The following is a 60676-nucleotide window of genomic DNA, read 5'->3' as shown; positions in this document are numbered from 1 at the left end:
CCGATAGAGACTGGCAGACCCACGATGATCCCACTGTACATATGGTGGGCTGAGGGTGAGCTGAGGGTCTGCCAGGAAGCAGTGGTGACGGAGCTGATGCAGGGATGACAGGAGGAGGCAGGAGAAGAAGGGTGGGTGGCAATTTGTCAGCATCCGCGCTTTCTGAAATGGTGTGTGCTGCCCATACACAAAAGATCGACAATCCCAACCGTGGCAGATAGGCAAAGTCCAGAACACCCACTCAAGGTAACTAGGCTCTCCCGAGGACCATCCACGGACAACTGCTCTCGTGTGGTGTTGTTTAGTCCAACTCAGTAGAACGAGTAGAGGCAGTTGTCCGGGTAGACACAAGACAGAAACTAGGTCACAGAGCACACAGGGAGGGAAAACACAGCAAACAGTCCTGGGGTGTGACAATAGCCCTAAAATAGGCTTCATTTTTTAATCAAATAACAATATTACAATTTCATAAATAATATCACTTTTATAATATTAAATGCAATAATAATACTACTAAATAAATATAATACAATTTAATAATAATTTCTTAATTTCTTGTTTTGAGTTGGGGAAGAGAAACTTAAATCTCAAACACTTAGCATAATACCTAGTGAACAATTTGCGTAACAGGCATGCAGTATATACAGTACTGCATGGAAACACAAATATCTCAATCTAGATTTAGAGAGCTGTTTGGCAGGGTGTTGGAATTCGCACCTTTGTCACTGTAGACGTAACCACCATCTAAGATCCTTCAATAAATTGTAAGTCTATATCGTTTTATTGCTTGTGTGCAAAGATATTTGTAAGCGAGTGTCCGTGTGGCTCTGCTGACGATGAAAACCTGCGGTAATTCCACTTAAACCCAATAAGTATTATTTATAGTAGCAGAAAGCATGCAAATGGAATCATATTGAAAACACATTCAGAGGCCCCAACATCACCTTACATTGGCCCTATTCCATTACAGGCATTGGCTACCATCAGCTGTTACCAACATACTGTATCTAAATACATTCTTTTGTGTTCAGAAGAAAGAAATACAAAGGTTTTGAACAAATCGAGGATGAGTAGCTATGATGACAAAATGTTCACATTTTGGGGGGAAAATTTGGTAAACCAACACCATCAGCCAATAGTCTTCTGTTTAAGCACACACGGCTGTTTTTAGTTTGCCACTTTAAATGCTTGAGATCTTTAATGATTCTTCAAGAGTTATTATTATTATTATTATTATTATTATTAATCAGCAGAAAAAAATTATAATAATAATCATTGTGAAAGTGATCCCTACCATATCATTCTTCTGTGCAGATATCATAAACATTTTGGAGTGGACTCTGCGATTCTTTTACAATTGTGAAAGGTTTTTAAAACTCCCATTATTGTTATCGTCCTTGGAGTGAACAGAACTTTTCAAATGACTCCAGCTGTTCTTACATTGAAAATAGGGTGGATTTCACCTTATTTTATCTTCCACACATGTGAGTATTATCGTCATAATCAGCTATTACTATATTGAGTGTGCACCATTCAGATGACTCTTCACAAGGCACTGTTTATTTATTAATGTGTTAAACTATTTAAATGCTTGATGGGGTTCTTGGCAGACAAGAAAGCAATCCCTGAAATATAAGCTGCAGCAGAAATTGGTTAGTGAATCCTGGTCTTCCCAGGGAATACCGCTGAGAAAACGTGTTCACTTCCTGTTTTGCCCTCCTGAGAAATCTGTCACCTTGCAATGGTTTTAAGAGTCTGCCTGATATATCTGAGGACCAACAGAATCCCTCGCTCTTGGGGTTGTACAAATGTCCATGCGTTAGGATGTAAGACTACACTAGTAGGAGCCGGCCTTTTGTAAATCTCTTTTTATTTGAATGCTACAGTTTATTGATAAATCAATATCAGAATTAGCTTTATTCTCCAGGTGTGCGCAAACACACAAGGAATCTGTTGTGCGTATGTGTGTGCGTGTGTGTGTGTGTTATTTTTAAGGTCTATTACAGTAATAAAGTTTTTCCAAAGGTTAGTATACTTGCTTACCAAGGAAAGGACCAGAGATATCATTATTATTGGATATCTGTTGTAGTATGAAATCATGAAAACAACTTATTTCTTTATATAATAGTTAATGAATCTATCGCTCCATTATTTGCCACATCAAAGGACACTTGTGAAATTGGCCATTAGGAGAGCAGAGAGCGATTTGTGGGTTTGTATGTACATTTGCTAAAGAAGAGAAGAGAAGAGAAGAGAAGAGAAGAGAAGAGAAGAGAAGAGAAGAGAAGAGAAGAGAAGAGAAGAGAAGAGAATCACACCAACAAACCCTCCACAATGTGGTCACTAGGGGTGCTGTTGTTAACAATTCTGTGAGGACATTTCCTTAGGGGCTATGATCAGTACATGCTGAAATAGACGTGTTGGTGCAAACCTTGCCTGTCAAAGGGTAAGAGCTAAATCACAAAAAAAGACGCTCTTTAAAAGATGGCCAGCTGGAAGATGCTGGAAATGTTCCTGTTTTTCTGTCCTGAAATCAGATCTTGCAGCTTAGAATGAAACGATCAAAACAAAACAGGTGTAAAGTTTTGGGCTGGGGTTCTCAACTCTGGCCTTCGAGATCCGCTTTACTGAAGAGTTTAGAGCCAACTCTAATCAAACCCACCTGAACAAGATGATCCAGTTGTTCAGGATCACTAGAACATTCGAGGCGGCTGAATTTGAACAAGGTTGGAGCTTAACTCTGTGGGAATGTAGACCTTGAGGACCAGTGTTGAGAACCCCTGGTATAAGGTAAAAATCAGATGTCCCCCCACCGCCTTCCTTCATAGAATGCTGCCATTTGCTCAGGGCTCTCATGCAGGAAAACCCAAGTCAGCGGCTTGGTCTAGGCCAAACCCTGTTTGCATAAGACCACACCAGTTTCTGTTTCTCATGCAGCTTAGTGTCTGGTGGGCTGCAATAGGAGACACCTCCATCCCTCCTTTGTGCAGCATTGTGTGATTTGGCTTGAGGAAGCAGTATTTGCATCTAGCAGTAATGCCTTTGGAGGAATTTGTACACATTTGTACATACTTCCTTTGGTTGCCTTTTTTTGGTTTGCATCATCCTGAGTCCAAGAGGTTCCTGCCACAGCCTTCTGAATGCCAGCACTTCCTGTCTCAACCTGTGTCTCCCTAATGGCAGAGCTCTCTTCGTCGCTGCTACTCACTGCTGCCAAAGGGGTTGAAATATTCTTGTCCAAGAGCTCTGCTTCTCCGGTTTCTCAATGCCGGTGCTGTCGGTCATGGCTGGCCCAGTGACCCCTGCCACAGGCACCTTCTTACCACCTTGGAGACTCCTGTAATGGCCCCAGCAGCCAAAGGTCCAACCTCAGTTGATCCATGGCCATCCAAAAGCCAGATCTTGGTCGTCTTGGTGCCAGAGGTTCCTGTTAAGGCTAATACATAGGGTGTTGTCGTGGTTCCCCTATCTCCAAGCTCCTTGCAATGCCAGCTCAGTCCCAGTGGATCCTTTCGTAGGCTCCCCAGAGGTTCCTCAGTACTCTCCGTAATGGTTACTCCAGTAATTCCTGACAGTTCTTGGTTGCACTGAGCTTTTGATCATTGCACCTTTGTTTTAGGACAATTCCTCGTTGTAAAGTATACTTCATAGATGTGTCATGTGAGTGTCTTTATAATTTTTCAGACTGTTATTTAACATCAGTAGTGTATTTCGCCATCTAGTGGTTACATAAGCTTAACGCCTTAGTACAGGAGTGTCTACTCCTGCTCCTGGAAGTCCACTGTCCTGCAGAATTCAGCTCCAACACACTTGCCTAGAAGTTTGTAGTAATCCTGAAGACCTTTATTAGCTGGTTCAGGTGTTTAATAAGGGTTGAAACTAAAATCTGCAGAACAGTGGCCCTTCCAGGAGCAGGTTTGGACAGCTTTGTTTACGTATTTGTCATATTATTACTTGAATAGTGATATATTCTTATGTATTTGCTTTATTTCATAACTATATTCCATAAATACACCACAGTGTGAAAAACTACATTTCAACCTTGAGAATATAGGAAAATAATATATACTTCCACTGCCCATTTTCCATAATCAACTAAAATGTGGCGCAGACAGATCAGATCGGTCTTAAAAGTCAACTTTTAATTTGTTTAAAAGCGTTTTGAATTACAGTAACAATGCCACACAGCTCCTATATCACACCACAACACACACTGTGGAAAATATGATTGCACACCACATCAAGTTAAGTGACACTTTCCCTTTAAATTGTATTCATTTTCATTCATGTTTACAATCAAGAATAATTATTATAATATTGAATCCATTAGCACACTTTCAGAAATGTTAGATGAGGAACTGGTAAATAAATAGCACACTTTTCTATCACTGAGAAACAACATATACAGAAAAATAAACCTTTTTATCCGTTATACCTGCGAATGAATGATTTTTGGCTTAGTTGGTAGTGCACTCAGAATGATGAATAATCATAGTGTGAATATACAGCTACATTATTACAGTATTTGGAGTGTTGTTTAAGTGACGGTCATGAGTCCATTAAATAAACAAATAAAAAACGTACATATGATAATGTTGACACTCTGCTGAGATTCTGTGACCATGCTTAAATACAAAAACACAAGTGAAAGAAAAATATGCACCATTGCCCTATATGTTTGAAATATTTGGCTTCTCCTCCCTGGATAACTTCCCCTGTGTCCTGCCACGGTGTTACTTCAGAAACAATTCAAGTCACAATAAAGTGAATACAGTAAATTAGTTGAAAACCTGAGTCTGAGTCATGTCTGAGTCATGTGTAGAAAAATGAAAGTCTGAATGTACAGCAGCACAAATCGGCAGCAGGTTTTCCAGGATCTTCTGAAGAACATTTCTAGCCCGTTCACATTCGCTAGAGATTAAGGCAACAGTGGATGAATACACACCCCCCCAACCCCCAAAAAAAGTCATACAGTCATATAATTCCCAAATCACAAAGTACGTCTTCTCCTTTACACTCCAAACAATGCAATTTCATCAAATGCCCAAATACCAACCTCCATCCTGTTTGAATTACCATTCTTTGAATTTGAATTAAAACCAACAATTACTCTGTACATGCCTAAAGAGCATCAGCCCTCTGTTGAAAATATTTTAAAACGATTTGCCTTGAGAAAGTGAGAAAACAGGAAGAGACAGATCACTTGTTGTTAGCTTTGTTGTCAAGCTGGAAAAGATCCAGCATATCCAGGATTGCCTGCCTGATGTTACATCCAAAGCGGTGAGAGTCCTATAAATCACAAGAAAAAGAGAACATTTTGATTTGACATATGTACAGAATTATTACAAATAAATTATATTTAATTATTATATCATATTATCAAATATTTTAATTATATATATACTGAATATGAATATACAATACCATTCAAAAGTTATATTTTTTTTTTTTTCTGAAATAAGTCAGTAATATATATATATAAATTTAAAGTAACTTCTCTATTTTAATATGTTTTAAAATATTACAACATTATAAATGACTTTATAATGTCACTTTTGACCAATTGAATGAATCCTAGCTGAATTAATTGGATGCTGAATAATTAATTTCTTAAAAAAAAACATTCAAAAACTACTTTATTTTAAATTATTAATTGTATAATATATATATATATATATATATATATATATATATATATATATATATATATATATATATATATATTATTTTTTTATTTATTATTATTATTATTTTATTTTATTTTATTTTTTTATCGTATTTTATATTTTATTTGAGATGTAATAAAGCGAACTCACCGTCTCTGGGCTGGAGTGTTTGCTGGATATATGAAAGTTGATGAGATCTTCTCCGAGAATAATATATGATACACCATAACCATCATCAGCAACCTAAACAACACACATATTGGTCACATATCCTCAAAAAACCCCAAAACAAAACAAAAAAAACTTTAACTATGTTAAACTGTTGTGTTAAACTTATTAAACCATGTAAAAAAAAAAAAAAAAAAAAAAAAAAAACGAAACCGAAAATTCTGCCTATATAGAGTATATTCAAAAGTTGGGTAAAGTAAGTGACAAAGAATTTAATAATTTTATTCAAAAAGGATGGATTAACCATAATCTATAATAACACATTATAATGTATTTTTTATAATTTATAAGTTTCTATCAAAATTACCATTCAAGTATCATAATACAAAATGTTTCTTGAGCATTTAATCCGAAGATTGTGACATCAAAGACGCTGAAAATTCAGCTTCGTATCACAGACATAAAATAAATGTTAACATACAAAACAGTTACTTTAGATTGTAATAATATTGAAAAGTGTTACTGTTTTTACTGTATTGTTGATCCAATGAATGCAGCCTTGGTGAGAGAGACCAATTAATCATGCCACCCAAAACTTTGACAACACTGTAAACCAAGATTTGAGATTTCCCTGAATCATGTCGAGGTAGGACAGAGTGTTAGAAACAAAATGTTGAACTCACAGGTCCAAATCCACCTCCGCTGGTGACGTATTCTGGATGCCTCTTCAAATCAAACAGATCGACCTGCTGGAGAGGGGTCTGACTGGTGGACAACCTCCAGGGCTCGGACAACACCTACAACACACCCAACGTATCACTATGAAATGTGACGAATCTGGGAAATGGACTGCATTTTAGCTTGTGGCGCATCTCACACCTCTTTGAGGAAAGCCGAATCTTCCCCGAGGTACTTTGACACCAGGTAGAGGCAGAAAAGATGGCGGTCGATGCCCTTTCCCGTCATGGCCAGTCTGTATAAGTCCTGATGCTTTTCTGCCGCCACTTTCAAAAGCTTCAGCTTCTCTTCTCTCTGGGGGGAAAAAAAAAAAACATGGTGGAATTAGCAGCAATTAGCAAACCCGTTGAAACTTAGCTGGCCATTAAAGTCAATCCCACCGTTGCTTTGTCATTCATCATGGCATGGACAAAATCACAGGTCTGAGTGGTGCAGGAGCGCACGGTCTCGGTGCGGCCCTCTCTGAACAGACGCGTCATGGAGGCTTCGTACGTCAGGCAGAACTTGCCTTTGTCCTAGAAGAGGAAAATGTGAACATATTACACAGCAGCCTGTGGAAAAATCCAAAGAATGGCTGAAGAATCGCTCGTACCCTGAAGTGCGCCAGCTGGAGGGCGATCTGAATGAAGCCATCGGGACTTGTCTTGCATCTCTTGATCAGGCCTTTGCCGAAGTCGTTGAAGGGGATGATGTGCATGTCCACATCGTCCGCCAGAGCTTTGGCCACTTTCAGAGAAGCGTGGATCACCGCCTGGCACTGTGCATGAAATTATATGAAATTATAGGGTGGATGAAAGTACAGCTTGTTTAAAATGCACAGTAAACATTTGAACTGACCTCCTCTGGGATGTCCCACTGCAGTCTCTGGGGTCCCGGCATGTTTGGATGGGGGTTTCCTTTGCAGTGTCCGTCCTCAGTATAGCCCAGTCTCACTGGATCCGATGACAAGACATGCTGCCATAATACAAACAAAAACAGTTCAAATATCACATGACATATACTACCTTTTTTGTAAGAATTTTGTTCAGTAGGGATGAATTGATAAAAATTTAGTGACAGGAAAGCCATTAATAATGTTAGAAATATTTAACAATATTACTGTTTTGTGATGAGCTGAGATTTGTCAGATTTTCACACAAAGCTATACTCTGACATGAGAAGACTTGAAATAAATCTATAATCTAACTGTTGACGGTAGCCAGTATTTGTATTTTTTCAATACTATGGAAGTCAATATCTACCATCAACTGTTTGGTTACGAACATTTTTCAAAATATATGTTCGACAGAAGAACAAAACTCACATAGGTTTGGAACAACAGGATTGTGAGGAACTGATCACACGATGTCCATTTTTAGGTGAAATGTATTTTTAAGGTCGTATAAGAAGTTTATTGTGCCCCCTATAGGCAGCACACCAAGTTCATATTACTATTCTGGGCTAATTTGTATACTTATAACAATAAATAAATAAATAAAAAACATAAGTGACTCAGATATTGAGCATTGCCATTATATATAAAAAAAATATATTTTGTAAAATAGGAATTTTCCTTCTTGCCAAAACAGCTCATGTATTTCAGTACTTAATTGATTTACAGTATTCACCTCCCACAAATGGCCAACGATGGGTGCATCAGCCCAGGAGTGTTCTGCATTCAATCCCATAGTGCCGTTCTTGAACACAATCAGATTGAAAGACTTGTCAAACCACCTGTAGACAAAAAAAAAAAAAAAAAAAAACACGCACGATAAAGTGAAAAAAAAAAAAACTTCAAACATATACTACCATTCAAAAATTTGGGGTCTGTAAGATATATATATTTTTATATTTTTATATATATATATATATTTTTTTTTTTTTTTTTTTTTTTTAATAAGTCTCATATGCTCTTATCTGCCATTTGCTCACAGGAATACCTCATGGACAGCAACCAGTCTGGCTCCAGAAATGAACATTCGACCGAGACTGCCTTGATCTCATTTGCTGAAGCCCTAAGACTGGCAAGAGTGGAATCCAAATCTTCAGTGCTTATCTTGCTGGATCTTCCTGCTGCTTTTGACCACTTGAGTGGTTTGAGTCTTACTTCTCAGATAGGTTCTTCAATATATCATGGAGGAGTGAGGTGTCCAAGTCACAACATCTAACTAGTGGGGTGCCTCAGGGTTCAGTTCTAGGACCACTTCTCTTCTCTGTCTACATGACATCACTTGGTTGTGTCATTCAGAAACATGGCTTTTCATATCACTGCTTTGCTGATGACACTGAAGTCTACCTCTCATTCAATTCTGATGATCTGACGATAGCTGCTTGCATCGCAGCTTGTCTAACAGATATTTCTTGCTGGTTGATGGACCATCACCTTCAGCTCAACCTTGCCAAGACAGAACTGCTCGGATCTCTTCAATCTACACTTGGCCCTATAAAACTAGCACTCTCTATTCTATTATTATTCATACTACATTTTCTTTTAAAAAAAAGCCTCCAACTGTAGCTTTCTCTATTCCATCCTTTTATTTTCTTTTTCTTTATTATAAAAATGACCCTCTAACACCAGCATTCTCTGATCTTTTTCTATTCTTTTGACTTGTTATAGCCACTGTGTTATTTGAATAAAAGCATCTGCTAAATGACTAAATGTAAATGAAATGTACTGTTCATCAAGGCTAAATTTCTTTAAAAATACAGTTAAACAGTAATATTGTGTAATATTATTACAATTTAACTGTTTTCTACTGTAATATGTTCAAATATAATTTATTCCTGTGATGCACAGCTGAATTTTCAGCATCATTACTCCACTCTTCAGTGTCATTTCTTATTATTATCAATGTTGAAATCAGTTTTTGCTGCTTAATATTTTAACGAAAAATGTGATACATTTTTTCAGGATTCTTTCATAAATAGAAACTTCCAGAGAAAAGCATTTATTTGAAATAATGTAACAATGCAATCAATTGAGTCCTTGCTAAATAAATTAATATGTATAAATCATCTATTAGTATTAATTAATTTAAAGAAATCTTACTGACCCCAAACTTTTGAACAGAACAGTTAATGAACAGAAATGTATTATGTTGCACAATAAGTGATTTTTATAATCCAATTTAATTATAACCAAGTGAGATGGTAGTCACCTGTCATAGCATTTTCCATGGAGCAGAGATTTGCCATAGCTGTCCAGCGACCGCACCGAATTCTCTGGATCATAACGCTGTTCGGTGTCATCCAGAGTAACAAAGAAAGCTGCTTTCTCCACGGCATCTAGAGACTGCTTGTTCTTCCCTTGACTGAAGAACTGTGAGCGGGCTTTGGCCCAGGGAACTCTGGGTAATGAGAAATAAAAGCAGAGATAAAATCACTTGGCTCTTTGCGTGTTCTTTAATGGGATTTGATCATATTTAAGTGAACAGAAAGAGAAGAAACAGCATCTGGTTCATGAATGAAAGCTGAAATGTACAGCTTTAGCAGCCACAGAAAGTCCTTTATTAATGCGATCTCGTAGACCATGATATTTAAAATACTGATTTTATGTATCTTTCAATATAATTTTGTATTATTATTTACCAGACATTTCAAGTTATCCCACCAAATATTTGTAAAATTAAATTAACAATTAAATTAATTTAATAAAAAAATACAAATAAAACATACCGTATTTTTCGGACTATAAGTCGCACCTGAGTATAAGTCGCATCAGTCCAAAAATACGTCATGATGAGGAAAAAAACATATATAAGTTGCACTGAACTATAAGACGCAATTATTTAGAACCAAGAGAAAACATTACCGTCTCCAGCCACGAGAGGGCGCCCTCTGTCGGCTGGAGATGGTAATGTTTTCTATTGGTTCATTTCTCTTGGTTTATGTCAAATTAATTTCGATAAATAAGTTGAACCTGACTATAAGTCGCAGGACCAACCAAACTATGAAAAAAAGTGCGACTTATAGTCTGGAAAATACGGTAATTCAAAATAAAACACAAATAATAATGAGCAGTGACCTGTCGCCTGCTGTCAAAGCGGCCAGCAGCTCCTCTCCTGGCTGAGGTTCGGATTTGTCCGCCAAGATCCTTTCAATCTGCTGCTCAATTTCTCGAGGCAACAGCAGCCGTCCGTCATAAAACATCCAGACCTTGTAAAAGCGTCCCTTGTGATACACAGCGATGTGTTTGCTCTCGTTCATGTGCTGGAGGACGTCTGATGAAGAATACGGATGAGAGGATGGAGGTGTGTCAGTGTGCATGAAAACAAACAAAGTAACATTACTCTGTAGTTCATCCAATAATTATTTGTGCAGTTTAAATTAGGTACAATGTGTTATATTTTGGCTGATTTTGTCAAGGGTTAGAGGATTAATGGCAGTCAGTAGACGATGATGAGAAAAGCAAAAGGTGAGGTGAAAAGGGAAAAGTAGATGAGAAGAAAGACCAAACACAGACTTGTTTTTCTACACTGGATTTGTTTAAGTACACACACACACACACACACACACACACACACGTTACATAATAATAATAATAATAATAATAATAACTGTTGTTGTTATTATTATTTTTACTTTTAAGTGCACTGATTATATATTATTATTTATTATTATCATTATTGATTAGTATAGTGCTAAGTATTTTTTGTGTTCAATCATTTTAATCATCATCTTTAATAGAAAATTATTTTTATATTTATTACTGCTGCTGTTTTGATTATTATATGTATTTTATTGTTTTTGTTTTTCTGCATTGATAGTATACATGCACTTTAAATTAGTTCAATATTAATCATCATTGTCATCATCATTATCATCACTAAAACTATCATTATTATTATTATTGCATTAATATTATTGCATTATTGCATTAATATTATTTCATTATTGCATTAATAGAATACCTGCATTTAAAGTTTTTATTATTATTGTTAACTTAATTAGTTCTTGTACAAAGTTATATTAATATAAGTACTTATTATAATTATATTGTTTTTTGTTTTCTGCATTAATTGTATACTTGCACTCTAAATTAGTTATTATAATTATTTGATCTATATTTTAATTCAGTAATAAAGACCCTACAATAAAATTAAAAGACCCTAAATACCACATATTTCTACTGTTTTAGCCTATTATTATTATTATGAAAACAATATTGTATCACATTAATTTTCAAAATAGTAATGCTGTAGATTAAGTCATTAAATAAAGTATATTTGTTAGCTACTAAACTGGAATAAATTCAGCTCTTATAACCTCTTGAATTTATTACAGTATGTTATAAATCAGTAGCGATAAAAATAACAGAGATCTTTGGCTGGCACCACTAGTATACGGCCAGACGGGTGTAAAAACATGTTATTTCCTGTTCCTCATTCATCTGTTTCAGATATAAGGGTTAATCATTAAATCACACAAACAGGTTATCAAGTTATGAAACAGTTAAGCACACAAAACGAAGTCCTCGCCATCTGCTTTCCCCAGAAACGCCAAATCCAAATCACAAACCCTCATGCAGGTTAGGCCCACAGCAGTCACTAGCTAGCATCTAAAGGAGGACTGGTTGTGAAATCAGGCAAGAGAGGGAAGCTCTACCTGTTTCTACACCGGGGACTCGACTGGTGTTGAACATACGCTCGTACTGAGATGAGCACATGGGGATAGTGTTCAAAACCATGAGCTGTGGGGCAGAACGCAAGGTCAAACACTAACAGGAAAAACAAGGAAGAAACCCAAAATACCACTATAGAGACCCGTAGAGGGAAACAGAGTAATGGAAAACTGGAAACAAAAAAGAAAAAGTGGAAGGAATGAACGAAGGATCATCAGGAGAGATTAATTCATATGGTGACCAGCCTCTGGATAACAGCACAGCAGCGAAATAACAAAACGGCCTACAGTAATATCTTCTAAAAACAAACAGAAAAACAGTGGTGACCGATATAACAGTCAGGCAGATACAATATATGATCATTCTGATATTTGATCATTTGAAAGTGGTCGTCTGATGTGTGTTTTCTAATGTTTCAGGCTAATTCGTGTAAGGTGACTGATGACCAACTGAGAGAAAAAACTAAAATACAGCTCAATGTAAAGATTTCAAACGCAATATTGAAAACATTGCAAAAGTGTAGGCAACAGTTATCTTACAAAATACTATTATTTTAGATTATGTCAAGGTAGATATATATATATATATGAATTATTACTTATTATATAATCAAAATAATTTAATATGATAAAAAATAAGAATTACAAAAACATGAAAAAATAAACTATATAGAAACAAACTGTGCCAAAATCCAAATAAAGAAAACCATACAGGTTGTAAATGGCATGAGGGTGATTCAAATAATAGTAATAATAATATAAAATAAATACATTACAATAAAATATACTATAAATATTATCAATACCAAATAATAATAATAATAATAATAATATAAAAATGTATTAATATTATGATGATCATTATAATGAATTAGTGGTTGACCGATATATCGTGAAAGCCGATATATGGCATTTTTCATTATCGGCATCGGCCGATAAGCTCTTCTGCTTGGGCGATGTGTTCCAGGTGGGACTTTTATTTTGACAGCGCTGAGAGCGACAGCGTCTGAACACACACAGTGCTCACACTCTCTCTCTTGTTCGTCGTCATTGTTAACAGTTCTTTCTGATACGGGTAGAAGTCTATCTAATAATCAGATGGAACAGTTAAACAAAGGAATTTATGTATACAGAAAGTATTATAATGATTGCTTTTATATTAGGCCTATTAGTAATAGAAAGTGAAGCATTATAATACTTTCTCATTTGCTATCAGCATTGAGTAAATACTTATTTAGATAATTTAATAAACAAATCTTTGAATGACTAATGAAGATTTAATTTCACAAATCTTGCAAACTCAGTCGAATCCAGCTGTGAGATCCTGTGGTGTGCATTTTTATCCAGCATGATCACTCTGTATGACCATCAGTCTTTTTTTTTTTTTATGTGCGCTATATGTACTTTATTTGAAAATATGATTCCCAATGCACACAAACTTCCCAGAATACTGAGTGCCCTGTTGGTTACAGCGTTTACTTTTTTTTTATATATTATAATTTTATAAAATATTTATTTATTTGTGAAAAATACTGTAATCTAAAGTATAATTATGTTTCTTTTAAATTTTTTTTTTTAATCCATTGTCAAATGATTTCAAATGTCTTAAATATTAATAATAATATTTTTTTTACAATTATGTCGGCTATCGACCCCCTCTGCTTTCCAAGATATCGGCATTGGCTGTAAAAAAAACACATATCCGTCGACCACTATAATGAATTATTATGTGTTTAATTATTTGTAACTATTTATTATTTTTAACTACCTATTTTTATAACTGGCTGATATATTGGTGTATTACTATTATTGGTTATTATTAAAAGGAGAAGGAATCCAGAAATGTTCGAGAGAGAGAGAATTGAATATTCTAAGATGTTATAATAATCAGTTCCATTACTGTGATGTTCATTTAATTATTATTATTGTTATTATTTATTATTGTTATTTTTTCCTATATATGTACACTAAGCTTTGGCAATACTGTATCATTTACATTCATGCCAATAAAGCAATATATATATATATATATATATATATATATATATATATATATATATATATATATATATATATGTTATGTGATTAATATAATAATAATAATAATAAATAATAATTAATACATTTTATAATAATACATTATTAATTATTATGATTTTTTCAACTATTTACCTATTTTTATAACTGGCCGATATATTGATGTATCACTATTATAGGTATTGGTTAACAATCATAACCAAGAGCTGTCTAAGAGAGATTTGGTCTCAGCTGCTATCATTAAATTGCATCATCTTCCACCCTGCTCTCTAGAAATCAGCTCATCAGTGGACCACTGGAAGTCAATAAGCTCTAGTGTTGTCTTGTCTGCTGTGCTGTTGTCCTGAGGCTGAGGAGGCCGCTGCTGGAGCTGATGAAGGGGTGCGGACAAGCCCCTCCTCTCGGGATGGACAAGCCCCTCCTCTTACCTGTCTCCAGCCCGGGAATGCGGGACGTGTTAAACATCCGCTCCCACTGTGCCGAGCACAGCGGCACTCGCTTCTCCAGCAAGTATAACTGTGCATGTGGTGAGTGAGAGCACACAGCAACACAGACACGTCCGGGAGCGAGGAACAAAACACAAGGTTGTTTATGAGGGGGATGCTTTTATAGTCATGCACACAGAGTTTAGGTGGTTAAAGAGAGGCATGGTATGACAAGAAGTCAATTTAACATGGTTAAATTGGTAGAATGGTAGTGTATGTTTATACATAAACATAATATATTATATATTTTATAATATATAATTTGCTATACAAGTAGACATTACTACATGGTCAAATAATTGCATAAAATGTATCTGTAAATAAAAGCAAGAATCTAAATAAGCACATGCCTCTTCGTTTGCTTCAATTAGGTCAAACACTATGTGATAATAAAAGTTAATGTTTCTTCTGAAGTTAGAGTAGTAGTTAACCTCCACTGACCCTGACCTATGAAACATTAATAATTACACTAAAGATAATAGCTCACCCAAAAGTAAAATTCATTACCATTTACTCATTGTGATTTTCTAATGATCCTGAAGACATTGATTAGCATGCTTACGTGTGTATGATAATGGTTAGAGCTATTAACTCTGAAGGAAAGTGGATCTTGTGGGCCAGATTTGAGGATCCCTGCTCTATGACTTTATCTTGTGCAACACACAAGGAGATATTTTGCATGATGCTGCACATATAGAAGTAATTTCATTTAACATCAATCACACAAGGGTGAATAAGATTTTAAAGTTTTTTTGGGGTCTCACAGAAAGCTGTCGTTTGAGTTATTTTGGCTACTATTAAGGTTGTTGTTGTTGTTATTGAATCTTGAAACAAATTCATTATTCTTGTATAGAATGAAGGTTAAAAAGATTGTATTCAGTTTAGACAATATTGATGAATGTTTGTGTTACAGACTCTACTGAGTAAACTTATCTTCTATCTATCTAAACTTAAACTCACTGGTTTGATCTGCGCTCTGTCCAGTTTTCTTCTGTACATCATGATGGCGTGGATGGAATTACCAGCACGGGCGGCTTGATTTGTAGTGGGGATCACATAGAGGAAGTCCTGATAAACACAGAGAAAGTGACTCTCCTGAGATGCTGCCATTGAACAGTGCTATGAATTTATTATACAAACCACCTGGAGTTAAATGAGTTAAAGCAACTTTCCAAAAATTGTTGCCATAACCCAGTTGGTAGATTTCTAGTTTTTGCTAGTTTTAGAAAAATTGTTTGCTCTACAAGCAAAACTTAATATGAATTTGTTATTTTCTACACTACAAAAACTAGTGCTGTGACCTGGATGTTAGATTTAAAAAAATAGTTTGTGCTAACAGCAAAACTTAATATGAATTTGTTAATTTCTACACCACCATGTGCCGGATGTTAGATTTATAAAAATAGTTTGTGCTACAAGCAAAACCTAATGTCAGTTTGTTAATTTCTACAACTCAAAACTTGGTGCCGTGACCCGGATGTTAGATTTATAAAAATAGTTTGTGCTACAAGCAAAACCTAATGTCAATTTGTTCATTTCTACAACTCAAAACTTGGTGCCGTGACCCGGATGTTAGATTTATAAAAATAGTTTGTGCTACAAGCAAAACCTAATGTCAATTTGTTCATTTCTACAACTCAAAACTTGGTGCCGTGACCCGGATGTTAGATTTATAAAAATAGTTTGTGATACAAGCAAAACCTAATGTCAATTTGTTCATTTCTACAACTCAAAAATTGGTGCCATGACCCGGATGTTACATTTATAAAAAAATATTTTGTGCTACAAGTAAGACTTAATATAAATTTGTCAATTTTTACACCACACAAATAGGTGTCGTGACCAAGGTGAAGATTGAGCAAAGCCTAATTAATCTAAGATAGTTAATTTTGTATTTTGATTAAATTTCACCATCATGATTTTCTTTTCTTTTTTTACTTTAGCAAAATCCAGATAAACCATTGCATATCATTCTTGCCATTGCATAGTAGTTGCTGTTGACCATGATTGGTCCTCGACCTCTGAGGTAAATATACTCCTCCCACCAGTCGCTGACCTAGGAGGATGATAGTAGAACAAAGTTAAATATCCATAATCCAAGGTATGACATAAATCTCAAATAAAAGTAACTTAAGGTTGATTATTTAAGAACCATCATGCTATTTTGAAAGAAAGAAAAACTTCAAAAAGGTCCAGAGGCATTTTTATAATGAGATATGATAAAACTGCACATTATTAAAAGAATATATATATATTCAAAAATCCCTCAGGAAAAGTTGTTGAAAATGATTTTGAACAGTTGAGAAAAGAGCGAACTTACATAATTGGAGGCCCACCAGGATTTGAGTTTCAGGTACCATTGCAGTTTGGGGCCCAAGTTCTTCTCAAAGTCCTTTGCCAACCCCTCCATACGCTTGTACTGTTCATCGTCCATCAGAGGACGAGCTGACTCAAGGTACTGAAAAAAATAAAATGTGTAAATATATATATATATATATATATATATATATATATATATATATATATATATATATATAGATAGATAGATAGATAGATAGATAGATAGATAGATAGATAGATACATAGATAGAAAAAAGAAGTGCACTGAAAATTCAGTCATATTTGAACTAATATTTTTGATAATTGTTTGAAGAAGCTTGACTTACTCTTCTAACAGTGTCTTTTATAGGTGGCACTGGTAACCGTGGAATTGAACTCTGGAAGCTGTACAGCATTGGCTTTGGCCCCGAAAATAACTTCACCAACACCTGTGTGGACAGCGTTAAAATTTGGTCAAGAGTCAAACATGAGACAGGCATGAATCTTCCAATTATAAAACCAGACCAGTTCTTGTGAACAGCTGTATATCAAAACCTGACACAATGACGCAGAGATAACTCCAAAATTAATGACTACAGCAGTGCTGAAATTGTGTTATAAAACAAACTTATTAGACTTTGGACTCTCTCTGAATATTATGTAGTGAAATATTTACAGCACTGGGAGTGTTAAAGGTAAAGTGCACCTTAAAGTGAAAACTCTGGGTCATATGGACTACAAAAATCCAAAAGTTGCATAATGTTTGGGTTATTTATTATTCCTTTAAGTGATCAATTCTCCATCAGGGCCACACTCACCAACCAAATCTTTGTTTTTAAGGAAAAAGATCCATGTCGATTGAACATCCAGCCGTGCCAGGACAGCAAGTACTTGAGGACGCTCCTCGAAACGAAAGTCACAGCAATCCACAATCCGGTCCCAATCAGCACACCACCAGCAATACACTGCCCTTCTTCTGTTACGTACTTACTGCAGGGAAACACAGCTATTAGGTGAGCAATTAACTGCAGGGAACTTTCAAAAACACTGTAGTTATTAGTTTGTTTGCTGTTTTTTCAGTACTTTATGATAATATCAACTAAAATAGTTCAAATAGTCTAAGATTCTTCATTTTTAAATGACAGACATGGTAAATATATTATTAAAATAATACTTAAAATAATAGTGTTTAATAATTTACTCATCATTTTTTAATTATTAAAATGATAAAATATTCAATCATCAAAAATCATAATGATTTTTTTATTATCAGCACTGCAGTTAAAGGGGCGGTCACACTGCACTTTTCGTTCCATTGACTTCCATTCATACGAATGCGAATGCGTCAGACCGGAAACGCAGGTTCATGCGAAAAATTTCGCATTTCGCTGCGTTCGAAAGTTCAAGTTTGGTGAACTCTGACCTGCGAATTCGCATCACGTGAAGTTGTGTGACCAATAGATGATCGATTCTACGTGACCTAAAATAAAAAAATGAAGGAAGTGCTAATGTCAGCCATAGTGCAGCATCCTATTTTATATAATACATATTTAAAAGATAATAAAAAAAGAAGCCGCATGGTTCGCAGTGTCAATGGAAACAGGAACAGATGGCACATTTGAATGAGGACACGTTCTATAATTTTTAATTGTTAAGTGTGTATATATTTATAAAGAGAGAGAGACAGAGAGTACAATATAATAAGACGCTTTCGACGCCGTCGCAAAAGACACAGTACAAGCACAGATTAATTCATGTTGTGATAACTGAGGGGAAACCGTTATATCTTGCTCTCGCCCATATTCACAGCGGCGTCCGAAATAATTTTGCACGTTCAAAGGCTAGTGTGACCGCACCTTAACAGCGTGTGATAAACATTTATTTTATAACAATGTAATCTGTTTTGAAGATAAAAGATTAAAAGAACTACAAACAGAAAAATCTGATTCTTGAGCTTTTTTTCTTTAAAGTTTCGTACTACAGGTACAAAGCAGAGTTACGAAAACAACAAAACAAACACAAAACTAACTATAAACAAGACATTTACTAGTTAAACTACAAAACAAAGAATCAGACCTTTGTGTTTGAATGTCTTTTGACTTTAGAAAGCTATAATTTTTAACAAAAAAAAACCTGTAGTTAAACCTACAAAGCAAAGAATCAGACCTTTTTTTGTTTTCATGAGACTCTGAATTTCAGACTGCTTTAATTTTCATATTAACAGGATTGTCACATTAAATTATGATCATTTTCACTACAGAAGAATGGCATTTTGTCTTTTTTATCTTCCAAACATATCCTAATAACTTGCTAATAACTAACGACAAACAGGTGGCCGTTTTTTGGTATTTACCTGATTGGTAGGTGTTTAGACAGTTTAGTGAACATCCCAAGGGAGGGGTCTATTTTGGCATATTTGGTTGTGGACATGTAACCCACCAAAACAACCAGCAGCCCTGAGGGGCTTCCAGGATAAACCCCAGTCATGACACCATTCTACAGAAACACAACATAATATCACATTATGAACAGAACAGAACAGAACAGAACAGAACAGAATAGAATAGAATAGAATAGAATAGAATAGAATAGAATAGAATAGATGCAAAGCTTTTTACTTAGAATTCATAAGAGTTGATATTCTAATAAACTTTTATTAAAATGGACTTTGCAGTCATTTCCAGAGAATGAACGATCCTGAAAAATTCAATGAAACATTGATATGTTACTGATAATGTATTGAATCATTAGGAGGACAGTTGTGAGGTCACCTTGAACCTGATGAACCTCTTCTTCCAGGAGTGGAGGCCAGAGAGGTAGACCTGGCGCAGGGCCTCGTGACAGAGGTGCAGGTCGATGCCATCAGGAGTGACGGTGAACTGGAAGGCCACCGCCTGATGTGCTTCTGCCATGCTGACTGTACACTCACACTGTGACAGAGAAGAGTAAGATGGCAGTTACACAAGAGTCATAATCAGCGTAGATTAAATACATGACTCACAATGCTGAGGAGTGTGCTGGAACTTTATAAATGGTTTCTATGATAACATAAACAACATAAAATAACTACTGCTCCATGGCACAGTGATAATGCTTCTAGATTGCATTTAAATATATATATAAAATATATGTATTTTATTTTAATACAACATTTTCATTACAAATGATATCAGATGATGAAAGTTGATTTGAAAAAGTAACATGAATTGAAGGAATAGTTCACCCAAAAAACTTCCCCTCAGACCATCCAAGATATAGATGAGTTTGTTTCTTCATCCCATTTGGAGAAATGTAGCATTACCAGTGGATGCTCTGCAGTGAATGGGTGCCGTCAGAATGAGAGTCCGAACAACTGATTAAACTATCACAATAATCCACAGGACTCCAGTCCATCAGTTAATGTCTTATGAAATGAAAAGCTGCGTGTTTGTAAGAGATAAATCCTTACCTTCAAACCAGCGCTTCTAACAAAAATATATTACAAATATGTTACGTACCATAAATTAACATCGCTTTCTTCGGTCTCGCCTGAATCAGGAGAGAAATATGTTACAGGTGAAATCAGTCCAAAAATAGTTCTAAACAAATATGGCGGTGGATTTTGATGTGAGAGGACAGCATGAGATCGACTTTTGCTGTTTTAACTTCAAAATGTAATTTCTGTCCAAATATGAGTCCATAATCCAAAATAATGCTTCTGTCAGTAAAAAAGCAGCCATCTCCTGTTGTTTCTCACATATTTGTTTAGTACTGTTTTGGACTGTTTTCACCTGTTTCTCTCCAGATTCAGACAAGCCACCTTATCACTGGAGAAAGAAATATTATGGTACATATCGTATTTATTATATATTTTAGCTAGAAGCACTGGTTTGAAGTTAAAAGCCTTTTAATGATGGATTTGTTTCTTTCAAACTCGCAGTTTTTCACTTCACAAGACATTACTTGATGGACTGGAGTGCTGTGGATTACTATGATGTTTTAATCAGCTGTTTGGACTCTCATTCTGATGGCACCCATTCACTAAAGAGGATCCACTGGTGAACAACGGATGCAATGATAAATTACTCCAAATCTGTTTTGATGAAGAAACAAACTCATCTACATCTTAAATCAGTGGCATGCAGACGTGCCCCTTTAATTGCCAATGTTAAAGTGCCCTTTTAGTCTGATTTAGGTGACACTAGACCACAATTTTACCGTAGGAGAGCACATTCTCTGCAAATATTCATTTTTGGGTGAACTATTTCTTAAAAAAAAAAAAAAAAAAAGTACATGAACAAACATCGTATTACATAACACAAAGCCATGTTTTTTAAAATATGTTGTTGTAATAAAACATTAGCTGTAATCTAATCGCGTTTGCTCTGCCGTTCAGTGTGACCTCAAGCATTTAACTTTATGATATAACAGAGCGGATTACAGAAAGTGCTTTATTCACGACCTCTGTGACTCTTTCACAAGCACTTGTGTTGTGAACATCGCTCTGATGTAAACAAATAGAGCTGCATGGATGTTTGACAGGTCACAAGGATCTCTGACTTTTTGGAGCAATCATAACATGATAGTTTAAACAATGCACTATATTTAATATAACGGGAGATAACTGAAATAGAATAGAATACCCTTGTGAAAAAGAATATACACTTGTAACATATATATATATATATATTATAATAGGTCATATATTATACGCTATATACTGTATATTTTACTTACAAACCATATAATGCAGATTACATTTAACAAAAGGCAACTAAGTGCACTTGAAGAGAGTCCACTTTATTGAATATGTTTCTTTACACACTTTAGTACACTTTTAAAAAGTGTCAAATCAAAAGTTTTAAAGTACATTTTAAATCATTATTTTGAATCCTCTTTTATAATGCTCTAAAGAAGTACACTTGCATTGATGTGTTGACTACAATACTAAAGTACAGAATTATTGCTTTAATTAGTAATATTACACTTAAAGATACTATATTTTGAATGACTACATTATCAAATTATTACAAATGTGATAACAAATAATTTTTAATATATGACAGTAGATTATATTATATATCATACATTATAATTTATTTTAGTGCAAATTAGGACATTCAGCATTACGTGTTCACCATATTTCAATGGCAATAGAAGTAAATATAAAATTACTGAGTCCGAACCGCGGTTCGCTTGTGTCATCAAGCCAGCAGCTGTTTACCCCGTTGCTTGGTAACTACAGCGCAGGAGAAGGCGGCAAATGCATAACATTACTCTCTGCACTTTTATGTATTAAGTTTTTGAACTGTTCGTTTTGTTGATAAAGCTTCGGTACATAACGGCACTTGCGTCTGTCTTACGAATTTACTGAAAATGCTCTAAAGAACGTTGAAGACGAACATAAATGAGATGTACAGCTCTCTGCTTGCAGCGCGTCAGTCACGCTCATCAGGAAAGTGAGTGAAACACATCCCGCGATTTGGTACGATTGCTTTCACATTAGCAGCGAACCGAACCAGAGTTCACATGAAGTGTACCAAAGACCACCAGTTTTAAGCGGACTCGGGTACGGTTCGCGGGTGCGCATCCGAGTACGGAAGACAGCGTTCACATCATCCAAACGAACCGAATTCTGACGTCAATCAACCCAGGGTGCGCACCAAAAGTGCTAGTGTGAAAGCACCCTAACTGAGGCTCTACAGTGATCTGTCAGACACATTAAAGAGCCACAAAACGGTATTTATTGTTTAAATTTTTTTTTATAAAATGACCAAATATGAAAGTTGAGACTTTGTTTCATATTAAAAGTAACCTGCTCTGTCCTGTCTGTCAGCATGTTGTCAGTGTCCTCTCTGCTCCGCGATGTATATTTCACTGTGTCGGACAACAGTAACTAAAGGGGGAGGGTCTTTGCGAACGGTCAATTACAAACTTCAATAAATATGCAAGCCATGATCTAAAAGTAAAAACTGTGAATGAGCAGGACTGTGACAGTGAGAGGGCTTACAGCCTACTTGCATAAATGGCATTGTTATGCCAACATTATGCGTCACTAAAAAAAATGTTGCACTAAAACAGGAGTTATTGTTGCATTTTAACATTTAAGTTGCAACATATTATGAACTTTCTCAGCATCTGTATCATTTTCGGCTAATAAATTGCAAATTGGGGCATGTTGCAAAGCAGTCCCATCTCTTCTCCAGTTCACTATCACCCTGTGAGAATCTCTGTCATTGAAAGTGAGGCCGTGGTCAGCCTCCCCAGAATTGGCAATGCCTTCTTGCTAATCTTTGGACTTATGCACTACACCTCAATTATCCCAAAGCACTGACTATCAGTTTTGAATTCACTCAAAAGATTTTACTTTGTCTGGAAAGTGGTAAACTGTCACCCAGGATGCAGACCCTCAAGAATGACTTGATGGTGTAGAAACTCATCTAAAAGAAGGCTGCAGTGTAAAGCATTATAAAAGACTAGTTCAAAGTTATCTCCTTTTGTCTAAGTAATGCCTCAAAAAGTTACTGCACATTCAGCCAATAGGCCCAAGTCTGGCAACAAGTCTGACTCTTTAACCATTAGGCCACTACTGCCATGAAATATGAAGAAGCATATTTAAAAAAAATTAAAATAAATACATAAACACTCTAAAGTTCAGATCATTTTATTTCATGTACATTTAAACTATCATACATTTTTATTAGCACTAGCAATTAAGTGTTTCTTTTAAATTATATTATTTCCATAGTATGTACTCTTTTTAAAAAGCATGGAAACTAATGGCAAACTACGCCATCTGAAACCAATTATGAAACTACAGAGATTCTGTAGCACCACAACCACACACATCTCTTAACATCCCGACCAGCAGAACAGAAGAATGAACTCGACCTGAATTTGGGGGCGGGACTATCGGTTTGTTCAACCAATGGCAGATGAGAGACTCTTCCAGAAGGCAAATGTGAAAAGCCATGATTCAAACGTTTCTATTTAAATACACAATAAATAAATATATATATATATATATATATATATATATATATATATATATATATATATATATATATATATATATATATATATATATATATATATATATATATATATATATATATATATATATAAGAATAATGTAATTACATAATGTAATGTAAATTATTATTATCATAAGTAAATAATATATTACAGTTAACAACTTCAGACTGTCTTGCTGCTTTCTACTTTACGCACATAAATACAACAATATAATAATAATATTGTAATTAATTGTTTACAACAGTGACATTTTGATCATCTAGCGCATATCTAATAAAGAATACTAACTTACTAAGGGGTCAGAGTTGTGTAAGGAGGCAGTGTGGTCACGTGACCGGTGCGGTGGAAACTAGGCGAAAGGTCACGCGCGACTGTGATGATGATCATACACGCGATGCTCAACGCCATTATGGCTCACATGGCAATATGCTTTAATACGCTGGTATTAAATATTCTTCCATGTGTACTGAGTTATTTGATCATACAGTAGAAAAAGGACCAAATGTTTGTATACCCATTTGCATAGGCCCTGTTCGACGAGAACTAGTAAATTAAAGGGACAGCTCCCCAAAATATGAAAAAAATTATTATTAATTTACTCACACTAATGCTATTCAAACACTGCAATACTAATTTTATTCTGTAGAACACAAAATGAGATGTTAGCCACAGTTTAGGAAATTGCATTCACTTTTATTGCATTTTTTTCTCCCTTAAAATGAAAGTGAATGGTGACTGCTGTCATTCTGCATAATATCTCCTTTTGTGTGGGTCAACATGAGGGCTAGTAAATAATTATATAATTTTACATGTTGGGTTATTTATTTCTGAGTTAAAGCGACAACATATACGTTATTATTATCTCTAAATGTAACACGTATGGCTGCGCGCAAAGCTATTTGTTGTGTTGAGTAATTCGTAATAATTCTCAATAGTAAACTGACTGCACCGAAACAAATCAGCAAGAGGACAAACACTTTGACAAGTTCGCTGATAATATTGCAATCGATAACTGAAATCAATCAAAGTTGTTGCGCGCGCATAACAGCAGCAATGCCCCACAGAGCCGGCACCCATTGACCTCGTCCTGCAACATTCAGCTGCTCTTGAGTGTCGGAATGTAAACACATGCATGTATTTATTTATAAACATAAAATCATAGATGACATCCATTAATGTTTTATTCAAAGAAAAACTGCGTTGCCGTCCGGAATCCCCTTGTGTTTCGTATAGGATATCTGTGTCAAACCATAAGGACAAAAATATCCCAGGCTGTGCGCTCGTGCACTTTCACCTACTTAACCGGTGTACGAGCTCCACATTCAGTCTCAAGCAGCTGCGGGAAAACAGGGCCGATTCATTCTGGATTCTTACCTCTGCGACTCTTCCTGATGAATGGACGACGTGGATTACTGATCACCGTTTTGCCGCCGCCTGCTTTAAGTGTGAGCTTGAGCTATGAATGAATGTAATAATAAGGTTAATTCACTAGATCCGCCCCTCACCGTGACGTCACGCCGCATGGATAGCGACGCCTTGCAGGATTGTAAATGTGACGTAAGAGGAATCCGTTTCCTCTCTCTCTCTCTCTCTCTCTCTCTCTCTCTCTCTCTCTCTCTCTCTCTCTCCCTCGCTCAGGGAAAGGTAAAAATATCTGGGAATTTTATATTTACGAGAAAATCATGAAAATTCTTAATATATTATTTAATACTTAATTTTTTAATTATTTTTTTGATACAGCCATTAAAATATCTATCTATCTATCTATCTATCTATCTATCTATCTATCTATCTATATCAAATTATATTATATAAAAATGTAAAAAGTACATTGCAAGCTAAATATAGATATTTCTTTATTGTATTTTTTATAAACGTGTGTGTGTGTGTGTGTGTGTGTGTGTATATATACATATATGTGTGTGTGTGTTTGTGTGTGTGTGTGTGTGTGTAATTAAAAAATATATGTTTGTAGCATTATATCGTGTGAAAATAATAAAATAAAGGAAGAAAAAGTATATTGTAAGCCACATATGGATATATTTTTTATTTAATCTTTTATTTCATTTGAAATTAATACACTTGAATTGTATTTTATTCAAAAGTGCACTAAAAACGTTAACATTTACGAAACATTTAATTGGACGCCACCTTTTAAACCGATTATATTAAATATAGCCTATAAATAATGCATTAGATGCCTCCTAAATACATGAAGGTCGTCATGCAGTGTTTTTCTTTTCTCTGTTTTTAAATGCATAAACCATTGAACTAAAGTTTATAATGTGAAAGTTTATTAACTTAATTTGAGAACTTAACGCACTCTTCGATCCGAGTACGCAGCGCAACAAGCGCGCTTCTGACGAACGCAGAGTGTCGCAACCAATAGCCTTTCATGATACAGAGGCTCGTCTCTGATTGGCCAGCCCACGTGGCCCGTGACAGCCAGCCATCCAATGATAGTTGAGGATGATGCGACATGCCATCGCACTTCTCCGTCTGATTGAAGCGTGAGGACGGTCCGGAGCGCAACGTTGGGGTAAGTCAAAGAAAACATGATTTCATCGTTGAGATTAAAGCTGGTGGCTCATATGTCGTGGTCTGTAAATGACATATGTGGTTTTAAAAGGATTTAATGACTTAATGTGTTGTAAGGTTAGAGCTGTACAAGTTAAGGTGTTGTCAGAGACATGTGCTGCACATGTGCATGATAGGACATTAACAGCCCTGGACACATGCATGACATCACAGTGACAGCAATGAGACATGCAGTCTAGTGCATTACTGTACAGAAGACATCAGTCTTCTGCTTCAGCAGAGTTTCTCTTGAGGTTTTTTTCTCAAAAACTACACCAGTGAACCAAAAAGGCAGTTCATCTTCCATAATGTAAAAAAAAAAAAAAATCACTTTCATGGGAAATGGAAAAGAGGCATAAAAGTGGTTGTTAAATCACTCAATAATTCATAAGCAATATGATGCTGTGATGCACGCTTAGTGTCAGACTGTTAAAAGATATGATTGACAGCTCCACTTGTTTTTAAACCACTCATATCAGTATCATAATCATCATTTAGTATTTAAAGCCATGCTGGTTTTAGTCATACATAGATGTCTTATAAATACAGAAAGGACCTTTGAAATTAATACATTAACTGTTTGTGATTGCAATTTAATGAACAGGACACATTTTAATTATGATATTCTTTCTTTCTTTGCAAAATAGCTGAGGTGTAGAAATGGATAGAAAAAATGAAAAGAGTGAAGCTAAAGGTATGTTTTTTTGTGTATGTGTGTTATTTATATGTTATTTATTTATTATTTACTTATATTATGATATTTTTTATGTTAGGTAAAGAATGTTAGCCTGAATGCACTGTAAGTCGCTTTGGATAAAAGAGTCTACTAAATGCATTCATGTATTTATTAATTTATTTATGATATACATCGAATAGAAGTATGTAAGTGTTCTAAAGAGCTCCATTATTTTGTGGTATTTTATTTTTATTTTTCTAAAATAAATAATAATAATAATAATAATAATAAAAGATGCAATAGTTTAATAGGTTTTTAAGCAGTGAGAACCATACATTATACATCTATCTCTATGACAGCTGTGGATATATAAACACACTTTTAATGAAATACATGTGCTAAAAAATAACATTGGGATTTTTTCAGATGTTATTTCTTTAATTTTCCCCCCCAAGGCAAAGGAGGGAATAAACCTCCTCAGTCTGACAAACCAGAGGGCTTAGAAGTAGAAAGGTATGCACCATTTTATTTGCATGACTTTATAAAACAAATATGATAAAGAAAAGCACAGACTTCACATCTGTACAGTTTTGTACAATTTCTGGGAAGTTTCAAATCTTGTTCTTCATAAACATTTGTAAAGTTTACTAAACTCGGGATTTATAAACATCTGTGAAGTGTTATAATGCTTTTTAAGTTTTTGTACCAAGTTGCTTTAGTAAATGTATGTGAAGTAAACTTGTTTCGTAGAAATGTAAAATTAAGCAAAGTCTTGTTTTCAAAACATCTGTCAATTGCCATAAACTTGAGTTTCAGCTGTTAAGATCTGTAACTTGTTTTAGTAAACATTTGTAAAGTTTAATCAAGTTGTTTCATAAACATCTGTCAAATGTATCTAAGTGTTATAAACTTGCTTGTCATCTGTTAATCTGTCTGTAAACTTTCTTAAACTTGTTTCATGATCATAAACCTAAGTTTGGTAAATTTGACAGATGTTTACCTTTACAGTCATATATTAAAGTTAAAGAACTTATCAGATGAAACTAGACTAAACTAGCCGGTATTCGGTAATGCCATATATCACGTCAATGAATATGCACAATATTGTTATTGTGGGCATTTCTAAATTTCGTCAATAATTATATATCACAAATTATGACAAATATGGAATGCATTTTAAGAATACTATTCCCATCAACTGGACAACATCGCTGTATGCTGCTTGAAAGACTCTGTGCGCTCTGATGTAAACAAGCAGGCATGAGAAGCACATGGAGGAACCCATGAGAGACGCGCTGAATGAAAGCACATTCACTCTCTGACAGCAGATGGTGCTAAACTGCAGAAAATGCAGTCCTTACCCTTGAAACACCACAAATAAACCAGCTGAGCTGACCTACTTTCTAAAATATATTTAATAATTTTAAATAGCCAATCAGATTTGTGTATTTGCTATGATGTTCATCACAGTGCCAAATACTTAAGTATTAAGTATTAATAGGCTATTTTAATCTGGACTACAACATAACATAGAAATTGTTAGAAAGTTTTTTTATTATTATTGTTAATTTGCGTTTTACATTAGGTCTTCATTTTTAACATGAGTTAATTCATTAGTTAACTTAAACTGCCAATGAAAATTCCTCTGAACATTCATTAATCTTAGTTATTCCAATATTTAATAACACGTTGATAAAAGAAAAAAAAAAAAGAAAAACAGTTTTGTAACCTGTTAATACTGTATTATGAGCACTTTGTTTTAAAACTAAATTTAAATACCGTGATAAAAGTCTTGAGAAATTAATCGCAACAGGAAAATTTGATACCGGCATATCCCTAGATGAAACTTAAGTTTATGACACTACAGATGTTTACAAACTTGAGTTTCATTAGTAAAGTTCTGTGACTTGTTTTATTAAATATTAAATATTTGTACATTTAACAAACCTTTGTTTCGTAAACATCTGTAAAGTATCATAAACTTAAGGTTTCTAAATTTGACTGATCTTTATGAAACAGGTCCACCACACTTTATTAATTTAAAGTTACACAACATAACAGATAAAGCTCAACACTCATCTGTTGTTCTTTACAGTAGAGCTGGGCGATATGGCCAAAAAAGAAAAAAAATCTCTGTTAAATATTTCCAGTTTCATCTGGCTTTAAACTAGTTCAATCAGCGAGTAATTTCTGTTATTCGCTGAATTGAAGCACTTCGCACTAATTATCGTTATCATTTTATCGCCCAGCCATACTTTACAGATGTTTACAAAACACGAGATTAATCTGTTAAGTTCAGTGACTTGTTTTAGTAAACATCGGTAAAGATGAATACATTTCAAATGTACAAAATGTTTGTTTTGTAAGCATCTGTAAACCTTAGTTTCATCTGTTAAGTTTAGCGACTTGTTTTAGTAAACATCAGCAGTCTTGCTTTAATGTGTTTCAGAATTTTTTCAAGCTTGTAAAAAACCTGTTGTTAAACCTTGTCTGACTCTTGGCTATCTAGAATAGTGAATTTCCAGTTCCTGCCCAAGATGGTAAAGAGACGAGTCTATGCCCTGAAGAGGCTCCAGCTCCAGAGCGCCAACATCGAAGCCAAGTTCTATGAAGAAGTGCATGAGCTGGAGAGGAAGTACGCTGGCCTCTACCAGCCCATCTTTGACAAGGCATGCTAATGACTCTCTGTAATAACAAGCATGCTGTTCAAACACGCTTCGTGTACCAAAGTGAGGTGGGAGCTGCTTCACTGCAGTATTTAACCCCTCGCAAACCTACAGCACGAAAGTTGACCTTCAGGCCCGACTGTTGCCTGTACGTAATCAATTTGAGTGCTAAAGTAAATCCAGCAGAACGAATGGCCAGCTGCTCTCATTCAAGCCTAGCCATTTCCTTGTCTGGAGACAAGCTAGTTGTTCAACTTTTACCCACAATGCATATAAAGTGAAGTCCGCCTTCCTTTTACAGACCTGTCCAAAGAAACCGTTTCAAAACCAATTGCTTTAATTGCTTTGGTTTTGTGTTACACACTTGTTTACGAAATGAATGCTACAAGTGTTCTGCCCTTGACATGATGATGTCATGCAAATGAAATGATGATGTCACATAACACAATGCTCCTTTGTTCAGAGACGGGACATTGTGGCCGGCACCATTGAACCCACAGATGAGGAATGCGAATGGCAAAGTGACAGGGAGGAAGAGGAGCTCGCTGTAAGTGGATGCTTGTGAGAATACTGAAAAAAAAAAACATAATATCTATTGCGTATTTCAATTTTCTAGCGTTCTACATTCTTGGCAACCCTTTTTGTGGAAGCACTGAGTTCGTGAATGTCCGATTTGAGGATGATGACGGTCTATTTAACAAAAAGATTTTGACCGACAGGAAGATTTGCAGAAAAAAGCTGCTCTGGAGGAGAAGCAGGCAGATTCAGCCGGGGCCGATGATCCGAAAGGAGTCCCGGAGTTCTGGCTCACCATCTTCAAACGTGTGGATATGCTGGGAGAAATGCTGCAGGTGAACGCTCATATTAATTCTGCTTAATATCTTAATATATAGTGACATGTTTATATTGCAGTCAGATTCACTTTTGGAACTTTTTTACTAAGCACCGTTTCAAGATTCGGGGTCAGTTTCTGAGTTTAGTTTAATTATGGTGGAATGGTGTGAAGATATTGGATAATTTGGTTTTTAATTACATTTTTTAATAGAATTTAACTATGAATTAGTGCGATAAAGCAAAATAAACCCTTGCAGCACAGTTAATTGACTATGCACATCATGAAACACTGGGCAATAATAATAATAATTATTATTATTATTATTATAACAATGACACATAATTTGGGGTTTAACTAGAATTTTAACTAGAATTTAACAATAATTTGGTAAAATAATAAAGCAGTAACATTGCGTTATTGGCCACAGATTAGGGTTGTTTTTATGCACAAATGTTTTTTTGTATTTTATGATCATGTTTATTATTATTATTAATACTGGTATTATTATAAGTAGTAGTTGTAGTATTAGACATTTTATAAGAATAAAAACCTCTCAAATGTGTTTTGTGTTATTGTAAATAAAATATTAAAATTTACCATGCATTAGTGCTGTTATGCACAATATGAATCACTGGATAATAATAAATAAAATAAATAGGGTTTTAATTAGAATTGACCAGTAATTTGGTAAAATGGTAAATCAATAATTACAGTGAATAGTTACAGTGATTACTTTGCATTGGCTTTGGTTTAGGACTGTTGATATGCACAACATGTACACAAATAATAAATCAATAATTTCTGTAAATAATAATAATAATTATTATTATTATTATACATTTTATGAGCATAATAATAATCAACTGTAGACTCGAGGTATGTATAATATGGGCTGTTTTACTGTAGCCAGATTTTGGAGCTGGGGCTGTACATTTAATAATTACATTTTTATAATTGAATTAATGTGTGATTTATAGAAAGTGTCTGCTTTGACCTGTTGGTTTACACAGGATGTGGTTCTTGTGACAGGAGGCTTATGGAGGATATGTGAGTTTGTATTGGTGCACGCAGTATCACATGTCATTTAATGTATTCATTTTCTTGAAGTGTCTTTTGATTATGTTAGTGATCAGCAGGACTGCATCCTCCGAGTTCATCCATTGATTTTTCTGTGGATTCTCTCAGCTCTGCTTTACCTTATAAATACACATCACACAATGATTCCTCCCTTAAATCAGTGCCGACTGAAGATGAACCATTCTGGGATCTTTCTGTTTCCTGTAGGATCATGATGAGCCGATCCTGAAGCACCTGCAGGACATCACTGTGAAGTTTTCGGAGCCTGGACAGCCGATGGTTGGTCAAACAGCTAAACAGGCTTCTGTTTACAAATGGATACAGGTTTCAGATTTAGTAATGTTCAATTGTTTGTCACAACAGAGTTTCACATTAGAGTTCCACTTCGAGCCCAACAGCTACTTCAGTAACTCGGTCCTCACTAAAGTCTACAAGATGAAGTCCGAGCCGGACGCAGAGGATCCGTTCTCATTCGAGGGGCCGGAGATCATCGACTGTGAAGGGTACGATGGAGAAATGACCCGTTGTGCTCGTTAATACAAATCCTAACCAAAAGCATTTCAGTATATAGAGCGGTGAAAAGGTTCGAATAATTAAGATGTTTTTGAAAGAAGCCTTTTATGTGCAAAAAGACAGCATTTATTGGATCAAAACAAAGTAAAAACTATAGGTTCAATTAGGTGTCTTCAATTTGAATATATTATTAAAAGCAATTAATTTCTTTGATGCAAACTGAATTTTCAGCATCATTACCTCAGTATTTAGTGTCACATGATCCTTCAGAAATCAGTATAATATGATGCTTTACATTTTATTATTATCAAGGTTGAAAACAGCTTCATATTTTATTTTAAATCATGATATACTATATTAATACTTTATTCAGCAAGGATGCATGAAGTTGATCAAGAGTGACAGTTAAGACATTAAAGGTTCAGGTTGTAGGACCTGCCACTAGAGGGCGCACTACCAAAACAATAACAATCGTGTGGTTTGATGACGCTTAGAAGGAGCGAGGAATGATGGGATTTGTTGTCTTCTATCCAACCGCTGACAGATCAGATGGAAAGATAAATCATGGATTTAACGCGATTTGTGCAAGTAGATTACATACAGAGTCAATGCAAAGACGCGATCAGACTATGGATCAGACGCGTCCTCGCGCGGGTCTAGAGACGCGATGTCCCACGTTTGGTTTGTATGCCCCATAATAATAATCTTGTTGATCGTTATAATAGTAAACGTTTTCTGTTAAGATACGAATCAAAACAACTCACCTGTCGAGTAAAACACAAGCGAGATCGGCATCTCTTTCTAGTTGAAGTTTGTCCCGAAGCTCTCTCAACAACACAGGTATTGATCCTCACTCATTCTCTCCTCTTGTCCCAAACTCTTCTTGGGTCGTTTGGTTGGCCCGTACGCTTACGTTTACTGGAGCTGTCCTTGTCGACAGAACCAGCGGCAGACGGTAAACAGTAATTATGTTCAATAAATAAGTAACACAATCCACCATAAAACGTGCAAGAAGAAGTAAATAAGGAACTGCTTGAAGCAAGCTAGTGGTTTGCTGGACGCTAGACACTACTTACGCATTTGTCCACGACACTGTTGTCATTTGGTTCTTACGTCAGTAAAGGTGGTAACAAAGGGTAACTAACGTCATTGACAGGCAACTGCACTGCCCCATGTCACTGTTGAAGTAGTTGAAAACAGAGATATTGTTAGTAATCAGCTGTTTAGTGGTTTTTGGATATTTTACTGCAAATATCTTACAAATTGTACCTTTAATAATTAGAAAAGATTTCTATTTCAAATAAATGCTGTGCTTCTGAACTTTCTATACAACAAAGAATCCTGAGAAACAAATATATAAGGCAGCAAAATCTTAACAATTAACTTTTATTAATAATTGAGCACCAATAATAATAGATAATTTAGTAGCAAAGCATCATATCAGAATGATTTCTGAAGGATCATGTGTCTGAAAACTGCTGCTAAAAATTCAACTTTGTATCACAGAAATAAATTACATTTCAACATGTATTCAAATAAAAAAAGTGTGTTATATACGATATTACTCTTTTTACTGTATGTTTTATCAAATAAATGCAGCCCTGGTGAACATAAAGAGGCTTCCTTCAAAAATATAAAAAAAACTTAATAATTATTGCAGTTGACATAACTGGCTCATCAGTTTGTCTGGCTTGTTTATGATGAGAGGATGACACTCTGCGATTACATTCGATTCACTTCTCTCGTGAATCTGGATTACCAGTGTTTCTAACCGGTGCACCTGCCATTGTTTTATAGTTGTAAGATTGACTGGCAAAAAGGCAAAGACGTGACCGTCAAAATCATCAAGAAGAAGCAGAAACACAAAGGCAGAGGGACGGTTCGGACGGTCACTAAAGAGCTTCCACAGGATTCATTCTTCAACTTCTTCAGTCCGGTTAAAGGTGAGAGAACGAAGAACAGAGGATCACCGTTATCTCAGTTAGTGAAATAAAACGAAATCTCATCATTTATTATAATGTAACGTGACCCAGACTGAGTAATACGATCTTCTTAGTGTGATTTAATTAGACTGAAATCTTTGGATTTAGAGAATTGAGCTTATTTTCAAATGCTTTGATATCCATGAAAAGGCTTTTGTTGTAATGTGCTATGGCAGTTTGTTGGTTTGGCCAAATAATTGCAGGTTAATGACTGAATTCATCATTTTAACTGATGGAAATATGTAAATGAGAAATATCAATGTAAAAAGTCCTCTGAAATTCAGTTTTTGATGGGATATGTGTGATTAATTATAGTAGAGTTGTGTGCAAATGTACTTTTCAGTGTCTTCTGAACAGCAGGGGGCATCACACCATTATTTTTGTGTGAATAGATGGATCAAACATCCTTCTTCCTCCTAACTATTCTGTATGTAAGACAAACTCTCGTCGTCCAGAAGGCGCTCGGTAACTGAATCTCCGTTCAGATCTCCGTCTTATTGGAAACATTTAAATAGTGAATCATTTGAATCGAATAATTCTTCAGCATTTAATTGGCAAACAAATGGAAATCTAATGTGATGACAGCATCTGTGTGCATCTTCAGCAGAAGTCTAGACAAAAATGACTGAACCATCTTCTACTACACCCAACATCATGATAAAACACTCTTGCTTTTTCTTCCCTTCATTCACCCTTTTTAAAAAAACGCTGAGCTTTGAATGCTTGGCATTTTACGCGCTATTTTTCCCGTCAACCCCTCTGATGGAGTGGCAGGTATGGAATGCCGCCCGTCCTGAACACGGACTGTGGGAAAGAGGCGCTCTTATCGACAGGACGTGTGTAATTCATCTGTTGCTGAGGTGATCTGCACAACATTCCCGTCTGAGGTGCGCCACGAAAGTTAAGCTATAACTGAGTGATGTCATGCTTTCAGGGCTCGACGGATTTCTGGAAAGACTCTGAAGAGACGTCTCCTTCAGGCCAGACTTTGATCAGATCTTCGAGAAAAAAAAAAAAAAACGAAATGACGTTTGCATGTTTGAATCGCACAAAACTGGTCAGGAATAAGTCTGGGTCATATTTCACTCTATTTCTTAAAATTAATATTAATTAATTAGCACATAAAATGTATAATAATTACACAACTAGAACAAAACCAGGATATATTAATGTAAGGAGAATTCAGTAGAAAAATAATTAATTATAAAAAATTAATAAAATGATTTTAATAAGCTACATTTTCGTTCACACACAACGTTATTTTGCTATTTGGTAATTTTTTTTTTGTTATTTTGGGGTGGGGTGGGATTCAGGCTTCTGTAAATAAACCTTGTCTTGTGCTAGAATTGATCGTTTTCTCCTCTTCTCTTTTCTAGCGTCGGCTGATGGGATGGTGAGTGAGACGTCCTGCGCTCTTGTTGTTTTGTTGTGTTTGTACACCTCTGAATCATGGCCATATGCAGCACACGTCTTTTAGCTGCCTACACAAACACACACTGCAGCTCTATCCTCCTCTGCGAGTTTAGAAAACACGTCACCAACAAGAAACATCTAAAGAGTTTCTGCGTCAGTAACGTGGCTGCTTAACAAAACACAAGCACAGTCATTGCACAAGGATTTCTCAGTTGGCGCATGATGACATCTCTAAACCAGTGTTGCATTAGTATGACATCCGAAGATGCTATTTTTCAGTTCTGTAATTTATGAAGGACCCATTCAAGTTTTTAATGCAGCAATTTACTTAAAAATGAAAATACAAATGATAAAAACACCTTCCACTGGATGCTCATTGTGTGTGTTTGTGTACAGGATGAAGATCTGGAGTGCACTCTAGCTACAGATTTTGAGATCGGACACTTCTTCCGAGAGCGGGTCATTCCCAGAGCTGTGCTTTATTTCACAGGAGAGGCCTTAGACGACGACGACGAGAGTGTATGTCTGCTCTCTTTACTATCACTATCACAAGGAAATCTGGGATTGACTATAATAAAAACAAAATAAAGGAAAATGTTTAATATACATCTTGATGTATGTATTTGCTTTACATTCACTTAATTGTAATAAGAGTTATTTTATTGATATATATCTTTACATAGTTTTAAATTACAAATAATTGACCAAAAAGTGCATTAAATAATAATTATATGTAATGCCATGCTGTTTTGCAGTATGAAGAGGAGGATCTTGAAGAGGAAGAGGAGGTGAGGTTCCTTTTGATGGGCACTTTTATCATTTAATACAGTTTTTCTCAGTCACTTTGGTACATTTCTCGAATCATCCTTGAGATTTGCAAAACAGTAAGTGCATTTCTCAGAACAACTCATAGCAAAACACCATGGATTATCTGCAAAAGCCAGTCTCTTGCTCAAAATCCTTAGTTAATCACTAAAAAATAAATATCCGTGTCAATGAACATGTCAGTGCCATCAGAATGACAAGTCCTTGTGTCATAGTTTATGAATAAGACAGTCAAATTCCTTAGTCATGTTGTCAATATAACCGTGTACTCTGGAGGGATGTTCTGATCTAAACTACTGTACTGAACAGTAAGCCATATGCCAAATATCCATTTCAAAATTACAAATTTACATATTACTGTATGTGGAATATTGATTGAAAGAGACTGGATAGAATTCCCAGTTACACTTTTACTAGTGGTCTGACCAAAATAATAATAATTAAAAAACAACCTTTACAATGTCATTGTGATATAGAAAAGGAAAACGAAATATGGGCACAAAAAAATAAAATAAGTCAATTGTCAGAATGTGTAACTCTTGTGTTGTCCTCTGTCTATACAGTACAAGCTTTCCAAACTGAAGATTCATGAGGTGAACCTTTGAGCTATTTCAGAGAAATGGTTTATCATTGGTTTATCATCTACATTCTCTTCATTAGTAAAGATTCACTTGCACAATTCATGCCAAATTGACAAAAAGCCTATAAAAATAAAAAGTGAGCTTGGCAGTTTGACATCTAGATGAACCATTTTGTATTTAATGACTTATATGATGAACTAAAGACCCGATGTTTTGGGGGGTAAGACTATTGCACAGAAAACTGTATACATTTTGAGCGACATGACGTTAGCATCTGATAATGTAGGAAACCGCAGATAAATTTGTGTAATAAATTGCATGAATGTACAAAAGCAATCGCAACTTGTTCAAAAGAATGAGAAACTGGTTTTATGGTGTGTATAAATGACTAGATTATGTGGAGGTTGTAGAAGTAGTTTTGAGAATTTCATTTCTGATTTGAGAAATGCATTAAAGGGTTAGTTCATCGAAAAATCATAATTGTCATTAATAACTAACCCTCATGTTGTTCCAAACCCGTAAGTCCTCCATTTATCTTCAGAACACAGTTTAAGATATTTTAGATTTAGTACGAGAGCTCTCAGTCCCTCCATTGAAGCTGTGTGTACGGTATACTGTCCATGTCCAGAAAGGAAAGAAAAACATAATCAAAGTAGTCCATGTGACATCAGAGGGTCAGTTAGAATATTTTGAAGCATTGAAAATACATTTTGGCCCAAAAATAGCAAAAACTACGACTTTATTCAGCATTGTCTTCTCTTCCGTGTCTCTTGTGAGAGTTCAAAACAAAGCAGTTTGTGATATCCGGTTCGCGAACGAATCATTCGATGTAACCGGATCTTTTTGAACCAGTTCACCAAATCGAACTGAATCGTTTTAAACTGTTCGCGTCTCCAATACGCATTAATCTACAAATGACTTAAGCTGTTAACTTTTTTAATGTGGCTGACACTCCCTCTGAGTTCACACAACATATCCCGGAGTAATTCATTTACTCAAACAGTAAACTGACTGAACTGCTGTGAAGAGAGAACTGAAGATGAACACCGAGTCGAACCAGATAATGAACGAAACATTGACTTGTTCACGAGTCAAGAACCGGTTGCATCGGTGTTCGGATCACCAGTGGTTCTTTCGGACAGTTCGATTCAATAAACCGGTTGAAGAAAACGGTTCACCGGTTCTTTTGCGCTCGACGTAATAGCATCATTGGCGATGATTGCCCTTGATTCAAGCCTTCGGTTTATCCGCGCTCATAACATTAACACAGAATCAGTTCAGAATCAATCACCAAAAGAATCAGTTCAGTTCAGATGCTCTGTGTGTCAGTCTGCTTCACGCTGAATCACACATGCGCAGTATCATCAGCTCCTCGGTTCACGAATCGGACGCGTCTGACAGAAACGCTTCTTGACTTGTGAATGAGTCAGTCTTTTGTTCATTATCTGGCTCGGCTCGGTGTTCATCTTCAGTTCTCTCTTCACAGCAGTTCAGTCAGTGTACTGTTTGAGTAAATGAATTACTCCAGGATATTGGTTTGTTTGAACTCAGAGGGAGTGTCAGCCACATTAAAAAAGTTAACAGCTTAAGTCATTTGTGGATTAATGCGTATTAGAGATGCAAACCGTTTAAAATGATTCAGTTCGATCGCGAACCGGATATGACAAACTGCTTTGTTTTGAACTCTCTCACAACAGACCCGGAAGAGAAGACAATGATGAATAAAGTAGTTTTTGTTATTTTTGGACCAATATGTATTTTCGATGCTTCAAAATATTCTAACGGACCCTCTGATGTCACATGTACTACTTTGATAATGTTTTTCTTACCTTTCTGGACATGGACAGTATACCGTACACACAGCTTCAATGGAGGGACTGAGAGCTCTCGGCCTAAATCTAAAATATCTTAAACTGTGTTCTGAAGATAAACGGAGGACTTACGGGTTTGGAATGACATGAGGGTGAGTTATTAATGAAATAATTATGATTTTTCAGTGAACTAACCCTTTAAAGTGACTGAGAAAAACTGTATTAGTCCAAATTTATGGCCAATTGCAGTATAACCGCAAATTTATGTGTCATTCAGGACCTGGATGAGGAAGGTGAAGAAGAAGATGAGGGAGATTATGATCCCACGGTGAGCATTTAAATCACCTGTTTTCCTATCATGCATTATCAATTATCATTCATTATTATAATCTTTTTTTTTTTTTTTTTTTTTTTTTTTTGCTATGATTAGTTTGAGCATTTTAAGCGATTTTAGTAGGTCACATTAACCAGCATGGTATTGTTTTTTTTTTAATAATTGAATCAATTTTAATCAAATTTATCATAAATTTTCAACATGTTAATGTTTACCAACTATTGGCATTTGGGATGGAGTGCATTGCATAGTGGAATACAATATTCCCACTTTGCTCTGTTTTATACTGCACATATTATGTGCTTTGCACCGTGTAGCCTACATACTGCAATGTAGTCGTTGCATTGTATTCCAAACATAGTCGTTTCTGAATCACTGAATTGAATGGATCCTTATTGCTGATCTTGGTTTGATTGAGGAGGTCTGGGTTGAAAACATTAACTTGTATGATGCTTCATGATGAGCTGCATGCCTGATGTGTAAACCTGTGTGTTTGTCCCCTCACTTCCCCATTACAGGCATAATTCATTTCTCACTTCATGCATTTCTAGGTAAGAGACACCTAAAGGGATGTGGTGCTATTTCCCATTTATCTTTTAAACTGTCTTCCCTCATTATTATAGTCTTTCTCCTCTGCTTTCACTCTTATGTCACTTTCACAAGAGAGGTTTGTGTGCTTTTAAGTTTTGCTTGAAAACCATGGATTTTGGTTCATGTGAACCATAGTGCAGTCCGTAGCTGCATAACTACATACCTTTTATTAATTACGTATGATAAAAAAAAAATATTTGCAAATAGACGCATTTTGCAAACATATCACAGTTTGAAACCATGTAAACAATTGAAAATTGATCAGCCTGGAGGATTAAACTTCTATTAATTGCGTATAATTCATTAAACATATCAGCCACAGGCGATATAGTCGATATACGATACTATCGTCTACATGGCTTATAGCTTAGTGTGATTTTGGGGCGGGGCTAACCTTCTGAGCGATGACAGAAGAGGGTTGTGCCAAAAACTTTTGGAGATGTGAATTGGGAAATGAATTCAATTAAAGTGAAACAAAAACTTCCTTCATATTTCTAATGTTGACATGTTTTTTTATTTTTATAATATTATGAAAGCAGATCAGCCAGGAGGACGCAACAGTCAAATTTGAATTAAACAAACAAATGGAAGTGTGAAAATGACATTTAAGACTAAACTTCTCAACTTATGCTCACTAAATTAACCTTAAAAGTGAAGTGTGTTCATTATTTTAACATTAAAATACTAAGTAGTCTGACATATCAATTTCTGGATTAATAGTGTGTAATAATAGTTGGGTTTTGGAAGTAAAAATGCCATTTATTTTCTCCATGTGAGAACAGATTTTTTTTTTTAATAACCAAAAACTGATTAACATTTAAGACATACCTACTGCTCTTAAAGCTGCAGTCAGTAACTTTTGACGCTCTAGCGGTTAATAAACATAACTGCTTGCATTTTGAGGAAGAACATTGTAGCCGGAACTACTTCTCTCTGTTTATGTCTATGAAGAATCACAAAGGTACTGGGTTACTCCGCCGTGGTACCCCCGAAGCAATCTAAAATAGTCTGAATATAAACACTTATTATAGGTGCACCCGAGTGCTTGGTGAGAAACATTACCCAATGATGCTGTGCATAAAATTCAACCAATCAGAGACTTAAAATGACCAAATTCCGCCAAACATGCACTGAGCTCCACCCACTCCGCTGAAGCACTGCAAATTATTTAATGGAGTCAGTCTAATCGCACTCTCAAAAGACACAAATATTACAATATTTAACAATATTTTGTAATAAACTTTATTTATATATATATATATATATATATATATATATATATATATATATATATATATATATATATATATATATATATATATATATATATATATATATATACACAATCAACAACTTTAAATGCGTAGTTTTATATTTCTCAATCATTTTTAATTTGATTGTCATTCGCAGTGCTTTGTGGGATTGTAGTTCTTTCCCACATTTAACTCATTAAATACACTTGTACCTTAGTCTTTTTGTCAAATTTTAAAATGCTGTTTGTAGCTAGCTGGTTGGTTGGCATATGACGCTTTAACAAAAAAAAAAGAAAAATGAATGGAAAAAATCCTTCCAGATCCAGTTCCGCTGAAAAAGTGGGTAGCATTAATGCACTCTATAGTGTGATTTTGGGACAAACCAAATTTCTGACCAATGGCAGGTGAGGGCGATGCCAATACCTGTTCGAAAACAGCAGTTTTTCTGTTATGTTTGATGCAGCTATTGGTGCAGAAATTACACACTTCACTTTTACCAAAGAATGCATGTGTTATGAATCAAACCATCACTAGGCAAATCATTACTACCCCAGTGCCTGAAATAATATTCATAACTCTTCCTTCTATCTTGTATCTCTGTGTTCGTGTTCCTACAGAAAGACCCTCCTCCTGCAGAGTGCAAACAGCAGTAAGACTGGTGAACAGATAGCCACGGCACAACTCGGCTGTCTGTCAGACAATATGACGATTTGGACATAGGCCTAATTTCCTCATGGACTCGCCACACTAATGCAATAGGAAACCAAACACTGTTTAGGAAATGCATGTTTGTCTGTTTATTTCTCTACTGTTTACTTTTACAGGGATGACCTCAGTATTCTCATTCATAAGTCGTGTGATTTCGCACTCCATAACTGAACCTGCAACATGTCCATATGCAGCCATGGCCATTTTTGCAACATAGCAGGATTTTGGAGACTCGTCATGATATGAACTCCAGGCGTCGTCCAGTGTAGCATCACTCAGGGTTTGCTTTGCCAACAAAATGAACCTGCTGTCTTCATGAATCTGAAATAACTTACATTTCCGATTTAGCTGTTACGATGTAGTTACGAAAGTGTTTTAATTTGGGTCAGTGGTAGCCGAACGATGTGGGTTGTGGTCTAAGAATACTTCTGATTTGTCTCCAGGGTTGGGCGTCATCGAATTTCCCATCCTTGAGTGACGTAACGCATATATCCATGCTATGCACGTTGACATGGAATTTCAACAGTATTTTATTTGGCCATGTGGTTATGTCTCAAGTTGCTTGTAGTCATGCACAGAGTTGCGTCTGTAAGAGTATCGGGAATGTTACCAAGCAGATCTTAAAAGAAATTGCAGGTTTACTCTCCATTTGAACTGTGTGCGAGCCATAGCCTTATCTGGAACTTCTTTAGTTTGTAATGAAGCATTGTTTCCATTTTGTACAAACTAGACAAAAAGATTCTATTAAATGTTTTGTGACATGATGCCTCAAAGTCTTGCTCTGTTTTTGTGCTCTTGCTCTGACTTCCCGTTCTCACCTGGAGGATAAAGTGGGAAGAATTGATCCATGTCTAAGGAACCGAATATCTCAGAAACCTGTTGGTAGGTCTTCAGTAACCAATCACCCAGAACCCCCTTGCAACTTCAAAGCAACATGATTAGAATCACCCCAAACACCCTAACAATTACGTAGCCATGTTTAAAATCATCCAGAATGCCCTAGCGAACAAATACCAATGCTTTGACAACCACCAACAACACCCCAGCATGATGGCGCTGGTTTTGCACAGGTAAACACTGTTCACATTCCATTCAGGACATGTAAAAACATCAAAATGTTCTGTTGAACATGATATTTCTATTCTCCACACCTCATGTACACCACATTCTCTCCTGTTTTAAGAGAAATATAATGCTTGAGATGACAGTGGAAGTCTATAATTATTCTGTAAGTGTAATTAGATGGAAATTAGAGCGGGAAACCGATCCCCATCAAACCAGATTCCAGTAAGCATCAGCTATGTGAGGAATCTCAACACTGAGACTGCTTCACCAATGTGAGGCTGCTTTGTGTGAAATACCTGCTGGCATTCTTTTAGTACTTTCTCAAGTGTGTAATCTGCTGGTTTAGAACCCATAAAGTTGGAGCGGTTCTGTGTGGGATCACTCACACTTTCGCACCTCTTGCTCTGGTTTCTTTTGGCGGTTTGGGGATGTGGTTCAAAATTATCTCAAAGTCTTGTAATACTTCAGAGTGGAATGAGCAGAATTTGTCTCCTGCTTTTTTATCATCATGGCACGGTTGGAATGACATTATTATCCTTCTGGAGTTGTGGTGAATAAGGTCATAAAATAAGTTACAAAATCTTTTCACGGTTTTATATGCAAATATCAGATAAGAATGCACACAAAAATGTTACATCTAGAAAATGTATAATAGTTTTACCAATGTATGATTATGTAAACCCACATGTGATGGAGATTCAAGTCCTTGCAGGAAGCTAAAAGACGTTTTTTTTTTTTCGTAAGGGTGGTTCACCCTCGCGGTGGTGGCCATCTTGGGATCACATGACCACCCGACTGCTATACAATTTTGCAACACTACAGAGATATTTTTTTAGCAACAAAAACTGTGTACTGCACTTTTATGTTGGGGATAATGTTTAATTGCTTTATGGATTTTTTTTTTTTTTTGGACTGGATGTACAGTATATGAAAGCATTTTATGGGTTGTATGGGCTTTTCACATCTCATATAGCGAAGAGCAGTGATGTTGCAGCTTCCTGGGTGTCCCAAAATTATGAAATCAGGGTGAAATGAAATGGTAATGGGGTTGATTTTTAACACAGTTATATTATTGTTGCCACTTTTAGAAGCTATGGTTTTTTATTTTATTTATATTTTTTATGTAAGATAATTTATCCAGAATTATGTTACATCTTGGGTGTCTCAATTGTACATAATTATCCTTTTTTCAAAGGGGGAATAACATGTTGATTTTTAACCTGGTTATGTAATAATTTTTTTATACTATGTTACTTTTGGGTTAGATTAATTATCTAACATTTAATACTTCTCACTTTAAATAGCACTAATTTGTGTTTTTGTATTACTTTAAAGTTATGGAACTCCAATGTGTACCCTATTCATGAAAAGTTGAACCCTTTGCATCAATACCCAGAATGACTTCTGTTTGTCTTTGAGTTGCATGGTGTTTTTCCTCAGTGGATTAACACCACTTCACATCAAAACTCAAGCGCTTCAAGTCTTAAACCGTTCCCTCAAGTCACACTTGACTGTGACCTTACATACTTTCCCTGTTGCCCTTGTAGTCGTACTGCCTTTGCCTTTTATGGCTGGCTGGTTTGCTTGACTAGCCCCCACAGAAACTCTTGTGTGAGGTCATTTAATGTCCCACAGCGGAAACAACCACCACTAAGAGCTCAACAGAGAGATTTGTGTTCTGTCGCGGTCTGGGCGGCCTTAAAATAAGTGCTTTATTGTAGCATGGAGATATCTGATAATGCAAGAAGGCGCCATATCTGCAACTGCAGTAAATGACTGCATTGTGATACTGAAAGCAATGAAGAAGTGCTTTTAAGATCTCTGTTATGGAAAACTATATACCAGTTATTCATATTGTCTCCATCTGGTAGTTTATGTAAAACCTCTTCCCACCATATTACCACACACAGCTGCTGCTGATGATGCTGTTTTATCTCTGCTGACAGTTACCGTCACTGGGTATAAAAATACATTACTACTGTGTACAGTATGTTCCCACAGATTTAAACACAATAAACCTCTGTCTTATTATTTCTAGTGCTTTTTGGTCTCCATGCAGGGCCACATTAATGCACAGGTTTACCTGAGATTAAGCCCAGATCCCCAGGGCTGATGAAGGGCCCCTTGTTCTATGACATATTGAGATTGATTACTACAGCTTACAATGGGTTGTCTATAGATGCAAATGTCAGGGGTTTTGTCCAAACACTCTTAATAAAGGTTCTTTATTGGCATTTTCCATTGAAGAATCTTTAACATCCATGGAATCTTTCCATTGCAAAGAGGTTTAGTTGACCAAAGATGGTTCTCCAGTAGCATCGCTGTGAAAACCCCTTTTGGAACCGTTATTTTTAAGAATGTACAATGAAGGTCAGTAGGGTCCAGTGTAGGGCTGCTCAATAAATATAAATAAAAACGATATCACAATATGGTTTAGTGCAAATATCAAATCACGAAAGCCTGTGTTAGATAAATATAAGCATTACAGGTTTCAAAGTTAAGCATGACACTGTGTTCGTCGACACACATGCAACTATGTTTTTTCTGCATCTCGGTTTACTGTAAAAGAACCAAGCCATTCTTAGACGTTGAAATACTGCATCATCAGAGAGTAAACGAACACTTTGAAACCTGCAGCGCATTTATTTCTATGCTGCCAAAATAAAAGATCAAAAAAAGATCTGTTTTTAAAATCCATTTGAAACATTTAAAAAAGTTTTAAAATGTTAAAAAAAAAAAGAATCTGCAGAAGAAAAGAGAGAAAAAAATAATGCTGGTTTGGAACAACATGATAGTGAGTAAATGATAACCAACGTTTTTTTTTTTTTTTTTTTTTGGGTGAATCATACCATCTCTTTGTTTTCCCCCCAAATAGATTAGAAAGACAAATATCATTCATTAGACTTGTGTAATATCTGCACACATCCATCACTGAAGCTAGAGTGACTTTCACAGTGATAATCTTAGATATAAATGTTGAGTAAGTTTGTCATATTAGCTCATTCATGAATGTGTCAGCGGTTAATTATATGCTCATATTGAAAAAATAGTTAAGTATTACTTGCCTGACACGTTCTATACAAAGCAACTTACAATACAACTCAACTTGCAGGCCTTCTAGCTTAACCAATGATTAAGTGTGTTCCATAAGTTACTTCATAAATCACTTTCACCTGGGAATAAAATGAAAATGGTCCCAGCACAGATCCTTTCAACAATTAATGTTTATGTAACCATTCTGCAACATCACTGCTCTTCGCATGATTGTAAAAAAGTAAAACAGAGATATTGAGTGAGATATAAAGAACATGCATGGACCTAAACATTGTAAGTACAGCAGTCAGTTTGAACTGAAGCAAACAAATGATCTTTCTGAATGCTGTTGATCAGTTCTTGTATCAATTTAAATGCTATTAACCCCTTTGCGTGCAAACATCGCTGACGGCCCCAGTTTATTATTGTTTCACTTTCACAGCACATTAAACATCACTGTCTTACTTCATCTGGACAAACTGTGCATCAATGGAAAGTTTAAAGACTCTAGCTTCGATATTTGACCAATATTTTGATAAAACATTGTTGCAGTGACAGATATTTAGTGATTTATGTCAGGAGTGCAAAATAATAAATCCGTATTATGCCACATTTTGAATAGAAATTCACAACTCACTCATATTCAGTCACGTCAAGAGCGGTTTATTTGTGTTCACATAGACTCACTGAACAGCGTCAATAAGGATTTACAGACCAAAGATGCATATCTGCGGAGATATATGGATATATTTACTGATGTTTACTTCATATTTCTTCAGACAGAATCGTGATTTCTATTCATTTTCCACGGATTTACGCGATCAGATGATAAACAGCCTCTCCCAGCGATCTCTGTGTGCGTGCAGTAGTCACAGCTCGTGCGGTGTGTGACTCAGACTCTGATTGGGTCTTTCAAACGTCAATCTTAGAGTTTAATATCTGGACACCGCCCCATCGTGTCACATGCTTCCTGCACACTTCCTGGTAGTTATCTGGCCAAAACAACACTGAAACACCTCTGTACACACAAAATATCCGAATAATAAACCCGCGATTACGATAGTAAAGCTTGGTATGAGAATTTCTTGAGATCTGGGGCGTTTTTATAAAAAAAATCGAAAATGTACATCGGAAATGCTAACTTGTGCAGCGATGAAAAAGGCTACAAATAACATATTTTTACAACAGTAAACGACCAAATTCCACCCCTGATCGCTAAAGGAAGTTATTATAAACACTCGATCGGGGTTTAAAGTGAGTTTTGAGTAAAAGTGTACTAATAATTTCATAAATTGTCAGATGTAGCTTGATGCTAACGTTAGCACCAATGCTACTAATAGCAGGTGCTTTTCTTCTTCATAATGCATTTTTGTCTCAATAATTCACGTAAGGTCGTAAGAAAATGTTTTGTTGTATTTTTATAGTAAGACTTTTGATAAATAAGGGCTAAATGCAAAGAGAGACTGAAGTGAGATCGCTGCTTTGTTGCTTTGTAAAGCCTGAAAAACGTCCCCGGTTACTCACGTAACCTTAGTACCCTGAGAGGAGGGAACGAGACATTACGTATGGGGGAAATCCATTTCCTCGAAATTATGAAGTCTGATTGAATAACTCTTTTGCTTGCAAATAGCCAATGGCGCCCTCGCCCTCACCTGATTGGCTGATAGCCATCAATATAGGTGACGGTGGGCGCCAAAACCCTCAGAATCTTCCACTGAACGAGAGTAATGAGGCTGGAGGGTTTTTCCACACGGCAGGTTACGTAATGTCTCGTTCCCTCCTCTCAGGGAACTAAGGTTACGTGAGTAACCGGGGACGTTCCCTTATCGAGTCGGTCTCTCGACATTACGTATGGGGAACAATAAAACCCCCGCCGTGTGGGAAATACTGTCCGGCCCAGCTCGCATCGAGCCACAGAAGAGCATAAGCACTAGCTCTTACAGCGCGTTAGCGCTAGGTCGGGTACCGGACCTGGTTGAAACACCTCTTGGCACAGAGCCAAATCAGCTCTTACACCATCGTAATCCAGTGCACCCAGATAAGCAACACTGGTGTGATATGGGGAAAATGCAGCAATATGTTGGTGCTTGGGAATACACTGCCGGCTTATAATGCGGGCATAATAAAGGGACCACATTAGATAGTGAATGAATACCTCAACCGCAGCTATTACAACAATAACTGACGCTGACCTGGTAGAAAGAACCACGGCTAGTGCACGCGCTAGGTAGGGCGTGCCCATAGCTTAGTCCAAAGACTGCTCAACTCCCTCCTCCTGCACTGACAGCACATGTGATGCGAACGAGGGAATGTCCAGATTATAGAATCTCGCAAACGTGTTGCGAGACGACCAGCCCGCTGCAAAACAAATGTCCTGAATAGACATACCTTTCGCCCAACCCCATGACGACGCCAGACTCCTTGTGGAGTGGGCGTGCACCCCGATTGGGCAGGCGGTTCCCCGGGAAGCATAAGCTAGTTGCACAGCCTCCACTATCCAGTGTGATAGCCTCTGCTTCGACAGCGCGCTGCCCTTCTTGGCACCCGCGTAGCAGACGAAAAGCTGCTCTGAAGTTCGAAACTGGCTAGTTCTGTTCACATATGCACGCAGGGCACGCACGGGGCACAAAGCGCACTTCTGAGACACTGAATTACTGTCCTCCTTGGGGCAAAATGCTTGAATTGTAACTATCTGAGCTCTGAATGGCGTTGAGAGCACTTTAGGCGAATAACCGCGTTTGGGTAAAAGTCTGACCATACAATCGTCCGGTCCAAACTGCATACACGCGCTGTTCACTGACAGGGCATGCAAGTCTCCCACTCGTTTCCCGCAAGCTAGCGCGAGCAGTAGCGCCGTCTTAAATGAGAGCACTTTAAGGTCGCTAAACTCGGCTGGTTCAAAAGGTGGGTTGGACAGCGCACTAAGCACTAATGACAGGTCCCAGACCGGCATCTGACGAAGGCGGGGTGGATTAAGCCGCCTAGCTCCCCGAAGAAAGCTCGTTATCAGGGGGTGCCTCCCCACTGAATGGCCGTCTAGCAAGTCACGAAAAACGGCGATAGCGGCCACGTAGACTTTCACTGTAGATGGGGTACTGCCAGCATCTAGACGTTCCTGTAGGAAGGTCAGAATAATGGAGATATCGCAACTCCTGGGGTCCTCATTTTTGTCAACACACCAGTTAGCAAATACTTTCCACTTCAGAGTGTATAAACGCCTCGTCGAAGGGGCTCTAGCCTCTGCTATTGTCTGCAGCACTCGCTGATATACTCCACGCTGATCTGCCACACATGCAGATCCCAAAGCTCTGGGTTGGGGTGCCATATGGTGCCCCTTGCCTGGGATAAGAGGTCCCTTCTCGGCGGGATCCGCCACGGGGGAAGCCGCGACATGTTCACCAGTTCCGGGAACCACGGCTGGTTGTGCCATTTGGTTGCTACCAGGATCAACGCACATCTCTCCTCCCTGATCTTCTGCAGCACCAGCGGCATTAACTTGACTGGGGGAAAACCATACTTCCGTCCCTTTGGCCAGCGGCTCGACATCGCGTCTCCCCCCAGGGGGGATGCTGTCAGCGAGAAGTACAGAGGGCAGTGGGCGTTCTCTTGCGACGCAAAGAGGTCGATCTCCGCTTTGCCAAACAGATTCCAGATCATATTTATCGTTTGCGGATGGAGCCTCCATTCTCCGTGTACAATGCCGTCCCTGGACAGCATGTCTGCGCCGCAATTCAAACTGCCCGGTACGTGCACTGCTCGAATCGACAGAAGTACCCTGTCCGTCCATAGAAGCAGCTGTCTCGCTAATCCCTGCAGGGATCGCGAACGCAAACCTCCCTGGCGATTGATGTACGCCACCACCGCCGTGTTGTCCGTTCTGATGAGAACATGATGGTGTTTCACAAACGGAAGGAAACTCTGCAGCGCTAGATGAACCGCTTCCATCTCCAAGCAGTTTATATGCCAGCGCGTCTGGTCCCCTGTCCACGTACCGAATGCTGGTCTGCCATCGCATAGGGCTCCCCAGCCTGATAGTGAAGCATCCGTAGTGACCACTACACGTCTGACCACTCTGCCCATAGCAGCACCCTGCTCGAATATGGTCGTGCCGAACCAAGGCGCCAGAGTCTCGAGACATGAACGCGTTATGATAAGGCGTTCCGTTCCCGCTCTCCACGCCCGCGGCTTCACTCGGCTCTGTAACCAGTGTTGAAGCGGTCTCATGTGTAACAAGCCCAGTCTGCAGACGGAGGCTGCGGCCGCCATCAGACCGAGCAACCTCTGAAACGTTCTTAAGGGGATAGCTCTGCCTTGAACGAAGAGGGCTAGTGTATTTTGAATCGACTGGATTCTCGGTTCTGACAGCTTCACGGTCATAGAGCGCGAGTCCAGTATCATACCCAGGAATGTGATATATTGGCGCGGCTGCAGTGTGCTCTTCTGAATGTTCACAGACAGCCCCAAACCTGTCAGATGGGCGAGGAGTCTGTGTTTGTGTTCCTCGAGAGCGCTTCTCGACCGTGCGATGACTAACCAGTCGTCGAGATAATTCAGTATGCGCATTCCACTGAGCTTCAGGGGAGCGAGCGCTGTATTCATGCATATTGTAAATACACTGGGAGCCAAAGCGAGCCCAAACGGCAACACTTTGAACTGGTACGCCACACCCTCGAATGCAAAACGCAGGAAGCGCCTGTGATGTGGGGCTATCTGGATGTGGAAGTAAGCATCCTTTAGATCCACTGCAATGAAGTAATCGTCGGGCTGAATGTGCGCGAGGATCTGCTTCACAGTTATCATCTTGAACGTGCGTTTCGCGAGCGCTTTGTTCAGTAATCTCAGGTCTAAGATGGGGCGCATACCTCCGTCCTTTTTGGGAACTAGAAAATAACGGCTGTAGAAACCGGAATTTCTCCGTGCCACGGGCACTATCTCTACTGCTTGTTTGGCCAGGAGAGAGGATATTTCTGCTCGTAGCAGCGGGGCGCTCTGTTCTGACACTTCTGTCATAATCACACCGCCGAAGCGGGGTGGTCTGCGAGCGAACTGGAGCGTATAGCCGCGTTTTATCGTGTTGATCACCCAATAAGATGCCGCGGGGAGCGTCGCGCACGCGCTGAGATGACTCAATACGGAGGGTATTAATGCATGCTGCGACGGGGCGTGCGCGCCAGCCACTGGGGAAGCGTTGACCGCTATATGAGTGGCAGGTGACTCGTTCGCGGCTTCTTGCAAGGGAACATACATAGTCACCTCCTCGGGTTTCCCCGAGCTTCCGCTTTGCGAAGCGTCTCTCGGAGGAGAGGCTTCGCTTATGTAGCGGGTAATAGTAGAGGGAGGAAGAAAGCTCTTTTGCTGAGGCATGTAATGCATGTTTATTGAAACAGAACATAGCGGTTTCATTCTCACAACATTCACATCTTTGACGAACTCTGGGCGGTAACACGCCCTTTTCGCCGCGGGTCTGACGAACACGTCCCGCGCTCTCTTCCCCCTGGCACGAGCATCAGGAACGCTGCTCCTTCTTGCCAGCCGGGCGCCCTTGGCTGCTAGAGGCCGGTTTAGGACCAAAACGGGGCTTCCTGGGCTGCCTCTGGCGGAATGGTGGCTCTGGCTCACGACGCTCTGCCGCGCTCGGGAACGTGCGCCTGGTATTTCCCGCCTGGCGCTGTGCCGAAGAAGATCTGGACCTCGCTGCAGGGGGGGCTTGAGACCGTTTCGGCAAAAGATGAGGCATCATTTTAGACTGCTTGACGGTCTCTGCGTATTTCTCCGACAGAGATTCCACCGCGACACCGAAAAGACCGGTGGGGCTCACCGGTGCATCCAGGAACTGCCTCTTTTCGGCATCGCGCATACCGGACAGCGTCAGCCACAGATGGCGATGCAGGACCACAAGGCTGCTCATATTGCGGCCGATTCCCTGCGCTATCTTTTTTGACGCCGCGAGAGCGAGATCCGCCGCCGTGCGCAGCTTCCTGAGCGACTCTGGGTCCGGGCTTCCCTCATCCAGGGACCCAAGGAGCCGAGTTTGGAAGACCTGCAGGATTGCCATCGTGTGGAGGGCAGATGCTGCATGTCCAGCAGATATGTACGCCTTCTCGGCGATGTGAGCAGTAGCTCGACATGGCTTAGAAGGCAAAGAGGCGGTTTTCCAGCCGGGAGAAGACGCGAGGTGGGCCGCGATAGCATCTTCGACGGGAGGCGGTCGCGCGTATCCTAATTTCTCCGCCCCTTCCACCGTCGTCAGCAGCTGGGTCCCCTGTGCATGGGCTCGGGCTGAGTAAGGGGAGCGCCATGACCGGGTGAGTTCCTCGTGGACCTCAGAGAAAAAAGGCGCGGGTCTCTGCGGGGCTTCAGCCTGGCGGCCCGCGCCGAGGAAAGAACCGTCCATCCATCTCTTAGACGGCAGCTCCTTGGGGGCTGTCCACTCCAATTCCATATCTGCCACCGCCTCCGTGAGGATCGCCATAAGCTCGGCATCCAGCGAGGCGGGGGCGGCTTCAGACGGGGCCTCGGACCACGCTCCCGGGTCTGAGGCATTAGTAGACATGGCGTCGTCCTCGTCATATCCAAACGAGACCATTTCCCGCGCTTCTAGTGGAGGGCGGTAACTGGCCTCAGAGTATGAGAGGGGATCTTCCACGTGAGGGTGGCGTGGGCGTTGGGCCGACGCCAGTACCTCGACAGAATCCGTCGACGGAGCTCTCTACTGTCTCCCGGTTCGCGGCTCGACGGCGGCGGACGGGGGAGAGGCAGGAGATACAGGGCCACCGTTACGGGTAACGGCCAGCCTTGCACGAAGGATCTTGATGGGAAGCTCCTCACAGGCACGACATCCGGATCCTTCGAATGCCGCCTCTGCGTGAGCCCGACCCAGGCACAGCACACACTGCTCGTGTGCGTCCGGGAAATCAATGGGCCCACCACACATGCGGCAAAGAGACATTTTAAAAGTAAAATCACCGGAACGCGAGAGGGGATAATTTTCCACAATTTTCCGCTCTGTATGCGTGAATCCACGGCGAAACCAGACTCAAGTGAAGAAAAAAGATTCTGAGGGTTTTGGCGCACACCGTCACCTATATTGATGGCTGTCAGCCAATCAGGTGAGGGCGAGGGCGCCATTGGCTATTTGCAAGCAAAAGAGTTATTCAATCAGACTTCATAATTTCGAGGAAATGGATTTCCCCCATACGTAATGTCGAGAGACCGACTCGATAAGGGAACCACAATCAAGGCTAATAAAGGTGGAATAAAAACAAAAGAATAATGATAAAAGAATAATGCGGATAATGTGTCATACTTGGCGGAGGTGTGAAAGAACCGTTTGGTGAGAACAATACAATCATGATTCGGGCAGTTTTCAACAGTGAAACATACACAAAGAGCACAGGAAAGTTTACATGTGAGATCTTACAGAGATGACAAGGGCCATAAATCAATCTGATTAGCCTTCTCTTAAAACACACATGACATGGCCTTAGAAAATATTTCATAAAATTCACAGTTTTACAGATTCGATTATGAAATTTTTTATGAAGTCTTGGAAGACTTGTGGCCTTAGCTACACTGTGTTTTCAAACTCATTTCCTACATCAACATTTTTTTAAATACATTTAAAACATATGTTTTTAATATTTTTATTTTTGTTTTTATGTTTGAGCTTATATATCTCTATTATCATAACAGTCTGAGTGATTCTGATTCCTGAACAGTAAACTTTAAAGTGTCAGCTTTGTGAACAAAGGTTGATTATGTATCTAGTCAGAGAGAATCATGAGCAGAAACCTTTTTATTTTGGGTATGTAATTTCGGTCTCCATGCCAAAAAAGGGGGGTTACTAGTAAGGGGTTAAAGTCTATGAAAGGCATATTATAGTAATATTTTGCACAGGACACTGAGATACAGCCACTTCAATTTTTCTGAACGTTATAGTGAGCGTCAATGTAATGAATGAGATTTGTGTGGAGGGTGTAGCAGACTTTATCTGATTCATGCATGAGTCTTTGAGCGGTCTTTAAGCATGTTAAGTAGGTGTAACGCTTGATTGCAAACAGAGACAATCCTTTTTTTTACTCTGCATTTTAAACATTGAGAAAAAAAAATTGTTTTCTTATTGAACTGGTTTTGCAATAACAATATAACATGCATACAAAGATGCAAGTTTGAGCTGGTATTAGTGTAGTGGATTAAAGATGCAGATTGACAAGAAAAAGGCTTCAAGGTTTTTCTCTTTTTTTCACTTAAAAGAGAAGAGGCTCTTTTTTAAAATTCACATATTAACAAGTTTAAAGGAATCAGTCTTATAAATAACCATTTAGTAATAAAAACATGTTGAGCAGCAGGTTTCTAGGCTGCCCTTTTGATTTCGAGCTGTGCTTCAGACATTGACACTGTTGACAATAGACTTTTTTTTCTTGCCAATATGCTGTACCTTTAGTAATATTCTTGGAGATTTCAATTAATTTATGCAACTTCTGAATCCATTTACTCAAAATATTAGTTCACACAGATCCATTTAGTGACTCTTTATCCAGGTTAAATCATAGGTGGCCAGTAAAGTGAGTCTTTTTGAGCAAGTTATTGCATCACTGAACTGATTCACTGTATTTCGCGACTTAAGTCTTATTACATATTTTTAAATTCACTAAAAATAGAGTTAGACGTGATAAGTCTTTACTCCTTTTTTTTCACTACTCATCATAACTTACAGGGAATTTGATTAATTCCATTAACTCGAATCTTGTGAATTCATTTACCAGGAATTAGGGCTGCTCCGATCACGATTGGCCGATTGTTAATGCGCATCTCGTCAGTAAATTCGGTAAATTCCCTCAGGTTCGTGATTTCACATAGAGCAGCTGTTACTACACAGAGCCGTAGTTAATTGAGAAGCGGCACAAATCCACGTTCATTTTCAGCGATTATTTGCGCATCTTCTCAGTTAACAACGGCTCTGTGTAGTAACAGCTGCTCTATGTGAAATCACGCACCTGAGGGAATTTACCGCTGATTAGAGAACCGGCTTTACTGACGAGATGCGCATAATGATCGGCCGATCGTGATCGGAGCAGCCCTACCAGGAATAATAACTTGCGGATAAGTTCGGTGACTCTTTATGCAGGCTAAATCACAGTTGGCCAGTAGGTGGCGACACATGAGTCTTTTTTTGGAGTGAATCATTGAATCATTGAACCATTCACCAAAAAGGTCAAAGCAGATGTATCACTTTCCTCCATTTAGTCAACTCTTTAGCATAACTTAACTTATAATCCTAAGAAAAGACAACATCAGCTGATTCCAATAATGTACTTACATCATTTTAATAATGAGACTGACTCCACTGCTGACGGCAAGCTATACAAACAACTCTCATTCAGTAGGCTCTTACTCATGAACGAGATGCCTCATTTGTTCATTTCATTTACAAATTAGAGATATAAAGGGCATTTCTGTATTCGTTCAGTAGGTCCAACCAATGAAATACAATGTACAGCTTTGTCAAAAGTGCTATTATCATTTATCAAGGCATTTTTCTGGATTTTTTATGGTCAGCCAATAGCTTGTTTATGGAGTCCTGTATGGAATTAAGTTTATATTAAGAGCTATGTTATGGCACTCGTATGTGTCAGCACTTCTCATCCCTGTGCATTGTTTCACAATAGTTTCTCATCATGCCTCTCTTGGACGTTTGTGCCATTTGTTCTTTTTCCCACGGTACGGTAGCACTTGCTCTGGCCTCGTCAGACCTGGCTTATCTGAACAATGATTCGAATATCTATGGGGACTCAAAGCTGTACGTTCCGGCCAGGAGGGCTACATTACGTTTATGAGTGCGAGGAAAGAGCTGAAGCTTTTTTTGCGAGAGATCAAGCTTTGGAGATCAAGATGCCAAAAATAGCTGCCCCAAACAATTGGAGAGGAGCGCTCTTGACAGAGACAGGGCTTTGACAGGCGAGGAATCCCGCTTGAGAAGCGTCAGGTAACAGCTGCAGTGTTGTTGTGGCACTGTGGCACTCAGTAAATGAAATATCAGAAATAATAGCATCTCACAACTCTGTTCAACATATTCTCACTCCAGACATCTTGGCCAGCTCATGTCCTAGAGAGGTTCCACTTGCTTGTTCTAAAAGATTCGGATATAGACCACAAGACATTTTCATCTACCAAAGAGTTTCCATGGTACTTCAAAGATGATTTATAGAATACAGTGCTATTTATATATTTATTTGAATTGATTTGTAAGTCAAATTTAATCATATTTTGCAACTACTAAACTTTTATTTTCTGTAAATGTTTATTTAAATGATTCCATATCACTTATGGCAAAATATTTCAGGTGCTTTTTAAATGTAATGTCTAAAGTCATGTTTTGCTCGTAAATGTAATCATTATCAATAAACTTTGGATTTTGCCTCTTAAATTATTTTTCTTGTTTTTGCCAGGAGGAGTGTTTTTACTTTTCTATTTTCAATTTTCAGGTTTTACTAATTATTATAAACTCGTGTTTTAGTTTTAGTTATTTTAGAACTTCAACTTCAAATTTTCTAATAACATTTTTCTATCTAATATATATCTATATTTTATAGATTCCTATATATATATATATATATATATATATATATATATATATATATATATATATATATATATATAAATTTCTCTTTATTTCAATGACCAACAATAGTTTTAATAGTATATTCTATAACAATGTATAATAAAAACTGCTCAACCAATTTTGTATTTATTTATATGATATTATATTTACATAATGATTAGATTGTAAGTATTTTAAATATTATAACTGTACATATTTTAGTATGTAAGTATTTTAAATTATATATCAAATGTATTTTTTATTTACTTAGGTGATCAAACAATACATTTCTTTTTTTCTGTCTATTTACAGATTTGATATATATACAAATTTTATAAATATTTAACATGAAAATGTCTATTCATATTATAAAACAACAAACTTCTACTTTGTCGGTCTCCATAAGGAAATATTGAAATATTGAAAATTAGATTTTCAAAAAATATAATGTTCTGCATTTTACACTAATTTTTTTTTTTCACACTATATTCAGTGACACAGTTATGCAACAGCTGCTTGATCTATTAAACTTATATTCAGCTTTTGTGAAGTGAAGGTGGAGACTCATTACAGTATGAATCACTTCATTGTAGTTATTCATAAACAGGGCAGCCATAACCTGGGCTTGAACAGACTTGATTTGTTAAACCAGATTCTGCATAAAGTCCAAATCGTTCCAAAAGGCAACAAACCAACAAACCCTCACTTATTCGTTTTGGAAATTACCAGAAAAATCCAACTTGCCGAAACATATTTGTCCAAAACCAGTCTAAACTTCCTTTCCAAGATCCCCGCCCTCATCCCACTGATGTCCCAAAACCTTGAAACATCTTCCCACGGATAATGAGGTCACTGCCAGAAATCTAAATACACCCACCAGCACCCATATTGGGCTCTAGAAACGGCAAGTTTGAAAATAAACCTGGAAAAAGGCAGCAACAAGTTCTTCCTCTAAAGAATGTGCTTTCCTCTGATCCTAAATCAGTTATGACATGGCTGAGATGGGACCAGAAGTGACCTCTGGCCAGAGCTAGAATGAGGTGGCAAAATCCCAGCACTCCTTTTTTGGCAGGACTCCTCCCTCAGGAATCAGAACTCATGTGAGTCATCAGGGAGACATGCCATGTCTCTTCATGACTCCGCACACACACACACACACACACACACACACATACACACCCGGCTGGAACCATTAAACAGCCCACTGAGGAGTGGAAATGAAAGGAAGGGGTAAGATGGTTCATCAAAGGATGTTTGATAGGATTTATGATACTGTCAATCCTTTACCTCAGTTTTTTTTTTTTTTTCAAAGACCAAATGTAGGGAATGACTTCATATTACATTTACACACACTCCCATCTCATATTGCTTCATTAATAAGTCACTTAGCTCTGTGTTTGAGGAATAGTTGTAAAAGCTTATAATGTATCACACCCATAAATCCTCTCCATACACATGTAAGCTTTATAACCATCATGATATGAAGCAATACTTACTGTACATCCGCATACTGTACATGAGACATGAATAAAAGCAAAACTGAAATCTGACTTTGAGAAAGTGAGTCGTTATTGAAATCATGACACAGTCTGCCTATCTATCTATCTATCTATCTATCTATCTATCTATCTATCTATCTATCTATCTATCTATCTATCTATCTATCTATCTATCTATCTATCTATCCCAAAAAAATGTGGGGGAGAAAAAAAATATTTTGATTGTATTTGCCAGAAAGGCTTTTGAAAATAAAATGTCATTGGTCATTGGTCATATTATATATTAATATATTAATGAAATATTTTTTATTATTAAAATAATTTCTAAATATGTATAATTCCCAGCTACTTAAGAAGTCAGATATAAAATAAATAAATCATTTATTAATAAATTATTATAAATAAAAATAAATAAATAAATGATAAAAAAATTAAATAAATACAAAAAGTCAATTGTCTATTTTATAGTCTGTCTTTTTTTTAAATGCTACGTTTTTAATATATACTTTACAAATAACAAAAATGTAGTTAAAAAAAGTACAGATTTTATTAAAATCACTATTTAATTTAATTTAATTAATAACTTTTTAGCTTTTTCGGAACATCCACCGTTATTTCTGAATTAGTTTATCACTGTTTTTATATTTATTTTATAAAATAATTTGAATATAATAATAATAATAATAATTATTATTATAATTATAATAATAAATACTAATAAATATTTCACAATGTTTTCATGTCATATTGTGGTTGTGCACTAGTTACCAATAGTTACATCATTATCATTTTTAAATAGGCTACGGCATTAAGCAAACGGACTAAATTAATGAACTGTATCCTGGGACTGAAGTTCATGTGTATGACACTTGTTAGTTTTTTTATAAAATGAAATAAATGTATGATAAATTTAAATATGTGTGTAATTGTATTAATAAATAATTCATAGTGTTCTGGATCGACTCGGAGTCTACATAAATCATTTGAATTGTATGAGAATCTCAGTTTGGACTTGTTAGAGGTATAAAGTTTGCCGCCCACACGTTTCCATTCACACACCCCAGCAACAGTTGTCATGACGTCCTTGAGGGACGGGCGCACGCGGCGTCTCTTATAAAACGTCACCGGTCTCCGCCGCAGCTCACTCACGTCTGCCTGGATTTAACGCACGCATGAAGAAGCCCAGCGTCGGTCGGCGACTTCAGCGGAGATTACACAAGGCTCTGGGACATTCGTATTCCTGCCTTTTCTTTCAAAACCCGAGCATTACCAAACGCGCCACCGAAATGACGGGCTCGGAGATCTCCCACGTCCTGAAGGAGGGCGAGCTGGAGAAGAGGAGCGACAACCTCCTCCAGTTCTGGAAGAGGAAGACCTGCGTCCTCACCACGGACAGCCTGAACATCTACACGGACAACCAGAAGAAGAACAAGAGCAAAGAGCTCAAGCTGCAGGCCATCAGGAAGGTGGACTGTGTGGAGCGCACCGGGAAGTTCGTGTACTTCACCATCGTGACCACAGACAACAAAGAGATCGACTTCAGGTGCCCAGGCGAGGAGAACTGCTGGAATGCAGTCATCACAATGGCTCTGATTGACTTTCAGAACAGAAAAGCCATTCAGGACTTTAAAACACGACAGGAATCTGAGGACACTTCTCTGGGACAGCAGGAGAGGTGCATGGCTAGAGCACCTTGAGATGTTTCCAATCCAAGCCACGCATGGTGAGAAACCAACTAGCTTCTATTGAAATGTGGATATTTGTTGAACAAAGGCTGTGTGTGAGATGTATGCTTGGTTGACAGAATTGGTGTGGTTTAGATCATTGGTTATAGATGAATACTAGCCTATTATTCATGGAAGGAAACCAGAAATGCTGAATTCTCCTTGTTTTGATTCATATAGAGATACAGCGAACTGAATCTTGAAGCTTGGACCAAAGCGGAGCATGTCGGCGTGACTGAACGGAGCTCACGAGCTCTGAGTCTGGACTGTCGTTGAGCTGGTCTGTGAAGGTCTTCGGAATAAACCTGGCAATGATTTCAACAAGCAACCCCCCCCCCCTCCAAAAAAAACACTCAAGACTGAACCCTTGAACTTTCTTAAGCGCCTCCACAAGGCTTCGGATATGTACGTGGAAATGTATCTATTTATATTTTACAAAGGAATGCTGCAAGTACCAACGTTGTATTAAGTTATTTCACGATGTATGTATTTATTTAAATAAATTTGCATAAAACTGAGTTTGCGTTCGGACTTCATTTGGACTTCAAATCTGTTTTTAATTGAATTGATTTATATTGAGACAGTTTGGTTGTGCCCTTCCCTTAAACAGTTGGTCATACCGTCCTAATTAAAAAATAATAATATGGTATTTCAGCATTTACAGAAAAGTATTGATATTTTGTGCCTTTTTTTATTTCCAAAAGAAAACCAGCCTGTAAAGAGTCTCTTGTAATGGATAATTTTAAATTCTATCTTTTTTTTTTTTTTATTAAAAACATAATTTATTATATTTTACAATATTGTCATGTCGTAACATTGATAGTTTCACAGTCCTTGAACAATAGTTACACCATAATAATAATAATAATTATAAAACATTTAAGCATT

General features: G+C 37.3%; 3 protein-coding genes and 1 long non-coding RNA gene across 6 annotated transcripts; 3 read left to right on the top strand and 1 right to left on the bottom strand.

The window, feature by feature from the left end:
* Positions 1–4123: 4123 nt before the first annotated feature.
* On the bottom strand, positions 4124–25545 carry LOC127946710 (carnitine O-palmitoyltransferase 1, liver isoform). Of its 2 annotated transcripts, none has more exons than XM_052543429.1 (19): positions 25400–25545; positions 19783–19941; positions 19365–19507; positions 17830–18001; positions 17359–17460; positions 17013–17150; positions 16671–16748; positions 15653–15760; positions 14636–14723; positions 10576–10771; positions 9710–9898; positions 8180–8285; positions 7410–7526; positions 7165–7329; positions 6953–7087; positions 6714–6866; positions 6518–6631; positions 5817–5909; positions 4124–5289 (listed from the first exon to the last, which is right to left on the bottom strand). In XM_052543429.1, exons 2-19 carry the CDS (start codon positions 19921–19923, stop codon positions 5200–5202), a joined length of 2328 nt encoding a protein of 775 aa, XP_052399389.1. In that variant the 5' UTR covers positions 19924–19941; positions 25400–25545; the 3' UTR covers positions 4124–5199. The 2 variants fall into 2 exon arrangements, with proteins under 2 accessions (XP_052399389.1, XP_052399390.1); XM_052543430.1 differs by lacking the exon at positions 14636–14723 and adding an exon at positions 12156–12240.
* Positions 25546–26479: 934 nt separating this feature from the next.
* Positions 26480–42631, top strand: LOC127946713 (nucleosome assembly protein 1-like 4). Of its 2 annotated transcripts, XM_052543436.1 has the most exons (15): positions 26481–26564; positions 27250–27296; positions 27734–27791; positions 29788–29947; positions 30408–30491; positions 30664–30795; positions 32064–32135; positions 32220–32359; positions 34167–34312; positions 35728–35744; positions 36161–36283; positions 36520–36552; positions 39259–39309; positions 39834–39866; positions 41777–42631. In XM_052543436.1, exons 2-14 carry the CDS (start codon positions 27263–27265, stop codon positions 39837–39839), a joined length of 1056 nt encoding a protein of 351 aa, XP_052399396.1. In that variant the 5' UTR covers positions 26481–26564; positions 27250–27262; the 3' UTR covers positions 39840–39866; positions 41777–42631. The 2 variants fall into 2 exon arrangements, with proteins under 2 accessions (XP_052399395.1, XP_052399396.1); XM_052543435.1 differs by lacking the exon at positions 39834–39866 and having other exon boundaries at positions 26480–26564.
* LOC127946716 (uncharacterized) lies at positions 34319–35376 on the top strand. Its single transcript, XR_008151151.1, has 2 exons — positions 34319–35211; positions 35286–35376. It is a non-coding gene; the product is annotated as an uncharacterized LOC127946716 (long non-coding RNA).
* Positions 42632–59191: 16560 nt separating the features above from the next.
* Positions 59192–60306, top strand: LOC127946709 (pleckstrin homology-like domain family A member 2). Its single transcript, XM_052543428.1, has 2 exons — positions 59192–59787; positions 59969–60306. Exon 1 carries the CDS (start codon positions 59237–59239, stop codon positions 59759–59761), a length of 525 nt encoding a protein of 174 aa, XP_052399388.1. The 5' UTR covers positions 59192–59236; the 3' UTR covers positions 59762–59787; positions 59969–60306.
* The last annotated feature ends 370 nt before the right edge of the window (positions 60307–60676 follow it).

The sequence above is a fragment of the Carassius gibelio genome, chromosome A25, assembly GCF_023724105.1.
Source record: "Carassius gibelio isolate Cgi1373 ecotype wild population from Czech Republic chromosome A25, carGib1.2-hapl.c, whole genome shotgun sequence".
In the NCBI taxonomy this organism is placed as follows: domain Eukaryota; kingdom Metazoa; phylum Chordata; class Actinopteri; order Cypriniformes; family Cyprinidae; genus Carassius; species Carassius gibelio.
This window is presented reverse-complemented; position numbering and strand designations above follow the sequence as displayed.

Bases quoted from the DNA above. Each gene is read 5' to 3' on its own strand.
- LOC127946710 (XM_052543429.1), bottom strand. From the start codon at position 19,923: ATGGCAGAAGCACATCAGGCGGTGGCCTTCCAGTTCACCGTCACTCCT. The intron at 8,286-9,709 runs GTGACTACCATC...TTTTGTCTACAG, and splicing joins CATGGAAAATGCTATGACAG to GTGGTTTGACAAGTCTTTCA. The intron at 5,910-6,517 runs GTGAGTTCAACA...TGTGTTGTTTAG, and splicing joins GCGGAGGTGGATTTGGACCT to GTTGCTGATGATGGTTATGG.
- LOC127946713 (XM_052543435.1), top strand. From the start codon at position 27,263: ATGGATAGAAAAAATGAAAAGAGTGAAGCTAAAG. The intron at 30,492-30,663 runs GTAAGTGGATGC...TTTGACCGACAG, and splicing joins GGGAGGAAGAGGAGCTCGCT to GAAGATTTGCAGAAAAAAGC. The intron at 39,310-41,776 runs GTGAGCATTTAA...GTGTTCCTACAG, and splicing joins AGGGAGATTATGATCCCACG to AAAGACCCTCCTCCTGCAGA.
- LOC127946709 (XM_052543428.1), top strand. From the start codon at position 59,237: ATGAAGAAGCCCAGCGTCGGTCGGCGACTTCAGCGGAGATTACACAAG.